The following is a 62,975-nucleotide window of genomic DNA, read 5'->3' as shown; positions in this document are numbered from 1 at the left end:
GAAATCGTATTACGCAACAAATAACTCTAACGCGACATGAAACATAATTTACTTTCAAATTATTATGTTTTACTATGGTTAATTACTCGCTGTAATATAAAATAGTTAGTTATATTATGCATATGTAACAATTCCCATGAAAATAACAATCTGTTTAAATTGTACATCCGCATTCCCATACACGAGTGGCAGAGCCGCAAAGTGGCTAGTTGGTAGTGCAGGCCCAGGGGTTGATGGGCAAAGTGAGCAGGGGGCACAGTCCCCTAGTTTAACCAAAGATCAGGCAAAGAAACCTAATAAAAAAGGAATGACATTCAAGAGCACTGGACATCAACGTCACTTCCGTTTGTAACAGAAGGCGGACCCTCCAAACTTACGTCACTGTCACCTTTACTCAAGGGTCCTGTGGCTAAAGGAGCCCCAGAAAGGCCTGTCGCTAACAGTCTGCAGCCGGATCCTTCTCAGTTTCAGTTGCATCAAAGCAAAAGGGCAGCCTATTAAGAAACTTGACTTTCTCAGTAAGACAACTCCCCTTTTAAGCATGTCCACTAATGACATGTGTCCTGTTCTTTATATCATTTGTTGCACAGGTCTGCCTGAAGCATCAATAGAGGATGTGGTGCCCTCTGGTGGTCCCTTGAAGATGGATTGTGTGACTGAAGCAATGGAGATGGATTCTTTGCGAACTACATTTGGCACTTCTGAGTACAATTGTCAAGATGATGATGATGAGGAAATTGTTTGTGGGATTCTGGAGAACAATATGAAACAGGTGCCGGTCAATATTAAGAATGAAGAAGGGTTCATTGCCATTAAAGAGGAGGCTTGTGAGGCAGAACTTTCATCTGATGTTACAAGTAAGAAGCCCACTATGTCACATGCAGACATTCTATCAAGTTCTAACAAGAAAGCCTATCTGGATGCCCTACAGAGAAGTATGCCCCCAATGGAGCATGTGCATGGGTGTGCCAGTGATATTGTGAATAAGAGGAGATCAGATAAGATTTTTCTGAGGAGTGGAAACATGGAAGTTCTTCAACACCCACATACTAATGATCAGCTGCATGCTTGCAGCAAATGTTCAAAGACTTTCAGCAGGATAAATCACCTGCAAAAACATGAGCAGACTCATGCTGGAGAGAAACCGTATCAGTGTACACAATGTGAGAAGGCCTTCAGCGTTTCCTCAAACCTCATTTTACACCTGCGTACCCACACGCAAGAGAAACCGTACCGCTGTAACGAGTGTGGAAAGACGTTCAGTCAAAGTGCACACTTTGCTGTCCACCAGAGGATTCACACAGGGCACCGTCCATACCGATGCAGTGAATGTGGGAAGACGTTTGCTCTTGATTCCATCCTTAAGAAGCACGTGAGGATCCATACGGGCGATAAGCCGTACCGTTGTCTGGAATGTGGAAAGACGTTCAATCAAAGCACACACCTGACCTTACACTTGCGCATTCACACCGGAGACAAGCCCTACCAGTGCCTTGAATGTGGCAAGATGTTCAGCCGGAATTCAAACCTTAAGGATCACCAGAGGGTTCACACTGGGGAAAAGCGCTATACGTGTACAGAATGCAATCAAGTGTTCACATGGCTGGGTCAGCTTAAAAAACACATGAATATTCATAACAGTGAAAAGCCATACTGATGAATCGACTGTGCAGTTGGAGAGCTCTAAAACACATTTGAGAATTTAGAAGGGAAGTGAAAACTGCTACATTAAGACATTGGTATCCACACCAGCAAATACTTGTATGCAGGGTAATCAAAAAGCAAATTATTTTATGTTTCATTCCCAGTATTGTCTTCAAAAATTAAATTATAAAGTAAAGGCAATTTATGCATAGAGGCAACACTCCAGTTTGGAGTGGGTTTCAACGACAATCATACCTACTCTACTGTTTCATATCTTACCTTAAGGTTAGTGATCTTACCTACTACACTATTATGTATCTTGCCTTAAGGTTAGTGATCTTACCTACTACACTGGTACATATCTTACCTTAAGATTAGGGATCTTACCTACTACACCATTATTTATGTTACCTTAAGGTTGGTAATCATACCTACTACAATATTTCATATCTTGTCTTAAGGTTAGTGATAATGCCTACTACACCATTACATATATTACCTTAAGGTTAGTGATCATACCTACTACACTATTACATATATTACCTTAAGGTTAGTGATCATACCTACTACACTGGTACATATCTTACCTTAAGATTAAGGATCTTACCTACTACACCATTATGTATATTATCTTAAGGTTGGTAATCACACCTATGACCCCATTACATGTCTTGCTTTAAGGTTGGAGATCATACCTACTACACTATTACATATCTTACCTTAAGGTTAGTGATCTTATCTACTACACTGGTACATATCTTACCTTAAGATTAGGGATCTTACCTACTATTCCATAATGTATGTTACCTTAAGGTTTGTAATCATACCTACTATACCATTACATATCTTGCCTTAAGGTCACTGGACATGCCTACTACACCATTACATATCTTGATTTAAGGTTGGTGATCTTACCTACTACACTGGTACATATCTTACTTTAAGATTAAGGATTGGTAATCATACCTACTACGATATTACATATCTTGCCTTAAGGTTAGTGAACATTCCTACTACACCATTGCATATCTTACCTTAAAGTTGGTAGTCATGCCTACTACACCATTACATATATTACCTTAAGGTTAGTGATCATACCTACTACACTATTATGTATGTAACCTTACGGTCAATCTGTGCTGTTGAGTCAAGTAATAATCATACCAGCCATACTTTCCAGTTGCTTCAGTATTTAACAATGGTGGTGATGTTGGACTTTTTGGAAGGGGCTAAATCAAGTCACCATAATTCCACAAAGACTAGCAAAAATATATACAGTATAAAAGAGTGGCTGAAGTGGCAGACCATATGTAGTTAAAGCAGATGATTCATGCAGTCTTACTGCTTCAGTATTATTTGTTTATGCTTTAGGAGCACTTGGACACATTGCCTGATGTTGTTGGTTTTTCATCGTTAGATAAATCCAGCTGAGGTGCATCAAAGCCCTGCCTGTGTCCAAGTAGCATTACCAGTCCACAGCTCACTCTTCCTGATTCTTATCCATCTAGGGAGCCTCCCCAGAGTTTCAAATAACCTTTCTCAGATGTGTACCTCTGATAGTCAATTGTGAGCCACTGTCTGACTGACCTCTTCAGTGCTGAAAAATTTTTGGTCAATATGTACCTTTTTCTTACAGCAGTATAAGAAGTGTTTGAAAAGGAAGAACTTGTTGAAAAAGATGTTTTCTTCCTCAATGGATGATATAAATTTTTGCTTTTCACTTGTTCATTAAGGTGTATTTTTATTTGGAATGTTAGTCCATTAAATACCTGAATGAAGTTTTTACCTGTCTTGATTTTTTTAGTCCTGCGGTGGGTTGGCACCCTGCCCGGGATTGGTTCCTGCATTGTGCCCTGTGTTGGCTGGGATTGACTCCAGCAGACCCCCGTGACCCTGTGTTCGGATTCAGCGGGTTGGAAAATGGATGGATGATTTTTTTAATTGTGCCGATGAAGCAAAAAATGTATACAGCAGCACCCTCCATGAAGTTATTGAGGTTCACATCTTTCTTATGGCGAACTGCTTGAGAAGGTGGCATAGCAGAAAGGAAAAGAAAAGTGACAACATCTGCTGAGCATAAAACACATTCCAAGATACAGAATGCATGTGAGACAAAGACGGACAAAAATGCCTGTGCAAACTGAGCTCTACTCCTGACCTCGCACCAAAGCGATTGTTATGATCAGAAAATGCACTGCTACACACTGTGATGGTTCAAAAAAGAACTCCAGTGGCAACATCTCCAGAGCCACAAGTCAAACACAGTTGGCATTTCAATGACAAGGAATGACGAGAGGTAAGCCTGAATACTGTACAGAGCCATCTAGCAGCTGGCAAACGCTACGGCTCATTAACATGCCACACTAGCTCCTTTGTACGGAATGCAAGATGTAGCGCATAGAGTTCTGCCCAAAGATTTCCATTTTTGTTTTATCAGAATGCTTTCAGAGTCTGCTAAATAATAATAATAATTCCTTACACTTATATAGAGCTTTTCTCACTACTCAAAGTGCTTTACACAGTGAGTGAGGAGCCACTTCAACCACCAGAAATGAGCGGCATCCTCCTGGATGATGCAATGGCAGCCATTTTGTGCCAGTACACTCCCCACACATTAGCTATTAGGTGGGAAAGGGGAGAGAAATAATTAACGGTAGGGGATGATTAGGGGGCCAGAATGACTAGGCCGTGGTTGTCAATTTTGCCTGGATATCGGGATACACCCTACTCTTTATAAAGGATGTCCGGGGCTCATTGATGACCATAGAGAGTCAGGACCTCAGATTTACATCTCATACGAAGGATGGCACCATTTTTACAGCACAACATTCCCGTCACTGCGCTGGAGACGCATTCAGACCACAGGGTTTGTACCTAACTGCTGGTCTCACCAATGCCTCTTCCAGCAGAAGCCAAAGCTTTTCCTGGTTGGCCTCCCATCCAAGTACTGGCCAGGCCTCAATAAGCTTAGATTCAGGTGGATGACCTCTGTTGAAGTGTAGGTGTTGTGGCTCCACAAGGGGGCTATCACACCTTTCACTCAAGAGTGGATTCCATCTTGCCACTCTACCGTAAACACCTGATTGATGGAGTGTTTGTGAGATATTTGTCCCATCACAGAACCATTGAGTTCTTGGACACCTCGGAGACCAAGGCTCTTTTTGCCTGAGTAGTCAATTTGGGCGAACAGACAACTCTAGGAAGAGTTCTGGTGGTCCCAGACTTCTTGGTGCTCTTGGAAACACTCAGAGCTTTAGAAATGTACTACCTGACCCTGGTTGACAATCCACCACAGTTTGGTCTTGGAGGTCTACAGAGAGTTCCATGGACTTCATGGCTTGTTTTTTTGTCCTTACATGCAATATGAATTGCTGGACCTTCTATACACAAGTGTGTGCCTTTGTAAATGATATCCAGTCAATTCAATGGGCCTTAGGTGGACTTCAATCAAATTCTGGGTGCATCTCAAGGATAACTGAAGCACACAGGAACACAACACCTGAGCACAATCTGGAGTACCACAGCAAAGGGTCTGATTACTTCTAGGGATGATAGATCTCAGTTTTTGATTTGTAAAACAATTGCCAACCTTTCTGAAAACGTATTTTCACTTTGTCATTATGGGATAGACAAAAATAGCAAATTTATCCCCTTAAAAGTCAATCCACGGCAGAATAAAGTGTGCGGAATCAGAAAACTTTGTGGATCCCTTGTTGGTTCACTGGTGATTCATAACTTGCAGACCTTGTGTTCCAGTGGTGGTCTTAACCATATTCAGGGTTGTCTCCTGCCTTGTCCCTAATGCTGCCGGGACAGGCTCAAGCTCCACTGCAAACATTAATTGGAATAAACAGTCTATTATGTTATATTATGTGCCTTTTATCTAGGAAAATATCATAGACAGGCACTCGCTGCCAGCTACATATGTATCTAAACGAGCAGTCTATGGAAATGATTTATGGTTGATGTTGATGCTACATTCTCATCATTTAGTCAAAATGAAAAATCAAGTAAAAAATATGAGGTCATATTATAAAAAATATTGGATTTCATGCTTAGAGTGTGGGCAGCATCAGGAGGCATATATAGTCAGTTAATGTTACCAAACGGGCAAAACGACATAGCCGCGCAACAAGCTGTGCCATGAAGGGCAACAACTCACACACCAATGAGAGGCTAAGGGAATTAAATATCTTCAGTCCTAAAAAGGGAACCCCGCACAAAAAAACGAATCCAGGGCTTCAGAACAATCGAAGGCGTCGATAAAATGGACTCGCAACGCGTACAATTGAATAGTGACACGCGTATTGGGTGACATCTAGTGGACATGAAGGGGAAGTGCTCTCAGGCTTCTGTACAGTCAGTCGCTTAGCTATGGAACAAACAACGGAGACGTGGAGCTGGAGCGGAGACCAGTTTACGCCAGTTTGAGAGGACTTTTGCCTTGTGACATCGGTGAATTGTCATGTTGGGCGTGGCCATTAGAAGATGGGTAAATTGTAGCCGTGAAGAGATGCACTGTGGCATTCAGGCGGTGATTGATCGTTGTGTGTGTGAAAATCTCGGGAGATCAGCAGTTACAGAAATACTCCGACCAGCCCGTCTGGCACTAACAACTATGCCATGGTGGACAACATTTTATTCCTACATGTAACACTTTGCATTTACTTACTTTAAATTTCATCTGCCATAAATCTGTCTACTGTCCAAGTCCCTCTGTAATGATTCTGTGGATTCACGATTATCTGCCAATCCTCTTAGCTTATTATTATCTGCAAAATTAACCAGTTTGTTACTTATATTTGTATCCAGATCATTTATACATATTAAAAATGAAATACCAATCCAGAAGTTTCAGTTTGCATTAACAACATTAATTCAGACTACTTTAAACTAGAACGTGGTACCAGACATGGATGCCCCTTGTCACCACTACTTTTCACAATCGCCATCGAACCACTGGCAGTTCACTGCCAAAATGCTTATGAGATAAAGGGGATTATCAGGCCCAGTCTTAGGTATTATGGTGCCCTAGGCGAAAGGGGGGTCCAGGGGCCCCCTGAGGGGGACGGAGCCCCCCTGGAAGCTCTGTGAAATGCGTGAAAATTAGACCAAGACGCCGGGGCCCTAGGCGGTCGCCTACTTCGCCTATGCCTAAGGCCGGGCCTGATTGGGACAAATAATGCTGTAGTATATTTAAGTATATATGACAATTGCTCACTCGGACAATTTGTTTTGGGGGCCCCCAAGAAGGCGGGGGCCCTAAACTATAGCTTGTGTAGCTTATATGTAAATCCTGCACTGGGGATTATCAGAGAAGGACTTGAACAGAAAATTTCTCTATATGTAGATGATATGGTACTTTATACAGTATATCCGATCCACAAAATACTGTGCCTGCAGTCCTAACAGCACTAACAGAATTCCAAAAGATTTCTGGTCTCAGAATTAATTTGAATAAAAGTGTGCTCTTTCCAGTAAATTCTCAAGCACACAATATTAGATTGGACACCTTCCCTTTTATCATCGCAGATCAGTTTAAATACCCCAGGGTAAACATCACAAGTAAATATAAAGCTCTTTATCAACAAAATTCCGCTGTCTGTATGGAAAAAATTAAGCAAGACTTGCATAGATGGTCAACCCTTCATCTCACTTTGCTGGAAGAATTAATGTTGTTAAGATGAATATCCTTCTGGAGCTTCTTTTTTTATTTCAGAACATTCCAATATGACGGCACGGTGGCACAGCAGGTAGTGCTGCTGCCTCACAGTTAGGAGACCTGGGTTCGCTTCCTGGATCCTCCCTGCGTGGAGTTTGCATGTTCTGTACGTGTCTGTGTGGGTTTCCTCCCACAGTCCAAATGCAGGTTAGGTGCATTGGCGATCCTAAATTGTCCCTGTGCTTGGTGTGTGTGTGTGTGTCCTGCGGTGGACTGGCCCCCTGCCCTGGATTTGTTCCTGCCTTGCGCCCTGTGTTGGCTGGGATTTGCTCCAGCAGACCCCCGTGACCCTGTGTTAGGATATAGCGGGTTGGACGATGACTGACTGAGTGATTGAAATACAATTTTGTAAATTTTAAAAATCTAAATAAAATGCGAATGAGGTGCATATGGTAATAAAAAGTATAAATACAAATTTGTATATAATATATAGGGCGGCACGGTGGCGCAGTGGGTATCGCTGCTGCCTCGCAGTTAGGAGACCCGGGTTCGCTTGTTTGCATGTTCTCCCCGTGTTTGAGTGGGTTTCCTCCGGGTGCTCCGGTTTCCACCCACAGTCCAAACACATGCAGGTTAGGTGCATTGGCGATTCTAAATTGTCCCTAGTGTGTGGTGTGTGTGTGTGTGTGTGTGTGTGTGTGTGTGTGTGTGTGTGTGTGTGCCCTGAGGTGGGCTGGCACCCTGCTCGGGGTTTGTTTCTTGCCTTGAGCCCTGTGTTGGCTGGGATTGACTCCAGCAGACCCCCGTGACCCTATAGTTGGATGATGGATGGATTGATATAATATATAAGAAAATAAAAGTGCACATAATAGAAATAAAAAATAATTAAATAATAAAAAAAATGGCTCGGAAAGGTATTACTGTATCTTTTAAAGTTTGTGGGATTTGACAACATCAGATGCGACCGCTATGTCCTCCAAGTCCAAAGACCCTCCAACTTTGAGCTCTGCTGAAATCAGAGCTAGGGCTGAAAGCCTCTCCCGGCACATGGTAGATCTCAAGTAAATTTTAATGAACTTTAAAGATGTAAAAAAAAAAAAAAAACTTCTCTCGTCAGAGTCAACAGTGATAGGAAGAGTCAGGACTGCCGAGGGACTACATTTTGACTTCCTTCTCACTGTGCAGTGAAGCCGAATCAGAAACGGGCAAATTGTCAAAATAAAATGTGTCAGTCCGGTTTATGCTTCTTTCAGACATATAATTCCTCTTCATGATTTATGAAATCAGCACGGACTACATTTCAAATTACTAAAAAAAATGTAACGGTCGTCACAAACACTCCCGATCCTGTGCTACAAGGACGATTCCTACAGATTTACCGTTGCCATTAGTACCTATGTAAACAGCCGCCCTTTAGTTTTGGGGTCAGGGTACCTTTCATGTAGCTGCACCCCTGCTTAGAATAAGAGAGGAAAGAACAAAAATTGTCGATTGCAATAAAACGGTGCGTGATGGGAAACTCATAAAGTGAGTTTTGTGATCAGCGAGTCAAAACCCATTAAGATACACCCAAGGACGCACATTTCATACGCTCGGTTTGCGGTCACCTTGCAGAAGTCCGCGGAGCGCGGCGGGGACGCGCGGGAGTGAGTGGAATGGCGTTGTAGATTTCACGTGTGCTGATCTTCTCATGGTTGCGCGCTTTGATAGATTTGAGCAATCCACAGATGTACCGCGGTGGGGCAGTCCGTCGGCGTGGAGAGAGCTGGGCAGAGCGGCTCTCTGTCATGCAGGCTGGCAGGAGTATGCGCGTACGCGCGAGAGCAGCAGATCTCTTCGCTTTAAAAATGTGCACGTGCGCGTGCACACAGAGCACCGTCAAGTGGCCCTCTCGTAAGGTATATAACAGCCAGAGCTGGTCAGAGGGCTGCCGTTAGACACGGTCTTTGTTGGTGTCGTTTAGCTCGTGAGTAAGGAGTCATGGGGCTGGTGGCTGCTGCTGAGGGAAGAGGGAGTTAATATTGTTGTGGAGTTATCTGGGGCTGCTTAATTTCTGCTTTATTACTTGTTTTTTTGGCTGGCGCATTTATCCAAGTCGACTTAAAACATTTTAGATACAATTGATTACACTTCTCTTGTGTTTGCAGCACAGACAGGTGAAGTGACTTCTTCATGGTCATACAGTGTCAGTAGCGACCCTTGAACCCACAGCCTCGGAATTTGAAGTCCAAAGCCTAGACTACCGCGCCACAATTTCCGTTTGAACTTTAAATAGACATATTTTATTGTGTTGGCGGCACGGTGGCGCAGTGGGTAGACCTGGGGACCTGGGTTCGCTTCCCGGGTCCTCCCTGCGTGGAGTTTGCATGTTCTCCCCGTGTCTGCGTAGGTTTCCTCCGGGCGCTCCGGTTTCCTCCCATAGTCCAAAGACATTCAGGTTAAGTGGATTGGTGATTCTAAATTGGCCCTAGTGTGTGCTTGGTGTGTGGGTGTGTTTGTGTGTGTCCTGCGGTGGGTTGGCACCCTGCCCAGGATTGGTTCCTGCCTTGTGCCCTGTGTTGGCTGGGATTGGCTCCAGCAGACCTCCGTGACCCTGTGTTCAGATTCAGCGGGTTGGAAAATGGATGGATGGATATTTTATTGTGTGTTGTTTCTAATAATTGAGATGTCACTCAGTCATTTTCCAACTCGCTATATCCTAACACAGGGTCACGGAGGTCAGCTGGAGCCAATCCCAGCCAACACAGGGCGCAAGGCAGGAATAAACCCCAGGCAGGGCGGCAGCCCACCACAGGGCACACACACACAACACATACACCAAGCACACACTAGGAACAATTCAGGATTGCCAATACACCTAACCTGCATGTCTTTGGGGAAACCCACGCAGACACAGGGAGAACATGCAAACTCCACGCAGGGAGGACCCAGGAAGCGAACCCGGGTCTCCTAACTGCGAGGCAGCAGCGCTATCTACTGCACCACCGTGCTGCCTCCACTCTTTTATACTGTATATATTTTGCTAGTCTTTGAGGAATTATAGTGACTTGATTTAGCTCCTTCCAAAAAGTCCAATACAACCATCGTCGTTAAATACTGAAACAACTGGAAAGTATGGCTGGTATGATTATTACTTGACTCTACAGCACAGATTGACCATAAGGTTACATACATAATAGTGTAGTAGGTATGATCACTAACCTTAAGGTAATATATGTAATGGAGTAGTAGGCATGATTACCAACTTTAAGCCACCGAGTCGCCCCTAATTGAGATGTTCATTATTTATTTATCACTTTTTTCATCGAAGGACATGGACACATTTCATGTACTTATTTACAGTATGTATTTTGCACCATAAAATCAACTAACTATATTTTTTTCCCTTCCATACCTGAAGGCTGCCTCTTTGGTCCCTTAGCCCTTCATATCTTCTGGGACACATGTCGTAACAGTCCCTCTAGGATCCCCAAGTAAAAAAAAAAAAGACTTCCAAAACACTTCCAATAATGCCCACTAGAGGGGGATATCACTGTTAAATCCCGGCTAATAATAAGGGCAAGCGCAGAATTATCCTCTTTAATAAAATCCCTGTGTGCGTCCAGGTGTCCGTGTGTGTGTCTTCTGGTGAAGTGCGCATGCGCGGGGCAGGGTGCAATGCGCGATATTACTGTGAGAGAAAGTTACAGGCGTTTTACGGAAATACAAACCAGTATTACTGCGAGAGGAAATGAAAGGTACACAATACAGTGACGCATATTACAGCCACATACAAGCCAGTATTACCACCAGAGAAAATTAAAGGAATATTACGGACTTACAAGCCACTGGGCGTACAAGACAGTATTACTGTCACAGAAAATTAAACATACACAATACATGGCGGCAGCCCACGAGAAACGGTCAGCTCAGCAAGTAAACATCAACAAAAGAAAGGCTGAAAGACAAAGAAAAATACGACCAATAAAAAGAATGAGGTCAAAGTCCCTTGCCATTTAATATAGACTGTTCCTACTAATGTTTATGCACTACTGTTCTAGCACCCGTTATTGTAACGGGCTTAAAGACTAGTCTTTATATATAATATACTACCGGGGCTGTTCGTTTGTCTGTCCAGAATTTTAAATCACCTGTAGCTTGCAAACCGTTTGAACTATTGACCTAAAATTTGGTTCACATATACTACATGACATCTACTATCCGCTTTCGGGGTGATGATTGACCTCCAAGGTTATTTCTCTTTTTATTTTCATTTTATTTTATTGTAGAATCAACTCTCGGCAGTGCGCAGCAGGGCGGCTGTGCGGCGCATGTGTACGGGCGCCGTTCTCATCCCTACCACCTTCGCCGTCATTTCCCCTACCCCTTCATATCTTAAATCATTCCTGAGGCAGATTGAAGACTTAAGTGCCAGCATAAGTGAAAAATTAAAGAGAATGTACTAAGTAATTGCAACACAAACTCTGAGTTAATCAGTTTTAACGCGAAAAGATGCCAACGAAAGAAGAGAAGAAGCGGGCTGCTAGGGTGGAGAAGAGAAGAGCAGCTCAGGATGCAGCAAGCGCATCAACCTCTGAGCAAATGAATGGTAAACGTGCAGAGAAAGAGGAGGAAAACTAGGAATGCTCAAGTCAAGTGGGTTCATGGCACATTATCGTGCAGTACGCCATTACTGGTTACAGAATAAAAGAATATGTACATCCGTGGAGCACAAAGACAATCCAAGTCTAACGAAGTCTAAATGTAGAATCCAAACAGAGTGGTTGAAAAAACAGCAAGAAGGTCAAAATTCCAAAATTTATAAAAGCCATAAGCACAAGCGAACACAAATAGCTCACCGACTCCAGCGCACATCTACAATAAAGTGTCAGGAACTGCGGGAGATTTACAGATTGTTGGGCACTTCCTGGTGGGGATTGGCAGGTGGCCCCGCCACTTGGGGGACCACCCACAAAAGCATATGCAACAAAGCGAAGGCAGTTTTTATATATAAACAAAATCACACATAAAGAAAGATGCACATAACCACCATAAAAAAGAATCAGAAATGACCAAAAGAGACATAAAACATGAATATAAACCCCAGCTAGGGGAGGAATCCTGGCTGAGACATGGCACCTCATGCATTAGTGCCAATCTGACCAACAGAAAAGAAATGCACCACTGTGCATTAAGTACACCATCAGATGATACCTCTCATCAGGTACACACATGCATTTGGTGATACAGTCGGCTTGTGAGTGGCTTTTAAAAATGGTTTTTGAATCCCCTTGTGTGAGTGATGGAGGAGGGAGAAAAGAGGCCATGCAGCATGGCTATGGCTTTAATAATACTGTTTGCCTTTCTAAGGTAGTGTGTGTTATACATGTCCTATATGTGTGCCATTTATACTGTGTGCCAACGTCACCATTCCCTGCAATGTTCAGTGGGCCTGGGCTGAGCAGGTGCCATACCATACCAGGGTGGGAGCACAGATTCTTCACACTTCTCTAGCACCTTCAACACCATCCAACCTCTGCTCCTCAGGGATAAGCTGACAGAGATGGGAGTAGATTGATACCTGGTAGCATGGATTGTGGACTATCTTACAGGCAGACCTCAGTATGTGTGTCTCGGAAACTGCAGGTCTGACATTGTGGTCAGCAACACAGGAGCGCCACAGGGGACTGTACTTTCTCCGGTCCTGTTCAGCCTAAATACATCGGACTTCCAATACAACTCGGAGTCCTGCCACGTGCAAAAGTTCGTTGACGACACTGCTATCGTGGGCTGCATCAGGAGTGGGCAGAAGGAGGAGTATAGGAACCTAATCAAAAACTTTGTTAAATGGTGCGACTCAAACCACCTACACCTGAAGACCAGCAAAACCAAGGAGCTGGTGGTGGATTTTAGGAGACCCAGGCTCCTCGTGGACCCTGTGATCATCAGAGGCGACTGTGTGCAGAGGGTGCAGACCTATAAATACCTGGGAGTGCAACTGGATGATAAATTGGACTGGACTGCCAATATTGATGCTCTGTGTAAGAAAGAACAGAGCCGACTATACTTCCATAGCAGGCTTGCGTCCTTCAACATCTGCAATAAGATGCTGCAGATGTTCTATCAGACGGTTGTGGCGAGCGCCCTCTTCTACGCAGTGGTGTGCTGGGGAAGCAGCATAAAGAAGAAGGACACCTCACGCCTGGACAAACTGGTGAGGAAGGCAGGCTCTATTGTAGGCACAGAGCTGGACAGGTTGACATCTGTGGCAGAGCGACGGGCGCTGAGCAGACTCCTGTCAGTCATGGAGAATCCACTGCATCCACTAAACAGGATCATCTCCAGACAGAGGAGCAGCTTCAGCGACAGACTGCTGTCACCATCCTGCTCCACTGACAGACTGAGGAGATCGTTCCTCCCCCACACTATGCAACTCTTCAATTCTACCCGGGGGGGGTAAACGTTAACATTTAACATTATACAAAGTTATTGTCTGTCTGTATACCTGCATTGTTATCACTCTTTAATTTAATATTGTTTATTATCAGTATGCTGCTGCTGGAGTATGTGAATTTCCCCTTGGGATTAATAAAGTATCTATCTATCTATCTATCTATCTATCTATCTATCTATCTATCTATCTATCTATCTATCTATCTATCTATCTATCTATCTATCTATCTATCTATCTATCTATCTATCTATCTATCTATCAGATGGAGGCTTGAGGGCTTCCCTGGTACAAAATCTAATAACGTCTTCTTCATTCGGCTGTTCCCATTAGGGGTTGCCACAGCGGATCATCTTCTTCCATATCTTTCTGTCCTCTGCCTCTTGCTATGTTACACCCATCACCTACATAACATACTAAAAAAAAAAAACTTGCATTATACCCAACAGGAAATTGGCAAGCATATTGTCAGAGGCTTTTTACCATTCCAACCTTTCCCCATCCCATAAGCAGGGAATGGTAAACCGATTAGTCAGGAGAGGCCAAAGTCCTTATTTTTTTTTTTTGCACACAACATCTGCTGGATTTAACTTCGAAACACATTTATATATGCATAAGACAAACATTGAAGAAGCTCAGTGGTTCACACCATCTGGCCCCGTACCATGTAATGGCCCAAGTCACAGGGGATATTTGAGTGACTGAATTCTTCATTTTTAATTTCTGCACACACCACAACCATTTTATTCAGTTGTATGTTTTCAGGTAATTCACACCCATTCATTGGGAAATTCAAATGTTTCTACATGTTCTGTACTGGTGCCCACTGCTGAGATAGACCATGGATTCCCATGACCCTAAAATGTGAGTTGTTTAAGTGAAAGAGCCTTGTGATGTACTGGGGTCCCATTAAGCATTGGTTCCTGCCATGTGCCTGTTGGGGCCAGAATAGTCTAACAGTCCCCATGAGCCTAAAGCCGATGTTGCATGACATTCACTGTGTGATTCACTGGCATCCCATCCAGGGCTGGTTCCTGCCTTGTTCTGATGCTATCAAAAATAATGTCTGTCCCCCTGTAGGCCACAAGTGGGTTCATAAAATGAATGCACAAACAAAAAACTATACATAAAGGCACCTGTGATGGGTTGATGCCCAGGCCTGGTTAGTTAGCAGGCAGCAGAAGACTCTACTCGCCTCAACCACAAATATGGCACTGTGTAGCACATTCCCATTACCTGCTGCAAACAAATCTAAAGAAAGCTAAATGATCGACATTTATTTATCAAATGTAATAAAATTAAAAAGCTAAAGTATGCTGCTAGGGCAGCTGTAAAGAAAACAAAATCCAGAAAATCCATCCATCCATTTTCCAAACCCACTTAATCCTGACATCATAGGTTTAATGGCCAGCACTAATAGTTCTTGCACGTCTAACATCTTACTTAACTCTTCACTCACTGAGAATGGGAGTTTGTCTGTTTGAAACAATGGCAGTCCTGACAGGTGTGTAATAAAATAAAGTTTTCTTAATTTAGAAGGAACCTTGAAAAAATGCAGAATCAAATTAGACAATAACACCTCCAAGAGAAGTGGCTTGAGAAATGACACTCTCTTTGTTACACTTTACTATACTATACGATACTCTACTATACTCTATCATCCACCTCAATAAAAGGATGTGTTTCTCTGTGTCATTCTGATTGCTTTGTCTGTGTCATTTCAACAGATGTCACATCATGAACATTTGTAGTAATAAAATGCACTGCATTTTTCATACCAACAGATGGTGCATCACACATATTAACACTACTTTTATGAATCCCATACCAAATAACATATAACAGAGACATATGCATTGCATTTGTCATTCCAACAGATGATGCATCGCACATATTAACACTGCTTTTATGAATCCCATGCCAAATGACATATAACAGAGACATATGCATTGCATTTTTCATTCCAACAGATGGTGCATCACACATATTAACACTGCTTTTATGAATCCCATACCAAATGACATATAGCAGAGACATATGCATTTTATTTATCATTCCATCAGATGGCACATCACATATATTAACACTGCTTTTACAAATCCCATACCAAATGGCATATAACAGAGACACATGCATTGCATTTGCCATTTCAACAGATGGCACATTACATATATTAACACAGCTTCTAAGAATCCCATACCAAATGACATATAACAGAGACACATGCATTGCATTTATCATTCCAACAGATGGTGTATCACACATATTAACACTGCTTTTTCGATTCCATTCCAAATTACATATATCAGAGACATATGTATTGCATTTGTCATTCTAATAGCTTGTGCATCACAAACATTTCTAAAGTTTGTGATGCGCCATCTGTTGGATTGACAAAAGAAATGCATTTTATTACTACAGGCATTGCAAAATGGATTTCAACAAATGAACCACTGCAAACATTAACACTGAGGTCTATGTTGGTTATTTAGATTTCAAACCATATATTTATGGGAAAGTATTAAGCCAGATCATAAAAGAAAACAAAGCTGTTGTATGGATGAAGGATACTACAAGAGCAGACTATTGGAACTCGACACAAATTTAACATGTTCCTTTGAAGAAGTGGCACATCACAAACACATGAAGTACTAAAGTGCATTGCATTTGTCACTCCAACAGATGGCACGTAATGTACCATATGTTGGAATGACAAATGCAATGCAGTTTATTACTACATGCATTACAAACAAATGGTGATCTACGTTGATTATTTATATTTCAAGCCATCTTGGACTGTTAGCATGGCTAGTGTTACAATATTGGAATACTTATGACTGTTCATCAGACTTTAGACTCTGAATCTACTGATCCAAAAGGTACCATCTGGCAAAAACAAGGAGTGAGAAAAACAGTTGTGCAGGACAGCTGCGCTCCAGATGGAAACCTCACAAACCACAAGGAGAACATGCCATGCATTGGCACTTCAGCAGGTAAGCAAACCCACAGACTAAATGCCCTAAGGCAACAATGTTATCTGCTGCACTTCCAAGCTATGCAATAAATAATAATGGCAATCAGTAGAAAAGACTGGGGAAACAATGGCCAGATTCTTGAAATCCTGCACGTTCTTTATACGTAGTTCTTTTAGAAATTAGTCAGAATCTGGTATACCTTGTCATTATTTAACTTCACTCTGCCTGGGTTAAACATGAGCCCTTTGTGTCATTTTCTTAATTTTGCTTTCTTGTATGTTATAATATTTATAAGATATATGCAGCAATTATGACTGGCGACTAACTCTGAGTACACTAAGAAAATGAACAGCAATTGGAAAGTTTCAAAATAAAATGAAATTCAGGGTCTTTGCGTTTAACTATACTCATGTTTTTTATGCAGGCTGAAATCCGCGTCACTGGCTGACGTTTGATGTTTTTTTTTCTTTCTTGTCTTGCGCAAAGTCCACATTACTTACGGCACACGAGACTGTTCTGAGGTGCGTTTTAATTAACTAGAATACGACTCTACCGTTTAGCGAAGGGCGGGGCGCGTTGGAGCGATGGGAAGCGAGCGCGAGAGACATGTTGTTGTGCACACACCTGCTCGGATTGGACAGCTCGTGGCTCCGCCCCAGGAGAAAAAAAAAATGAGTGACGCAAGGCTGTGGAAGACGAAAGCAGAGAGCGGTGACGTTGCGTGCAGCGTGTCGCCAGGAGCTTAGCTCAGGCACAAACTAACAAGGCAGTCAAGGTAAGACTATTGCCACAGGGCTATCGTCCAGATTACTGGGATTATTATTATTTGGTTTTGTAAAAACGCTTTAGCGTCACGAAAAGATAGTGGAGCCTAACAGCAGTAGCTCCATGGACTGCCGTCCTCGTAAAGTCGTACAGGCGTTTGCTTTGGCCAGTCCTGTTTCAGGAAGCTATCCCGTGGGGGAGACGTAGTGTCCCGCACTGCAATCCGGGAGGGGACTACCCTGGGGAGGGTGTCATAGCAGCCCCGGGGAGGGGGAGAGGAGGGTGCACCGCGCGTGCCTCTCGCGTGGATGGAACAGCTGCTATGTCGGAAGGAGTCCTTGAGTGAAGCCCCCCGTTGTGTGTCGTTGAACTGGCATTCGAGCGACTCGGCGCTGGGTGGAGACCCTTGATCTCATCCGAAGAACCACGCTGCCTGGGGGTGCCAAATGAAACGCGTCTGCCAGCGGGCGTTTCAGTAGGGAAGTGCCGCGAGGAGCTCCGTGTGTTGGCCAAGAACGAGGAGCGACGTGGCGCAGATAAGAAGGAGAAAGAGAATAAAGCGACAAGACACTTTGGAAGTCCGATTCGTTGTCAGTGCAGGTTTGTAGTCCTGTGCAGTTAACAAGCGGCTCGAGTGACTTGGGGAGGTCTAACGGGTATGGCAGTGGGTTTACTTTAAAGGCTAAGTGAGCCCGAAGGAGCGTTACCTAAAATCTGTGAAGTCTTCGCTGTTCTGACACAAACGAGCCTCTTTACTCCTTAACTGACTAGACGGCCAGTTATCCTCTCGTCGTTTATAGCGCCTTCCATGGGGAAATCGTTTAGTTTATCACATTTATCTGCTTAGAACTTTAGAAATTTGACAAACGAGAGGAGATCATTCAGTCCGTCACGTTCGTTTGTTGAGCTAACAGTGCAGCAGTCCCAGTGTCTCGTCCAGGAACTTCATAAATCTTTTCAAGGTCTGTGCTTCAACTTCATGTCTGGTTAACTTGTAACGCAGTTCATGTTATTGTAAGATTTGTGGTGCCCTCTGTTACTTGTTCAGTATTCTTATTGATGCTACAGAAAATGTTGCTGCTGTGGGACGGATCCTGTATCGCTCCAGTTCCAAGATTTATACCTCCATTTATTATACAGTATGTATTATTTTAGCCACTTAACACGCTTAGGGAAGCCACATCAGCCCCCCTCCCCCTCATATGTGCAGAATCCAACGAGATATTATGGCAGCCAGGACTCTGAACATACATTGGCTGTTAAGGGGTGAAAGAGGGTCGTAATGAACAAGGTCATGGTGGGCAATTTAGCCAGGATATCAGGATACACCAACTCTTTTGCCAGATGCCATTAAGATCACAGAGGTTCACGACCTCGGTTTTATATCTCATCTAACTACACTGGGGTATTGGGATCCACACACAGACCACAGGGTAAGCGCAAAAACAACTCTTCTAACAGCATCCTCAACTTTTCTTTGATGGTTCACCCCCATCCAAGTACTGGGTGGGCCCAAACATCCTTCAGATGGATTACCAGTTCTGAAGTGCAGGTGGTAGACCAGTGGCCCCTTGTGTCCCACATCATGAAGACATCCGAGAGGCTGGTCTTTGTGTAAATCATAAGCCCTCATCCGAAAGACCACTTGAACAATATGTGCCAGAGGGAGCATGTGCAGCATTGTTCATTATGGCACTCTGTTTTGCCTGCATTTTCTCCTCCACTCCTACCTAAATTGGGTCCAGGGGGCGTCCCACAGCTGAGCCTGCCTTCTTAATTGGCTTGTTGATTCTCTTGGCCTCTATGGAAGTGAGCACATCACAGCTTAGAAAATCACTCTGGCCATCAGAGTTATAGAACATGCAAGTCAGGGTTGTTATGTTTGTTATATTTCCCAGCTTCTGTAAAAGGTAAATTTCACCTTTGGGACAACTATCTTGCCTTGCCTTTGTTTAATCTTTTTATGTTGCACTTTGAGATTCACTGCTAATGTAAAGTGCCCCTATAAGTAAAATGCATTATTATTATTATTATTGTTATTTATTATATTATCTGTCTCTCAGTCTATTTTAGTGTATCCTGCCTACTATACTAAAATTAATATCTATCTATCTATCTATCTGTTATCTTGCCTACTACACTATTCATTTCTGTCTCCTGGATGATGATTTACGGATGTGTCCTTGGAAGGACTGGCACTGTGTTCAAAGTTGTCCCCCCAATCCTAAACCCCCAGGGCTCTGGAACTGTCCAAGTGCCCCCCTGGTGGTGGCCATGAGCCCCAGCAGGGTTGAGCTTCCAAGCTCCAAGCCCGTGGCCCCGATGCAGTCCAGGGGGTTTGTGTCCTCGGGGACAGAGGAGAGGTATTGCCCTGAATATATCCTCTCCCCCGGTCCTCCCATCACAGAGGCATCCCAGCTGCCACAATATATACAGTGGTGTGAAAAACTATTTGCCCCCTTCCTGATTTCTTATTCTTTTGCATGTTTGTCACACAAAATGTTTCTGATCATCAAACACATTTAACCATTAGTCAAATATAACACAAGTAAACACAAAATGCAGTTTGTAAATGGTGGTTTTTATTATTTAGGGAGAAAAAAAAATCCAAACCTACATGGCCCTGTGTGAAAAAGTAATTGCCCCCTGAACCTAATAACTGGTTGGGCCACCCTTAGCAGCAATAACTGCAATCAAGCGTTTGCGATAACTTGCAATGAGTCTTTTACAGCGCTCTGGAGGAATTTTGGCCCACTCATCTTTGCAAAATTGTTGTAATTCAGCTTTATTTGAGGGTTTTCTAGCATGAACCGCCTTTTTAAGGTCATGCCATAGCATCTCAATTGGATTCAGGTCAGGACTTTGACTAGGCCACTCCAAAGTCTTCATTTTATTTTTCTTCAGCCATTCAGAGGTGGATTTGCTGGTGTGTTTTGGGTCATTGTCCTGTTGCAGCACCCAAGATCGCTTCAGCTTGAGTTGACGAACAGATGGCCGGACATTCTCCTTCAGGATTTTTTGGTAGACAGTAGAATTCATGGTTCCATCTATCACAGCAAGCCTTCCAGGTCCTGAAGCAGCAAAACAACCCCAGACCATCATACTACCACCACCATATTTTACTGTTGGTATGATGTTCTTTTTCTGAAATGCTGTGTTCCTTTTACGCCAGATGTAACGGGACATTTGCCTTCCAAAAAGTTCAACTTTTAACTCATCAGTCCACAAGGTATTTTCCCAAAAGTCTTGGCAATCATTGAGATGTTTCTTAGCAAAATTGAGACGAGCCCTAATGTTCTTTTTGCTTAACAGTGGTTTGCGTCTTGGAAATCTGCCATGCAGGCCGTTTTTGCCCAGTCTCTTTCTTATGGTGGAGTCGTGAACACTGACCTTAATTGAGGCAAGTGAGGCCTGCAGTTCTTTAGACGTTGTCCTGGGGTCTTTTGTGACCTCTCGGATGAGTCGTCTCTGCGCTCTTGGGGTAATTTTGGTCGGCCGGCCACTCCTGGGAAGGTTCACCACTGTTCCATGTTTTTGCCATTTGTGGATAATGGCTCTCACTGTGGTTCGCTGGAGTCCCAAAGCTTTAGAAATGGCTTTATAACCTTTACCAGACTGATAGATCTCAATTACTTCTGTTCTCATTTGTTCCTGAATTTCTTTGGATCTTGGCATGATGTCTAGCTTTTGAGGTGCTTTTGGTCTACTTCTCTGTGTCAGGCAGCTCCTATTTAAGTGATTTCTTGATTGAAACAGGTGTGGCAGTAATCAGGCCTGGGGGTGGCTACGGAAATTGAACTCAGGTGTGATACACCACAGTTAGGTTATTTTTTAACAAGGGGGCAATTACTTTGTCACACAGGGCCATGTAGGTTTGGATTTTTTTTCTCCGTAAATAATAAAAACCATCATTTAAAAACTGCATTTTGTGTTTACTTGTGTTATATTTGACTAATGGTTAAATGTGTTTGATGATCAGAAACATTTTGTGTGACAAACATGCAAAAGAATAAGAAATCAGGAAGGGGGCAAATAGTTTTTCACACCACTGTACATACTGTATGTACATATTTATTTACCTCTTTAGTTACTGATGTTTTTTATGGTGTATCATTACATGTTTCTCTGCTGTCTGATTGCGGTAGTCATTTAATTGTAGTGCAGTTTATCCAATTATTTATAAACTAGCTGTGTAGGCCTGTGCTGTAAAAATCCTGGGCTCTTAGAATCCATGGATTCTGGCACTTCAATCAATCAATCAATTGCATCGGTTGTATATTAGCGGCTAAGTGAGTTTCTCTTTCCTCTGAGGTTTTGTTTTGCCGATGTGCTCATCTTGCTTGTGTATCAGTGGCTAAGTGAGTTTCTCTCTCCTTGGATGTTTCGTTTTGCTGATGTTCTCTCCCCCTTTGTCTATCAGCGGCTAAGCGAGTTTCTCTGGTCTTGGAGGTTTCATTTTGCCGACGTGCTCGTCTCTCTTTTCTATCAATGGCTAAGCAAGTTTTTCCTTTCTCTGAGGTTTCGTTTTGCTGATGTTCTCTCCCCCTTTATCTATCAGCGGCTAAGCGAGTTTCTCTCACCTTGGATGTTCCATTTTGCTGATGTGCTTGCCTCCATTGTCAATCATCGGCTAAGTGAGTTTCTCTCTTTTTGAATGTTTAATTTTGCTGATGTGCTCGCCTCCATTGTCTATCAGCAGCTAAGCGAGTTTCTCTCTTGTTGGAGGTTCCATTTTGCTGAAGCCTCCATTGTCTATCAGCGGCTAAGCGAGTTTCTCTCTCCTTGGATGTTTCATTTTGCTGATGCCTCACTTGTGTATCAGCGGCTAAGCGAGTTTCTCTTTCCCCGGTGGTTTCACTTTGGCGACAGAGTCACTTTCTTTGAGCTTCATGCTGTAGCCTCACACTTCCCAGACAGACAGACAGACACACTTCCACATGTAGACGTTTATATGTAAGGTGACCCTTTATGTTGCATTTTGTTATGTTGCCTTTTATAGTAAAATCCTGTCCCTTTTTCTTTTTTCTTTTTCTAGGAGAAGTTAACCTTGGAGCTGAGATTGCTGAGTGACGGACTTGGCCTTGCAAATCTCCCAGTGGCTTCAGACGAGCGTTGGGCCAGAATGAATGAAGACATTTGGCTCCACTTTTAAAGCCGTTTCCATCAGTTATCAGCGCACTGCACAGACGTTGGGCCAAGAATACAGCTTTAACATTTGAACGTCAGCAAGAAAAGGGTTTTTTTTTTGTTTCTTCATGGTTTGTGGGATTGGTTTGCCGGAATATTAGGAACTAAAACTTTCTGCTGATTAAATAAATCTTTGAGAGAGGCCTGCTTCATTTCTCGAAACAATGGTGAAAAGTCGTAAGATCTAAAAATAAAAGAAAAAAGGCAATGTAAATTTGGCAAGATTGAGGCCCGTTCCTGCATGTTGTTGAAAATGCTTATCATGCTGCACCAGCCGAGGAGGAGGACTTGTAATATTTAATGAGCGAGTAATGAAGGTGGATGGCTGACTGTTTTGAACTTCTCAACTCCGCTTGGGTAATCGGACTTTACCTTTTATATAAGTGAACTGCAGCAGCTTATCCTCAAACCAGACATAAGCATATTTTGATTTTGTGTTTTTTGGGTCTCTGATGATTTTTTTTTTTTTTTTTTACGCCCCTGACATTGAATTGAGTTTGCTTAGTTGAGGTCCACGCGATTTCCAGAAGACGCCTTTGGAAACCCGAACATTCATTTGAAGGATTAAGAGATGCGCCAGGTCCACATTGTGAAGGCCGTGCCAAAAGACACACATGCACACGTTTTGCAGACCTCCCTGAGTGCAGTTTGTCCTTTTTGGGTGGACTTCGTGTGCCCCTGTCATTCCCGCTTTGCAGCCCTCCATTATTTCTGACAGAATCCAGTATTTTGAGCACTACATTATTTTGTTTTTTTTTTTTTCTGAATGAATCACTTTTGAATGCTGATTGTGTTGCAGCTTTTTTTGGGGAAAGAAAAAAAAAAAATTTCCATGACTGTAGAAAATTGCAGAAGAGGAGGAAAAATGTAAACATGTGAGGGGGCTGGGATGGTGGGAGGTCTGGCCAAGTAAGCATTCCTGGTGGATCACATTTTGTGGGCATTGACTAATTTTACCGCAGTGGCACATTGAGGGTTTTTTGTTTTTTCTGCTCCTCATATATTTTTTTTTTTTTATACATCTTTATTATGCCAAAGAAACTTCTAGAAGGCTCTCTGCTGTTGAACGATCCTTAAATTCTGTGCGGGCAAGCGTGAAGGTCCAGTTGGGGACGACTTTAGAAGGCCAAACCTACTTGTTGTTGTTGTCGTCAGTGCCTTCCTTTCCCTGCACATGTGCATCAAGTGAAGGCCCAGTGATGGGTAGTGCTCCGGGGCCTGGCAAGGGTCTGGGCTGTGTACCCTGGCGGGTGAGGAAACTGAAAGCCAGCGCCCATGTCCCTCTCTCTACGCACACCATCTATCACGAGAAGCAGCGCCGAGAACTCTGTGCCTTGCACGCTCTCAACAACGTCTTCCAGGATGGAGCTGCGTTCAGCCGAGAAGCCCTGCAGGACATCTTTCAAAGGTGGACCTTTTTATCTGCTTAATATTCTACCATACTACAGGAGATGTATCTCTATATACAGTGAATCCGGAAAGTATTCACAGCGCATCACTTTTTCCACATTTTCTTATGTTACAGCCTTATTCCAAAATGGATTAAATTCATTTTTTCCCTCAGAATTCTACACACAACACCTCATAATGACAACGTGAAAAAAGTTTACTTGAGATTTTTGCAAATTTATTAAAAATAAAAAAATTGAGAAAGCACATGTCCATAAGTATTCACAGCCTTTGCTCAATACTTTGTCGATGCACCCTTGACAGCAATTACAGCCTCAAGTCTTGTTGAATATGATGCCACAAGCTTGGCACACCTATCCTTGGCCAGTTTCGCCCGTTCGTCTTTGCACCACCTCTCAAGCTCCATCAAATCGGATGGGAAGCGTCGGTTGACTCCTTTGATTTCTTGGCTGTGTGCTCAGGGTTGTTGTCCTGCTGAAAGATGAACCGTCGCCCCAGTCTGAGGTCAAGAGCGCTCTGGAGCAGGTTTTCATCCAGGATGTCTCTGTACATTGCTGCAGTCATCTTTCCCTTTATCCTGACTAGTCTCCCAGTCCCTGCCACTGAAAAACATCCCCACCGCATGATGCTGTCCACCACCATGCTTCACTGTAGGGATGGTGCCAGGTTTCCTCCAAACGTGATGCCTGGCATTCATGCCAAAGAGTTCAATCTTTGTCTCATCAGACCAGAGAATTTTCTTTCTCATGGTCTGAGCGTCCTTCAGGTGCCTTTTGGCAAACTCCAGGTGGGCTGCCATGTGCCTTTTACTAAGGAGTGGCTTCCGTCTGGCCACTCTACCATACGGGCCTGATTGGTGGATTGTTGCAGAGATGGTTGTCCTTCTGGAAGGTTCTCCTCTCTCCACAGAGGACCTCTGGAGCTCTGACAGATTGACTATCGGGTTCTTGGTCACCTCCCTGACTAAGGCCCTTCTCCCCTGATCGCTCAGTTTAGATGGCCGGCCAGCTCTAGGAAGAGTCCTGGTGGTTTCGATCTTCTTCCACTTACGGATGATGGAGGCCACTGTGCTCATTGGGACCTTCAAAGCAGCAGAAATTTTTCTGTAACCTTCCCCAGATTTGTGCCTCGAGACAATCCTGTCTCGGAGGTCTACAGACAATTCCTTTGACTTCATGCTTGGTTTGTGCTCTGACATGAACTGTCAACTGTGGGACCTTACATAGACAGGTGTGTGCCTTTCCAAATCATGTCCAGTCAACTGAATTTACCACAGGTGGACTCCAATTAAGCTGCAGAAACATCTCAAGAATGATCAGGTGAAACAGGATGAACCTGAGCTCAATTTTGAGCTTCATGGCAAAGGATGTGAATACTTCTGTACATGTGCTTTCTCAATTTTTTTATTTTTAATAAATTTGCAAAAACCTCAAGTTAACTTTTTTCACATTGTCATTATGGGGTGTTGTGTGTAGAATTCTGTGGAAAAAAATGGATTTAATCCATTTTGGAATAAGGCTGTAACATAACAAAATATGGAAAAAGTGATGCGCTGTGAATACTTTCCGGATGCACTGTAATATATAATGGCTGTAAAAAGCCCGGGGTCCTAGAAACTATTGAAATGTAGAGATGTCAGGTAATTGAAAGGAACTCCTCGCATCATTTGTGTATTAGCAGCAGGAGGAAAAGTAAAAGGATACCGTTTTTGCTGATGTTAGTGGCTAAGCGACTTTGACATTCTTCTGAGGTTTCATTTTGCTGATGTGCTCGCCTTGTTTGTGTTATTAGTGGATAAGCGAGTTTTCTGTTTCTTCGGAGGCGGAGCCCTCACCCTGACTCCACCTCTCGCTTCCGGGACAGACAGACAGACAGACTCACTCACTTCCACTCGTAGAGAGAGATATATATATATATATGAGGCGAGACACAAAAATAACCGGATTGGTTAAAATATTTATTGATGAATTACAGCATTCTAAACATTGTAACCTTTTCTGTACTCCCCCTCCTGATATCTACACCGCTTCATACGTATCTTCCATTAATTGAAACAGAGCTGGAAGTCTTCTTTGCTTGAGGCTCTTCAACAGGCTTGCAGTTTTTGTCTTCACGTCATCCACTGAAGAAAAATGTGTTCCCTTCAGGTCACTTTTAATTTTCGGGTACACGTAAAAATCACAGGGAGCTAAATCGGGCGAATAGGGAGGATGATTGAGGACAGGAATGTTTTTGTCAGTCACAGTTTGATGTTGATTTGCTGTTCGATTGTTTTTTTTTTTTTTTTCACCTGACATTATTGTGTGAACTTGTGTAGCAATTGTTGAGCAAATACTGACTGGGCTATTCACAGGATATACCTAGCCGGTCGGCGGTTTGAGAGGGCATGTAGGAGGAGATATAGTTCTATGATTCACGTCTGGCTGACCTCCAGATGGTTTCCCAGGAAAGCCCCAAGCGCAGTCCGGTTATTTTTGTGTCTCGCCTCATGTATAAAACTGTAAACGTCTTAATACGAATGGCATATCAAGATCTCCTTTGCTGTACAATGTTATCTGTGGAAGATATACTACATTACCTTTCTTGTCACCTGTTAAAATTTTACATGTCATTGCCTTGTAACCAATCGACGTTTTTCACGTTAATTTGTTTGATTTCATCGTTTCTCTGTGCTAGGATTGCCCGTGTACTCATTTTTTATTTGTCGATAACCCTCCGGGATTACATTCTTAAATAAGATTTGGACATAATAAGACTTCTTTTATTGGGAACTTAAAGTGAGGAAAAAGTAAAAATTTATAAGAGCTGAGAGCACAGGAACTGTGTCTGACAAAAGCATTTACACGAATGAGAGGTGAGAGGACTGTGGGCGAGGGCCGTTAACTGTAAATGGTTGAGCGGAGGGCGTGACTTGAAAAAATCTCTTTGGGTAAAGTCTCGTCTCAAGATTTTCTTTTTTTATTTATATATGTGTATATTTATTTATTTATTTATTTATTTGCCTCCAGCCTCTCTAAGTAGTATTCCAATTTTCATTTCTCCTTGTCCTAACGTATCAGGCAAGCCTCATATGGCATTGTTGAGCCTGTGAAGATGATGACTGGTTTAAAAACTACACTACGTCACCTCAAGCGAGCTTTGAAGCTTCATAACCTATGACAGAAAACAAAATAGGGCTTAGCAGTGTTAGTGCTCAGTGCTCTGTATGTTTTCAGAATGAAGAGAGAAAATCATATGAGAGGTGAGCCCTGGCAGGTATAAACGACAAGTTTGCTGTGACACTATGGGCCACTTGCAGTGTACCGTACTGGCAGTGAGTCAAAACCAGACTGTGTAGTATGGCCCTGAAACGAGGTGATCCTCCGGTCTAAGTGCTGTCTCGGTGAACACCAGAACAAGCTCAAGTTTAACTAATGCTAGTTAGTCTTGGTTTGGCGTCACGTCTCTCCTCTGTTTTATCCGCTGGCCGTCTTGAGTTGCCTCTATCTCTCTCTCTCGCTGACTATACCAAAATTAAAATAAATCTATCCTGCCGACTATACCAAAATTAAAATAAATCTGTCTATTGCAGAAGGGCACTGGCTCTAACGTCGTCGTGTTTCCCAACCTTTCTGGTGTCGCAATCCAGTTTTTTACATACTAGTGTGTTTGCAATCCAACCTTGGGCTTGGGAGTTGGGTGATCCCTTCCTTGAATTTAATGTGATCATCTAAGCGAGGGAGGGAATTGTGGTGGGTCCCTCCCCCCTTCCCCCTTGGTGAATCGAGTGTGATCGTCAAAGTTGGGGGCATGATCCATCAAGCCTGATGGCCGATGCTTTTCCTTCTCGGTGAATCAAACACAATTGTCAGAGCCAGCTGGCATTTGAAGAGGTTGCCCAGCCCCATCCGCGTTCCATCTGTGATGCTTTCCATTTGTGACTTGATCACAATCATTGGACCGGTAGATGGGGTCTCATTCGGGGTCGGCCACAATTCACCTGTAATGGTGCCACTGAGAGTTGAGCGCGGTCATTGGAGGAGTGAGGGTCAGGGAGAGGGGGCTTCTTCCAGTGTCGGCCCCGGCCTACACGTTTGTAAGTTCTATTTTAAAGGTAGGCCTTTAAATGCGGTTACAGATGCACTCCCAATTTACAGAATGGGTCAGAGACTTCTAAAAGTTGTGATTTCAATTTCTGGAATCTTCCAAGAGGTTTACACAGATGTTCAAACTGATGTTGATCCGTTGAACATTGACTACAGTAAATAAAGGCTGAAATAAATCTTTTCGGTTGAATTTCGGCATTAAACTTCTAGAAATAAAGCAGATACCCTAATGGGCTAAACACTGGGGATGCATGGTAAGATGGCAGGTGTGGAACGTCTTCAGTCAAGGTGGATGGAAATCTCCGGCCTCTACTGTTTGAACTTGAGTTGTTTATCCAGTTGTCTGTCAGGACTTTTTTTTTTTTTTTTGGAAACTCTCGATGTTTGATAAGGTGAAGCTGCAGGGGATGTCAACATGGCCGAAGATTTTGTTGCATGCTTGTAAAAAGCTCATCACCCATACTTTCTCAAAAAAAAAGTAGCTGGCCACCTGTGCGTTGGCTTTCATTCATCTGTTCAAAGGAAGTTCATTTAGATGTCATCCATCTTGTTCATGTTGTTGAGAAGGAATAGCACAGTGGGACAAACTCCTGGCTCGGGTGTCCACTCGGTCACTGCCTGCCTGTGTGCCGTTTCCATTTTCATGTGCACCTCTGTAATGTTTGATCTGCGTATTCAGAGATTTATTTTTTTTGCACCCACATACTTGGCCGGGTGTGTGAGTTGGACTGCCATCTCATCGAGGTCTGTTTCCTGACTGATGCTTAATTTAATTCAAAGCTGGCAGCAAGTTGAAGAATGTTAGGAAGACCCGTGTGCTGGTGCAGCTTCCCGCATTTCCTCTCGATGCACTTCCTTCACGAAGCTCGTGTTTCGTTGAGCGGGATGTTTTTTTAAATGATTGTCGTATTGCTGGTGTCTGCTGCTGCCATACCACTCTTTTATACTGCCGTGTCAGCTTCATTGCACTGCTTTGGCTGCCTTTGACTTGCACAGTAATAGTCCGTGATTAGTCACAGCAGGCATCTCACTTTGTTGTAATCCCACCCGTGTGGAGTGTACTCCACGTTCTTCAAGTGCTGGGATACTCGGTTACGCTCCTGGAAGTCCACAGTGGCTGCAGGTTTTCATCCCAACCAGTTTTCTAACAGATAAAGAAACTGAGGATTTAATTCTATGGCTTGTTTGTGCTTTCGTTCTTCCATTTCTGAGAACTTTCTCCAGATGTTTTGTGGTCTTCATTTCTCTTGTCAATTATTCAAAACATTTTATTAACATAAATGCTTTGAGAAACGTGGGTTTAAATGGAAGCACATTAGCTGGAGAGCTGGTGGCTCCTTTGTCATTTTCACCTCAATACAGTCATATGAAAAAGTTTGGGAACCCCTCTTAATTCTTTGGATTTTTGTTTCTCATTGGCTGAGCTTTCAAAGTAGCAACTTCCTTTTAATATCTGACATGCCTTATGGAAACAGTAGTATTTCAGCAGTGACATTAAGTTTATTGGATTAACAGAAAATATGCAATATGCATCATAACAAAATTAGACAGGTGCATAAATGTGGGCAGCCCAACAGAGATATGACATCAATACTTAGTTGAGCCTACTTTTGTAAATCTAACAGCCTCTAGATGCTGTCCTCCTATAGTCTTTGATGAGTGTCTGGATTCTGGATGGAGATATTTTTGACCATTCTTCATAGAAAATCTCTCCAGTTCAATTTGATGGCTGCCGAGCATGGACAGTCTGCTTCAAATCATCCCATAGATTTTTCGATGATATTCAAGTCAGGGGACTGTGACGGCCATTCCAGAACATTATACTTCTCCCTCTGCATGAATGCCTTTGTAGATTTCGAACTGTGTTTTGGGTCATTGTCTTGTTGGAATATCCAACCCCTGCATAACTTCAACTTTGTGACTGATGCTTGAACATTATCCTGAAGAATTTGTTGATTTTGGGTTGAATTCACCCGACCCTCAACTTTAACAAGGGCCCCAGTACCTGAACTAGCCACATAGCCACACAGCATGATGGAACCTCCACCAAGTTTGACAGTAGGTAGCAGGTGTTTGTCTTGGAATGCAGTGTTCTTCTTCCGCTGTGCAAATCGTTTTTTGTTCTGACCAAATAACTCGATTTCTGTCTCATCAGTCCAAAGCACTTTGTTCCAGAATGAGTCTGGCTTGTCTAAATGAGCATTTGCATACAACAAGAGACTCTGTTTGTGGTGTGAGTGCAGAAGGGGCTTCTTTCTCATCACCCTGCCATACAGATGTTCTTTGTGCAAATTGTGCTGAATTGTAGAACGATGTACAGATACACCATCTGCAGCAAGATGTTCTTGCAGGTCTTTGGAGGTGATCTGTGGGTTGTCTGTAACCATTCTCACAATCCTGCTCATATGCCACTCCTGTATTTTTCTTGGCCTGCCAGCCCTGCTGGGTTTAACAGTAACTGTGCCTGTGGCCTTCCATTTCCTGATTCCATTCCTTACAGTTGAAACTGACAGTTTAAACCTCTGAGATAGCTTTTTGTAGCCTTCCCCTAAACCATGAGACTCAACAATCTTTGTTTTCAGATCTTTTGAGAGTTGCTTTGAGGATCCCATGCTGTCACTCTTCAGTTTGAGAGTCAAAGGGAAGCATAAATTGCAGTTGACCACCTTAAATACCTTTATATCTCATGATTGGGACACACCTGTTTATGAAGGCATAACGAGCTCATCCATCCAATTTGGTGTTGCTAGTAATCAGCATTGAGCAGTGACAGGCATTCAAATCAGTAAAATTACAAGGGGACTCACATTTGTGCACAGCCAGTTTTTCACATTTGATTTAATTTCATACAACTAAATACTGTGTCACTAAAACTCTTTGTTCGGAAAACACCGCAGTACTCAGATGTTCTTAGAAAATGAAAGACATACCACTGTTATCTTTATTGTTGAAAGGAGAGTAAATTATTAGGCAGGCTGAGAGGGGCTCCCAAATCTTTTCATATGACTAAGTGGTCACTGGTGAAAAAAAACAAAAATATGGGCAACTAAATGCTAAATTTAGCAGTTAAAGCAGAGGTCCTCAATCCCAGTCCTGGAGGGCCGCAGTGGCTGCAAGTTTTTGTTCTAACCTGGTTGCTTAATTAAATTATTGGTAAGGATTGCTTTCTAATTTCATGGCTTGTAAGTGCTTTAACTCTGCTATATCAGGTAATTCTCATATCCTTGATTTTCTTCCCCTTTCTAAGGATATCATCTAAATGATCTGAAGGCTGAAATGGAGGAGTAATTCTCAGTCCTTCACTTTTTTCTGTTCACTTTCCTTCCAAGTATTTAATTAAACCCAATAGTGCACGATAAATACACACAGGTGTAAATGGTAATAAGCTAAATGGAGAAATTCTCGTCTCTTTTGTCATTTGCTTGTTATTACTAATTAGGAGCAATTCAAAACTAAGAATACAGGTATTTTAAGACTAAAATAAGCAATAAGGGTTCAAAATCTTAACGAGCGAGACAACGGAAGTGAAGCAGAAGTGTTACTTGAGCAGTAAGTGCTTCTTATTAAGCAATTGGGTTGGAGCAAAAACCCGCAGCCACTGTGGCCCTCCAGGACCGTGATTTAGGACCCCTGAGTTAAAGGTTCAGGGAACTTGAACTCCAGTCCTGGTGGGCCGCAGTGGCTGCAGGTATTTGCTCCAACCGGTTTTCTAATTAGAAGCCTGGCCTAACAGACAAAGAAAGTGAGGATTTAATTCTATGGCTTGTTTGTGCTTTCATTCTTCCATTTCGGAGAACTTTCTCCAGATGTTTTGTGGTCTTTTCATTTCTCTGTCATTTTTATTAACACAAATGCTTCGTGGTACACCGGTTTAAATGAAAGCATGTTAGCCAGAGAGCTGGTGGCTCCTTTGTTATTTGCACCTCAATATCAAGTGGTCGCTGGTTAAAAAAGCAAAAAAACGGGCAACTAAAACCAAAATGCAGCAATTAAGGCAGTGCTCCCCAAACTCAGTCCTGGGGACCCCACTGTGGCTGCGGGTTTTTGTTCCAACCAGTTTCTGTTTTTAATTGGACTCCTGGGCTAATTAAGTGAACTGTTATTTCCCAAGTTCGGTGTTTTTGGGAACAATATAGAAATTAGAAAAGTAAGTTTGCTAAATTTTATATATATATATATATATATATATATATATATATATATATATATATATTTATTACTAAACCACAGTTTTAATTTATGAACGGACGCACCGATACGCATGCGCAGTGTGCCGCGGCGCCCCAGAGTCAAACGCAGCGGCTTCCCAGAGTCAGTAGGTGGCGCCCAAACACCACAATCCACAGTCAAACGCAGCGGCCTCCCAGAGTCGGTAGTATGTATGTGCCAGCAGTCTGTGTGGCATGTTTGAATCACATAACAGTAATTCAGTAACGGAGAAACAAAAACGAGACCGCATGGATACAAACAATAAATGGAGGCGCCTACCACGCGCTTCATAAACACCACAAGCGAAGAAGTCACGGCTCCAAAACGAAACATCTCAAGTAACGGAAATACAAAAACGAGCCCGTATGGATAAACAAAATGAACGAAGGCGCCTACAATGCGCCTCTGAAACAGCGGACGCAAAGGAGTCACGGCTCCAACAACACAGAGTTCAAAGGCGCCTACAACGCGTTTCTGAAACACTACATGCAAGAGAGGCACAGATCCAAAACAAATAATCCACTGTGCCACCAGTCAGTGTGTATAGGCTGGAGTATGCTTCCTAACAGTAAACGACTTCTACCTAACGACACAGCCACAGAACAACAAAGACGAGACCGCATGGATAAAGACAATACACGGAGGCTCCTACGACACGCTTCAGACACACCAGAAGCAAAGACGTCACGGCTCCACAATGAAAGAGCTCAACTAAATACAAACACAAGCCTGTATGGCTACGACCTGTAAACGAGCCCGTATGGATAAAAAGAATGAACGAAGGTGCCCACACAAAGAAACCGCTTTAGTACAGATATGTTTATTTAATTAAATGAAAACTTTACCATGGCTACAACCTGTAAACTAAACCTGAGGTAAAGCGTGCACGCCATGTTGTACAGCCGCCCGAATGCGACCGCCCACACCACCGCATAGACCACGTTTGTTTAGTAATGTAGCCCTCCATGCCCGGATCCGCCGCCATGGCCACTTAAGCACACGAATCCGCCGCCGTCAGCAAACGACTTCTCACTGACGACACAGCCATAGAAAAACAAAAACGAGACTGCATGGCTAAAAACAATAAACAAAGGCGCCTACAACGCGCTTCTGAAACACCAGAACTAGATGAGTCACAGCTCCAAAAACAAACTGCTTTAGTACAAATATGTTTATTTAATTAAATGAACTTTCCCAGGACGCACCCACCCTCCATGATATTTCATCCCTCCAAGTATCGGAGGGAACAGAAAGTGATTGCCATTCTTGGATTTGCGATTCTTTCGAGAATCGCTGGCTTGCTGGTATATATATATATATATATATATATATATATATATAATGTACCAAGCAGTTATTTTGGAATTTTTTTTAAATAATCATCTTGATTTTCATTTTATTTTTTTTTGCCAGGTTTTCTAATTGTTTAATGAATCTAATACAGGTATTTACTATTTATTGGGTCTGATGCTAAAGTAGTTGCAGCCTTTGATTATTCAGTGTTGTTTGCCTGACTGTCTGCTCTGCTAGTTTTTAATTGTCAGTAATAATAAGATACAACGAAGCACAGAGAAAGGGCTAAATATAATGAAATCAACCAAAGAGAGTTAAGCTTTTAAATACTGTATATAGCAATGTTGGATATCTCGGGGTCCACGGTCCTCAAGGCTGATCCTCCAATTAGCTGTGAACCCCCCAGTCTCACCGAGATTGCACAGCTGAGGAGGGGGAAGGGCTGCAGGGATCTGTGGTATTCGGGGTGAACTTCTCTAGGCTGGTGGTCAAGCTGTCCTCCTGGCATTGCAAGCAATCTTTGCTTCCATTTGAGAGACTGGTGTTTTCCAGTCAGTTGGGATAACGGGACTGGATTGCAGCAACTACAGGGGGATAACACTGCTCTCGGTGCCAGCTAAGGTCCTTGCTAGGGTCGTCCTCAGTAGAATCCGTGATCACGTGCTCACCTACCAGCGACCGGAATAGTCTGGTTTTACGCCTAAGAAGTCCACCATCGACCACATCCTGGCACTGAGAGTTCTCATGGAGCGCAAACACGAATATTGGCAGAGTTTCTTTGCAGCGTTTGTCGATTTTTGTAACGCGTTCGACTCAGTTGATCGAGCTGCCCTGTGGGACATCCTGAAGGTTTGCGGGATCCCCTTGAGGTTGCTGGATATCATGGTCATCCTGTACACTGGTACTGTGAGTGCTGTGCAGAGTGGAGGCAGAACCTCTGCATTTTTCCCAGTGATTCTGGGGTTCATCAGGGGTGTATTCTGCTCCTACTCTGTTCAATGGTTGTATTGAATGGGTGTTGGGCAAGGTCGTGGGGTCCAGTGGCTGTGGGGCATCTGTTGGTGAAGAAAGATTCACAGATCTTGACTTTGCTGTGAACTTCACGGAGTCCATGGAGGCTCTGATCGGGGAGACTGAGCGAGGAGTCTGAGTGTCTGGGCTTGCGAGTGTCCTGATAAAAACCAAGATCCAGGCCTTTAATGACCTCTTGAGCATGGCCATCAGCAGTGTGTCTGTCTGCGGAGAGAGTGTTGACCTTGTCGAGTGGTTTACTTACCTCAGAAATGACATTCATGTCTCTGGTGACTCTTCCTATGAAGTCAGTAGACAGATTGGGAGAGCATGGGGGGTCATGAGGTCGCTGGAAAGGGGTGTGTGGTGCTCCTGATATCTGTGCAAAAGGACGAAGGTCCAAGTCTTTAGAGTCCTGGTGCTTCCTGTCTTGCTAGATGGTTGCGAGACATGGATGCTATCCAGTGACCTGAGATGAAGACTGGACTCCTTTGGTACTGTGTCTCTCTCTCTGGAAAATTCTTGGGTACCATTAGTTTGACTTTGTGTTGCTCATGGAGTCCCGAATGAGGCACATGACCTGCATTGTGAGGGAGCGTCAGTTACGGCACTACAGCCATGTGGCGCGTTTCCCAGAGGGTGATACGGCTCGTAAGATCCTCATTGTTGGGGACTCGAGTGGCTGGACCAGGCCAAGGGGTCGCCCACATAACTGTGGCAGATAGAGGGTCATTTCCGGAGGGTGGTACTGGACCCTGTGTTTGCCTGGGGGGTTACAAACCGGGATTGAGTTGTTTCGTCGTGTAGTGGGTGCAGCAACACGCTGTATCAGTGCTTTCTCCCCAACTTAACTTGATATAGCAAAAGCAGAAATATTTCTACATGTCTTATAAATGTAAGCATCATGCTGCTGTGCTTTTCTGAATGTAGAATAAGAGAAAAATAATACCAGCTAATTAAATGAGCTCAGTGTTATCAGGTGTTGTCACAGATTATGAATCTGACTGATTCCTGCTGAATTTGTTAAGTTTGTTCCAAATAATTATTTCCCCCACTGTAGAGTCAATAACCTGTTCTGTCGTTTTGTTGATGTTAAGATGCAGACTTTGCACCGTGAAGCCAAGTTCTCCTCCCGACTTCTCTGTCCCATCTCCCTTATCGATACACCCCCATAAGTGCAGAATCGCTCCGTATTTGTTTTGTTTTTTACCACCCTTCCCTCAATTCTGACCAGTCTTCCTGTCCGTGCCACTTAGACGCACACCTATAGCATTTTGCTGTCACTACCATGATTCATCGTAGGGTTGGTATTAGGCTGGTAATGAGCAGGGTCAAGTTTTCATCAGACGTAGTGCTTGGAGTTCTGCCCGAAGAATTAGTTTTGTCTCATCAAACCAAAGAATTGTTGTCATGCTGTCTGAGTCTAAGCAAGCCGTCGTATGCCTTTCTCTCCTTGTAGCCATAAACGCTTGCTCGATGGAGTGTTGCTGAGATGATTGTCCTTCCAAGAGGTTCTCCCCTCTGAGCAGATGACTTCTGAAGAAGCTCTGTTAGAGTCACCATTGGGTCTTTGGTCACCTCCAATGCCCTTCTTGCCTGGTTAGTCAGTTTGACTGGTTGGCCAACAGTAGGAAGAGTCCTGGAAACACTCCAAGGTTTTGAAAAGGTTGTCATAATCTGTGCCTGACCACATTTATCACAGAGGTCTACAGAGAGTTCCTTGGACTTGTGAAGCTCTGTTAGAGTGACCATTGGGTTCTGGCTCACCTCTAAAGTCCAAGGTCTTTCTTCTCCCGCGTAATCAGTCTGGCCATATGGACAACTCTAGGAAGAGTTCTGGTGGTTCCAAACTTCTTGGTGCTCTTAGGAACACTCGAAAGCTTTAGAAATGTACAGCCTGGCCTTGAATATTCCTTAAATGAAAGGTGGACCAACCATGCGTAACTCAGTGGAACATGCTGGTGTCTGGTGTGGCGTTTCCGGCAGTTCACCAGATGTATGAAACGTACACTTGCCAGCGACAGTATTGTGCATGTTGAAAATTATTGTTTGCTTATGACACATTCTGAAATAAGGGCTTCACTCTGTCAAACTCAAATGCTTGAATTATAAATTTATGTTGGGAATAATTGGATTTGGAACAATTTAATATTCCCCAAAGTGGTGTATGTGGTTGCCAATTTAAATAACCCAATTGTGACTCGCATAGAATGCTAGATGTGTACATCCTGCTTCATTACAATACACACAGTGTGGCAGTTATATACCACCCATAGGGTGCGGGCACTAAAGTTTTAAGTGGACTCGATCAACAAACTATAGTGACCTTTATCTATGACTCTTTTTTAGGTTGTCGCCGAACACCATGGTGACACCTCACAAGAAAAGCATGCTGGGAAATGGAAATTATGATGTGAACGTGATTATGGCAGCCCTACAGACACGAGGCTATGAGGCGGTGTGGTGGGACAAAAGAAGGTAAGCATGGCCTGTGTTGGGCTCAGGGGGTCTTGGCATGAGTTCACACACTGGTTGGGTCACAGTTCACTTGTTTTGTTTTCTTTTGCTATGGTTTAATCACCGCCGCTCACTCTTGACAGGGATGTCAGCACTATTTCCTTGCCTAATGTTATGGGCTTCATCCTCAACGTCCCCTCAAACCTGTGCTGGGGTCCACTGCGTCTTCCTCTGAAGCGGCAGCACTGGATCGGTGTGCGGGAGGTCGGGGGAGTGTTCTACAATCTTGACTCCAAACTGAGCAGCCCACAACACATCGGCGCAGAAGATGAACTCAGGTGAGCTGTTTATTCCCGACTCGGTGGCTTGTGCTCATTTTTATTGGATTTGATTCTTTAACCCCTTTAATGGGGGCCTTTTTTCAGTAGTCACTCCCATGGTGGGAGTTTTATTTAATCTGTCATTAGAAATGGTTGAATTTTGCTAGAATATTATCTAATTGACATGCCAGTTAAATTAGATAGATACTTTATTAATACCAAGGGGAAATTCACCTACTCCAGCAGCAGCATACTGATACAAAAAACAATATTAAATTAAAGAGTGATAACAATGCAGGTAAAAATTGTTGGAAGATAAAAAAAAAAATTTGAACTACAAACAAAATTATTTAAATAATTTTTTGTCAGCAACAATAAGCTAATTTCATGCTAGTTTTTGGCTAGGCTTTGCCCCCTGCTCACTTCGCTTGCTAACCCCCGTGCTTGCGGTACGCGCTAGCCTCTTTGTAGTTCTGCCACTCACAAATGGGGATGCGGATATACAATTTACTAACTATTTTACATTATAGTGAGTAATTAACCATATTAAAAAATATTAAAATGTAATAATTTGAAAGTAAATTGTTTCATGTTGCGTTAGTTATTCGTTGCGTAATACGATTTTGTTCTTTTTGGCTTGGAAATTAACAGGCAAATACTTTTTAAACTTACACTTTTACTGTAGAACTTAAGTAAAAACTATTTTTTGAATTAAATTTTCGTCAATATTGCATTGAATTGTGATTCTTTGTTTGGATTTTTATCGTGACAACGCCACGTATAACTGCCCGTGATTGAATTTCGTTTCTTTCTCTCTATTAAATAAAATTACTTTTTCGAATGTTCGGCTCTGAGATTTGTTAATTGTCTTTACAAAAGCTATTCTAACGGGAAACTGTTAATGTTTTAATACAAATGGCATATCAAGATCTCCTTTGTTGTCTAATGGTATCCCCTGAAGATCTGCTACATTACCTTTCTTGGATACATCCTTCTTACTACAGCAATTCGTGAGGAGGAAGACCAGACGGTGTTAACGGTTGTAGTTATTCCTCAGAATATTGTAAGTTGATGTTTTCATCTTCTGCACCATCACCACCAACTGTTTCAGCATAGTCTATTGATATGCAGTTAACCAATTTGCCGTGTAGCCGATCGTCATTTTTGGCGTTAATTTGTTTGACTTCATCGTTTCTCGGTGCTAGGATTGCCCGTGTACTCATTTCTTCTGTTGATAACCCTTCGTGATGAAATTCTTCAATAAGATTTGGACATAATACGTCTTCTTTAATTGGGAACTTAAAGTAAGGAAAACGTTAAAATTTATAAGAGCTTAGAGAGCAGGAAATGTGTCTGACAAAAGCATTCAGACGAATGAGATGTGAGAGTACCATGTGCATGGGTTTTCTATGGTTGAGAGGAGGGCGTGACTTGAAAACATTTCATGGCCAAAGTCTCGAATCGCGGGACTTGGAAAAAATCTTCCAAAAAGTCTTGTCTCGTTTCCATTTTTCGCATAGTAGTCTGGTGGTACACATGGAAGCACGGAGCAGTGCAGAATGGAACATTGCAGTCTCTGCCGCAGTATATCGTTTCCGTCCTCTTCTTGTGTGACAGACACACTACACTATCTCTTATGGGATGTCTGCTCAGCATACAAACATCTCTCTTATCCTTCCACTTCAAATCCATCAACATATTTCTGAATGCAGCGGCAGCTTCTCCGGATTTCAATTTTTTGTCATCATAGATTTTGGCAGGTCCTTTCTCTTTTTTTAACTTTCCTGTTCCAACAGCATCAGTTTCCATCGAATTCAAAAATTCATAGAACCCGGGACTGCTGTAGTAAGTGTCTAGTCCTATCAGACAACCCTGATTCAGCAGCTTCTCCGCAAGTGTTGGCACAGTCCACAACGGTTTTGTAAAATTACGCACATCAACCCCTCCTACGTCGTTAACAAGTTCTGTATCTTTTCCCCGTGTATAACGACGACATTTCTTTCTATAGCACATTTTCATAAAAATGATGTGCTTTACAAGACAAAGAAAGAAAAAAATATAAAAATTTGGCAATGCTTAATTAACAATGAATAAAGTAAAGTCCGATGGCCAGGAGGAGAGAAAAAAAAAAAAACGTGGAGGGCTGGAGAAGAAAAACAAAATCTGCAGCCCCAAAAAACCATGCAGCCCCAAATATGCATTCTATCTAACAACAATGATCTCAATCGGTCCTCATGGTTTTCAGGATTCATGCGGAAAAATTAGACGATGATGGTCATGTGGATATCTGGCCTTCAATCCAACAATGTAGGGACTGCATGATGCTTTCATCAGGTAGTGGTGCAGATAGCCACCGCAGAAAACCGGAAAAAGAACGGCAGAGAAAGTAGGGGGTTAGTATGGATTGTGGGGCCATGATGAAAATGATAATTAAATGCATATACAGAATATCAGGGTTTCACTAAAATTAAGCTATGAGAAAGCCATGTTAAAGTGCTCCACCATATTAGTCTGGCGAATTTCTATCGGTAAGCTATTCCAGATTTTAGGTGCATAACAGCAGAAGGCCGCATCACCACTTTTTTTAAGTTTAGCTCTTGAAATTCTAAGCAGACCTCCATTTGAAGATCTAAGGTTTCGACTTGGAGTGTAGGGGGACGGGCATTCCAAAGTATAGGACGAAGTGAGATTAGTTAAGGCTTTATAAACCATAAGCAGCATTTTAAATCAATTCTAAATGGCACAGGTAACCAGTGTAATGACATCAAAACTAGTGTGATGTGCTTGGATTTTCATCATCATATTCCACACATATCCACTTTTTGCCTCACAAAGCTTATAGCGGATTCCATCCCAAAATGTGATCTTTTTTTCGGAATGTATACCTTCCTCCCTAGACGGTCTTTCCATAGCAGTAAATTTTCATTGATTGAATGATCTCCCTCTGGAATGTAACTTCCAGAAAATTTTCGAATGCAGTGGTCAAAGAAAGGCTTGATTTTTATACATCTTTGAAGAAACTGGTCTGGCATCACTATTTGCTTCATTATCAAATAATGGGTAACACAAGTCTTAATTGATACAGAGAAGAAGCAAATCTCAAAAAAGAAACCAAAACACGGGCAAAACTACTAACTGAATTACCACTCGCAAAATAAGAGCGGTAATCAAAGGTATTTCAAATGTTCAAAACACGCTTGTAACTTTGCGCACGATAAAAACTGTGAAGGTACACTGCTTGAAAGAAAGATGTTCGCCCACCAAAAATAAATGCCAAGGCTAAATCCTTTTCCCTTAGAAATGTGACTGGGGGCAAATGAAAGAAAAAGTACCGTTAAGGGTTCTTTGTTCTCGAAACTACCATACAGTTTCCACCCAAGTAAAAGATGTCTGTACCTCTGCCACTATGACCACAGAGTTCAAACAAAATCACACTAGACAGCAGAACCATGCAGAGCAGAGTCCATAGTCACGTTCCCAGAGGAGGGAAAAATCTTTTTATTAAGAGCATCTATAAACGCTCTCCCCGAATCACCGTCGTCTTCAGAGCGCGTCTAAACCCTAGAAATTTGTGCATTTGACCGACTGGCAACTTCAAGCTGGACAATTTGTGTGTGTGCTTTGTTGATTTTGATGGATGCTTTGAGTCATTGTCATGCTGAAAGATGAAGTTCCTCTTCATTCCTCTTTCAAATTTGACCGATACTTGGAGCTCTTCGTGATTCCATCCACTCTGACTAAATCCCCAGTTCCAGATGAAGTAAAGTAGCCCCAAAACCTGATGCTGCCTCCACCGTGCCTCCCTGTGGCTATGGTGTCCATTTAATGATGTGCTGTTATTTTTGCACCAAACATACCTTTTGGAATTATGGCCAAATAGTTCAACCTTGGTCACATCACACCATAATACACATGGTTGTGGGAGACTGGGTATTCCTTTTTGTGAAGTTTTGCCAGGCTTGGATGTTTTTCTTTGTGAGAAAAGGCTTTCATCTTGCTACCCTACCCAAAATCCCAGACTTTTGAAGAATACGACTGATTGTTGTCACATTTAGGGAACAACCAAGACTTGAAAAGAAATCCAGCAGCTCCTTCCATGTTGCCAAAGGCCTCCTGGTGGCCTCCCACACCAGTTTACTCCTTGTCTTCTCTTCAGTTTTGCTGGGTCGTCCTAATCTCGGTAGAGTCAGCGTTGAGTCGTATTTTCTCCACTTGTTGAGGACTTTCTTCACTTTGCTCCATGGGATGTTGAACCTCCTTAGAGTTAGACCCGAATGTCACTCAGGCTATGAAAACAATGTTAAAAGCATTAGGTTCGAGTTTTCCGAATAGACACATCTCACGTAAGTGTTAGACCCGAGCCTTACTCGGGCAACTGTACAGGCGTGTCTTACGTAAGTATCAGGCCCGATTGGGCAACAGTGTAGACGCCTCTTCTCCTAGCCTCATAATGGTGTCTCATAAGAAACGTCGTTTAGCGGCCCAAGTGGTGCATGCTCTTGATAGCGAAATGAGCAGTGATGTTGAGGAGCCCCTCATCAGCTGTGATGACAAAGTCAGTCTGTCTGCAGGCAGTGAAATTGAAATGGATAGTGAAACCGACAGTGATTCTGATGAATCCAAAAGTAATGCTCGTGTTTGGGTTTCTGTTGACCCAGCTTCGAATAAACCAACTAACACCACCTCGTTTTGATGTTGTGGGGGCAGCCAGGAGTAAAAGTGAACGTTAACAGCTGAGATCCCCTTACTGGCTTGAAGGTATTTCTTGATGATGATGATGATGTGATTGAAAGAATTGTTGTTGAGACAAAACGTTATGCTGAACAGAGCCACTTTAATTGATGTCGGGTGATACTAATGACTATTTGAGAGGCGACTTATCGTGATTGGTTGATTCTGAACGCAGCCACATCCTTGATTATTAAAGGGGGTCTGCACACCAATGACGCCAGCTTTTTGTAGGATTTTTTTTTTCCTGTTTTCACTAAACAGTTCGATTTGTTTTCACCTTCTTTGTATAGATTGCTGAACAGTGTCGGGTTAAATGACTGTACGGCTAAGCAGATATCCTGTTCAGAGATATCGCACACAGAAGACATTTTGACAGCATATACGATATTTGTATTATTATTATTTTCATATTTGTCATTATACTTTTTACACTCCTGACTTTGTACTTTTAGTGTTTTGCACGTTTTTTTTGTTGTTGAAAAAATGTAATGCTACGGAAGTTAATGCTTTTGATACATTTTTTTTTTTTTTTTTTGTACCCCTGTCCTGACTGATACTTTTCAATAATGAGATCCCGTTCATGTTTTAAAAGCTCTAATGTTGCAAGCAAGAGGATATCAGAATAATCCGACAGGAAGAGCCAGACTTTATCTGAGCTCAATCAGAGCCACTTTAATTGATGTAACGACTGTTTGAGAGGAGCCTTATTGTGATTGGTTGATTCTGAACGCAGACACATCCTTGATTATTAAACGGGGTCTGCACACTGGTGACACCAGCTTTTTGTCGAATGTTTTTCTGCTTTCACTAAACAGTATCTGATTTGTTTTCACCTTCTTTGTATAGATTGCAATCTCTCTGTATATGAAATCCAACGTCTGTCTGTCTGTCTGTCCACTTTTCACGAGAGAACTACTTAACGCATTAAGATCGGGTTTTTTTTTTTTCTATAATTTGCTTGAACATTCCGGTTGATTTTGCGACTTCTCTGATCGCGCCAAGTATCATACTTCGCTTGCAGTACCAATTTATTTGCATGAATCCGAGAGAGAGGCTGCAGGCCAGGGCCCTCCTCACTTGCGCGTTTGCCTCGGATCGAACCTTACCTCTGCTTAGCTAGCAAACGAGAGAACTACTTAATGGATTAGATCGTTTTTTTTTTATATATATAATTTGCTTGAACATTCCGGTTGATTTTGAGACTTCTCTCAGTATCACAGTTCGCTTGTGGTACCGATTTATTTGCACGAATCCAAGAGAGAGGCTGTGGGCCAAGGGGAGGGAGGCAGGGCCCGCCTTACTCACTTGCCAGTCTTGGGGTGTATCTTGCATCCACTTAGCTAGCGAACGAGAGAACTACTTAACAGATTTAGATCAGTTTTTTTCTAGAATTTGCTTGAACATTCCGGTTCATTTTGTGACTTCTCTAATCACGCTAAGAATCAGAGTTCGCTTGCATGAGCGACATACTCGCCTTAATCTGAGACAGAGGCTGTGAGCCGAGGGGAGGGGGAAGCGTGACATCAGGAATGGGGAGCTGGATGCGGTCCTCCTCACTCATGCGTCGGCCTCCTTCTGAGTCGGTCTACCTCTGGTCGTGTTTTGGAGGGTACCTTGACTCAACTTAGCTAGCGATACCTGTTTTATTTATTGATTTTTAAAGTCTGTCCTGTTTCACGTGGGTAGAGCCGTGGGGGACAGCTAGTTTTGAATTAACGGTGGAATAAGTTCTGACAGGATTTATCTTGGTTTTATTTTATTATTGCACAAAATCTGTGATTTTGGCAGGGGTGTGTAGATTTTTTATCTCCACAGTATTTGGTGTATGTATGGGAGATAGTTAACTTCATGTGTATTTCATGTATTGCACTCGGCTTATTTGTTTTATTTTTTTCATGTGACAGTATTCTTAGAGTATATGTTTGGAGGAAAGCCTCATTTTAACGGAAGCTGTTTGTTTTAATGTCATTCATTTAATGTAAATATTCACTGCTTTCTCTGTTAAACCCTGTTCTTCTACTTCTTCTGGGCAGGAAGTTTCTGCGGCACCAACTGCGAGGTAAAAACTGTGAGCTCTTACTGGTGGTTCCAGAAGAGGTGGAAGCTCAGCAGACTTGGAGGACAGACGTGTCATGAAGAGCAGAGCAGAGGAGAGCGCCGCTCCTGACAGCCATATCCTGACATTTTGAATTCTTTTTCTGTTTAAGATTCGAGTGGTCTTGCAGCATTGCTCTTGACTTTATATATTATGGAACAGAAGGTAAAAACTTTTCATTTTATGCAGAAACCTGGAGGTCGTGGAAAGCCATTACTATGGATTCTCTGCTTAATATATATATATATATATATATATATATATATATATATATATATATATATATATATATATATATATATATATATATATATATATATATATTAAGTATTTTTATTATTGCCATTTAATCTCCTGTTGGATGTGGAGTAGGGGGGAGGCAAAAAAAAAATCAACTACCTGGATTTCCTTTCCTAATATTTCCTATTTGTACGCATCTTTTTTTATATTCGTTTTTGCTTCAGTTTATCGATGGAACAAACACCTTGAAGACATTTGACCCGCTGTGAGCTGTTCCGTATTTTTCTCTTTGGTGTCTGTCCCGATACATCAAGTGAATTTTTACTCTTTTGTGGATTGTACACTAATTTGTTTTCTGCTGGGAGGCTGGAAGTAGGATTTGATTGAAGGGGGGAGTCAAACGGAAGAGGATGCAGAGGGGGCTCCCGTTTTTACACGGGTGAAAGCGCAACGCTTTCTGCTTTCTGACTCTGCTGTTGAAGGGAAGTGGAGAGAGCAGAGACCGAAAAGCAGTGTTTCGTACTTTATTTGCTGCCGACATTCATGATACTCTGGTGCGACGTTTCTCTTTCGTGTTTTTATTTTGTATCATTTTTGTAGTAGAAGCTATCATGTTTGAGCTACTGTGTACAAATGTGCTCCTTCCACACTGACCCTGTAAGGTCCATTAGGTGTTTGCTCCCAAATGGCTCCGCTAATCAGAAGATCACATTTCCTTGTTATATCCGCCTTGTTTGCATTCAGTTCTTAATGGTGAATGGCCAATGGTGAATGGCCGCGTTACTAGGAAAGGCCATTGGAACACTAATGGCTTTGCAGTGAAGCTGGGTAGCATGGGGAAGTCTGCTGAGAAACAAGATGAGGGAGAGAAGGTGTCCAGAAAAATATTGGACTTGATTTACGCCAAATGTGCATTATGGGAAATGTAAAAGAAGGGACAGCAGTTTGGGTGAACTGCATAAAAACAGCCATAGTGATTCAGGGTTTCACCAGCACAACCTGGGGATGGGGAAAGGAAGACAGTTGTCAAGTTTTGTCTGCAAATAGTAGATGTGTAAACGCACTTCACCAGCACAAAGCCAGAGCTTGGTGAGCACTGTGTTGAGATCTTCTTCTTCTTCTCATTGTAACATATCTTTTGTATAATGTTGGTCTGCAAAGACAGACAGAATGTGTACCGTTATAAATCAGGAAAGGTATGGCTTATGAGAAGGGATTAGTTGGCAGCACATGTAGAGTGAGGTGTGTGTGTATGTGTATGGCAAATGGAGGCCAGCAGAACTGAATTTTTCCACCCAGCCTCCTTTGTGACGGTAACATTCCTGGCCGCTTCCAGAAGCTGCTGTGCACTTCAGTACCGCGATAAGAGAGGAAGACAAGAGGCGCTTCCTACAAGATGAAATTCCGGTGAGGCCCGTCTGCTTTTGGACCTCGACTGGTGAAAGGAACCGCGTAGGTTTCAAGTTTTCTGTGTATGCGCTTTTTGAATTTATTTTCCCCCCCTTCTTTCAAGTTTGTAAAATCTCTTTAACCCTTCACTGTTGGATGACATATTGTATAACAAATTTGTGTTCCTTTAAATTGTTATTCATTTCTCCATTTATATTTGTTATTAAAACTTGTTGAAACACTAGTGGTTTTCTGTAAAAAAAGAAATCTGTTTGGATTCTTTGCAAATCCTTTTCTGGCTACACCATAGTTCTGACAGAAGCATCTATGTTTTATAAGCAAGTTAAGAATATACTGTAAAGTGATTAGTAAACAATTTTTAAAAGTAACCTAGAACATTCTGACACTAAGTTAGAGTCCTCGGAACATTCTAGTCGTCGGGTGGATTCCTCAGAACATTCCAGCACTAAGGGGGAGTTTAAAAAAAAATGTTGGTTGTAAGTAGGGATTTCTATTTTAGCCGTTTTTGATGACAGAGTTTCAACAGAAACAAAGGAAAGGATTGCATGAGGCCTACAATGGCCTCCATTACCAGACATTCCTCAGTGTCTTATATTTGACAAATGACTCTGAACGACAGAAGTTGGAGGATCGGGTAACAGAACAACATCCTTCTTTGATGTCCTTATGGAAAAAGGGAAAGGAAGATCTTGGTTGCTTCTCAAGAAACCACCAGAGCAGTGGACAAATGAGTCAATCGTCAAAGAGTTTTTATCATCTGTCAGCATGCATGATGGTAGAGAACAGTGCAGCTGAGAGAGGAAGAAGTCTCATCAAAAAGTACAATGACATACTGATAAACGATGATGAACAACATCTATTTATTCCTTGAAACCATTGCAAGATCTTTCCAACATCACCAAAAGCAGGGCCATTTTTTTTAAATCTATATATCTATTGATCTATCCTGCCCACTCTACTGAAATAAAAATAATCTATCTTATCCTGCCTACTATACTAAAATATCAATCTTATCCTGCCTATTAGATATTAATTTTAGTTTATATTATCCCAGCTACTGTACTAAAATTAATATTGATCTATCTATCCTGCCTACTCTACTAAAATAAAAAATCATCTTATCCCGCCTATTAGATAGATATTAATTTTAGTATAATAGGTGGGATAAGATAGATATACTGAAATTAATATCTATCTTATCCTGCCTACTGTACTATCTATCTATAGATATGAGAGCACCACAGATGTGATGTTTGCTCTGAGGGTGTTGATGGAGAAGTTTAGAGAAGGCCAGAAGGAGTTGCATTGCATTTGTGGACCTGGAGAAAGCATATGACAGGGTGCCTCCAGAGGAGCTGTGGTATTGTATGAGGAAGTCGGGAGTGGCAGAGAAGTACGTAAGAGTTGTACAGGATATGTACGAGGGAAGTGTGACAGTGGTGAGGTCTGTGGTAGGAGTGACGGAGGTGGGATTACATCAGGGATCGGCTCTGAGCTCTTTCTTATTTTCAATGGTGATGGACAGGTTGACAGACGAGATTAGACAGGAGTCCCCGTGGACTATGATGTTTGCTGATGACATTGTGATCTGTAGCGATAGTAGGGAGCAGGTTGAGGAGAACCTGGAGAGGTTGAAATATGCTCCAGAGAGGAGAGGAATGAAGGTCAGTAGGACCAAAACAGAATACATGTGTGTGAATGAGAGGGAGGTCAGTGGAATGGTGAGGATGCAGGGAGTAGAGCTGGTGAAGGTGGATGAGTTTAAATACTTGGGATCAGCAGTACAGAGTAATGGGGATTGTGGAAGAGAAGTGAAAAAGAGAGTGCAGGCAGAGTGGAATGGGTGGAGAAGAGTGTCAGGAGTGACTTGTGACAGACGGTTATCAGCAAGAGTGAAAGGGAAGGTCTACAGGATGGTAGTGAGACCAGCTTTGTTTATATGGGTTGGAGACGGTGGCACTGACCAGAAAGCAGAAGACAGCGCTGGAGGTGGCAGAGTTAAAGATGCTAAGATTTGCATTGGGAGTGACGAGGATGGACAGGATTAGAAATGAGGACATTAGAGGATCAGCTCAAGTTGGACGGTTGGGAGACAAAGTCAGAGAGGCGAGATGGCGTTGGTTTGGACATGTGCAGAAGAGAGATGCTGGCTATATTGGGAGAAGGATGCTAAGGATAGAGCTGCCAGGGAAGAGGAAAAGAGGAAGGCCTAAGAGAAGGTTTATGGATGTGGTGAGAGAGGACATGTAGGTGATGGAGGTAACAGAACAAGATGCAGAGGACAGAAAGATATGGAAGAAGATGATCTGCTGTGGCAACACATAACGGGAGCAGCTGAAAGAAGAAGAAGAAGTTTGGATAATATAGACTAATATCTATCTTAACCTGCCCACTCTTCTAAAATAACAAAAATCTTTCTAAGCCCACCTACTATACTAAAAGTAATAACTGTCTGTCTATTAATCTATTCTGCCCAATCTGTAAAAATAAAAAATCTATCTATCTGTGACAGAGAGGTTATGTGAAAAGGCAAGTACACCCCATTAAATGTTTTTCTTTGGCAACATATGTGAAGACATATTGGTGTTTGGTCTTCATTTAAAGTGTATCCTTAGATTAAAGGTAGTTTATTTGGGGGGGGGGGGGGGAATTGGATGTTGCAGTAATCTATGGTGGAAAAAAAAAAATGAATCTGTCCTTGACTCTAGCTGGTGTTGCCCCCTTTAACTTCAGGTCGTCATTTCCTGTCACTGCCTGCCAATCTCCGATGTCGATTCGCCAATTGCATGAAGAATTCTTTCAGCTTTGTGTTGTTTGAGGGGTGTCTTGCATAGTCCCCCTCAGCATCTCGATGGGATTCAGATTAGGGCTGTGAGTTGGTCGTTCCAGAACGTTCCATTTCTTTCTTTTCAGCCGTTCCCTGGTTGATTCACTTGTATGACTAGGGTCCACTTTTGACTACTCTACTATGTCTCATCCTCTGTATATGACCCAAGCATCAGAACGAGATGGAGTGCTGTATCTTTGTTGAGTGTGAGTATCACGTAATTCCTTTGCTTTGTGTCCTATTGTTTCTTTTTTTTTCTGCTATCGAACTGCCAGTTATTAAATATGTTTGTGGCCAGGTTGGCACCCAAAATATTGTATTGTCAAATTGTAATGTGACAAACACCAATGAGGATGGCTGATTTTGCAACTTTCTGTACAGTAAGCCCAGTAGGACTCGGCATACAGTGCCGTATATTGCTGTATTATATCTGGTATTTTATTATGCTTATCATTATGAGTGTGGGCTTTTACAGTTGGGATCAGAAGTTTCCATAAACTTGGGGTGAATTCTTGAAAACTCACTTTATAACCCATCCACAGATTTTATACTAACAAACTTTAAAACTGGCGTTTCGTTTAAGATGTCTGCTTTGTGCAGGGCCAAAGTAATTTTTTCCACCAATGTTCACAGACCTCAGAGAACTTCACTTTTTATTGACCAAATCACAGTTCCAGCGGGTCTCAAGTTTACATACACTTCATGTTCATATTTGGAAGCATTGCCTTTAAATTGTTCAACTTGAGCCAAACGTTTTCGGTCGCCTTCCACACCCTTCTTACGATAAGTTGCTGGAATTTTGGGCCATTCCTCCAGGTAGAACTGGTGTACCTGGGACAGATTTGCAGGCCTACTTGCTCGCAGATGCTTTTCCAGGTTTGCCCACAAATTTTCATTTGGATAAAGGTGAAGTCTAGTACCTCGGCCTTGTTGTCCTTAAGCCATTTTGCCACAACTTTGGAGGTCTGTTTGGGGTCCTTGTGCATTTGGAAGACCCATTGGTGACTGAGCTTCGTCTTCCTAGCTGAATTCTTGAGATGTTGCTGCAGTATTTCTCCATCATTCTCCTTCCTTGTGATGCCATCTGTTTTGTGAAGTGCACCAGTCCCCTCCTGCAGCAAAGCATCCTTACAACATGATGCTCCCATTTGGGATGGTGTTCTTTGGCTTGCAGGCTTCACCCTTTATCCTCCAAACATAACGATGGTCATTATGGCCAAACAGTTCCATCATGGATTCATCAGTCCACAGGACATTTCTGCAGTAAGATCTTTGTCCCCATACGCCATTGCACGCTTTTTTTATGGTGACTTTTAAGCAGTGGCTTCTTCCTTACTTGGCATCCTTTCAGGTTATGTTGATATCGGACTCATTTTACTGTGGATATCATTACTTGTCTATGACGCGCTTCCTTCAGCATCTTCACAAGGTCCTTTGCTGTTATTCAGGGACTGATTTGCACTTTTCGTGCCAAAGTACGTTCTTCTCTAGGAGACACAATGCGTCTCCTTCCTGAGTGGTATGATGGCCGTGTGGTTCCATGGTGTTTATTCTTCTGTATTATTTGTTGCAGATGAACATGGAACCTTCAGGTGTTTGGAAATCATTCTCAAGGATGAAGGAGATTTGTGGAAGTCTACAGATTTTTTTTTTTGAGGTCTTGCCTGATTTCTTTGGATTTTTCATTTATGTCAAGCAAAGAGGCAGTGAGTTAGATGGTCAGCCTTAATTGACATCCAGGTGTTCACTCAAATGAGGATAATTGGCCATCAGAAGCTAATTCTCAAATTGCCTAAAGGCTTGACATCATTTTCTGGAAGTTTCCAAGCTGTTTAAAGGCATAGTTAACAAAGTGTGTGTAAACTTGTGACCCACTGGAATAGTGATCTTCTCAATAAAAAGTGAAATACTCCGAGGAAAAAAAAAGACTTTTGCCCTGCAAAAAGTAGACGTCTTAAACCAGGGGTTGCCAAGTCCTGTCCTGGAGGACCACCGTGGCTGTAGGTTTTCATCCTAACCATTTTCTTAATGAGTGACCTGTTTTTGCTGCTAATTAACTTCTTTTGAACTAATTTTAATTGAACTGCTCTTGAAGACTTGGAGCCCTTGACTGTTTCTTTTTCCTTAATTAGCAGCCAAACAATAATAAGATACAAAATGAGCCAAAACAACTGGTGTCCATCATACCATATCTGAAAGTAAAGAAAGGTGAAGGTCTCAGGAATGTTGGTCTGCGCAGTTCCCCAGCACTCTTAGTAAGAGAACATCAACAATTTCAGAAATGTCTGCTAAATGCACCACAAGAGCAGCAACAAGTCACGTCAAGAGTATTCGTTGTCATTTCATCCATATACAGTAGTACAGCATACAGTGAAACGAAACAACGTTCCTCCAGGACCATGGTGCTACATAAAACACAGGACAATGAAGAATCCACGACACATAATATAAAGACACATGATATATAACAAGGTGCATGTGAGTCAAATGTGCAACACTGCAGAACAGAGCACACATATCAGATATCAGTCCGGTCCAGGAGTGTTCAGGAGTCTGACTACTTGGGGGAAGAAACTGTTACACATTCTGGATGTGAGGGCCCAAATGCTTCGGTACCTTTTTCCCAATGGCAGGAGTGTAAACAGTGAATGTGAGGGGTGTGTTGGATCATTCACAATGCTGGTGGCTTTGCGGATGCAGTGTGTGGTGTAAATGTCCATGGTGGAGGGAAGAGAGACACCGATGATCTTCTCAGTTGTCTTCACTATCTGTTGTAGGGCTTTGCGATCCCTGACCGTGCAATTTCCAAACCAGACAGTGATGCAGTTGCTCAGGATGCTGTCTATGGTTCCTCTGTAGAATGTTGTTAGAGTAGCTGGTGGAAGATGGGCTTTCCTCAGCCTACGCAGCAAGTAGAGCCGCTGCCGGGCTTTCTTGACTAAAGAGCTGGTGTTGTGGGACTAGGTGAGGTTCTCTACCAGGTGGACACCCAGGAATTTGGTGCTATTGACAACCTCCACAGTTGATCCGTCAATGTTCAGTGGCAGATGGTCACTCTTAGTCTTCCTAAAGTCAACAATCATCTCCTTTGTTTTGTCTACATTCAGAGACAGGCTTTACACCAGTCCGTTAACCGCTGCACCTCCTCTCTGTATGCTAACTTGTTGTTGTTGCTGATGAGACCCACCACAGTCGTGTCAACGGCAAATTTTATGATGTGATTAGAGCTACGCGTTGCTGCACAGTCATGAGTCAGTAGTGTGAACAGTAATGGACTGAGCACACAGCCTTGAGGGGCTCCAGTGCTCAGTGTGGTGGTTCTGGAGATTTCGTTTCCAATCCTGACTGACTGAACAAGCCACGGAATTAAAGAACGGGTTTAATTAACAACAAGAATTGGCACCTCATTAAGCAGCTGAAATTGGTTGGAGTTTGAGGCCCTGACTTAGTTGGTCTCCTGTTGGCTCCCTCACTTCACATTTCATTTCTGTTTGGGTGCCATTTAAGGAAAGAAATGAAGCAATAAAGAGGAACGATGGAGAAATTCAGGGGAACAAATCTTAAAAAAACAAGTTAATTAAAATTAATTCAAAAGAAGTTAATTAGCAGCACAAACAGGGCACTCATTTAAAAAAATGGTTAGAATGAAAACCTGCAGCCACGGTGGTTCTCCAGGGCCGGAGTTGGTGATCCCTGTCTTGAACGATATGCCACATTTATAGTTTTTTAGTATAAAATCTGTGGATGGGTTATCAAATGGGTATCCTTCAATGAGGGCACGCACAAAATGGCGACCTCAATTGGGCGCGGCAAATAAAGACGCGCGTAAATAAAGGCGAGCTTCAAAAGGGCGTCCTCAATTGGGCGCAATGTGTAGCCTTCAACTACGAGTAGATCTGCACCTTTGTTGCTCTTCACATACTCCAGAGCCATTTGAACTAAATTATCTACGAACGCCTTTATTCGCCGCGCCCAATTGAAGTCTCCCTTTTGAAGCTCGCCTTTTTGTGCGCACCCTTATTGAATAGAACCATCAAATGAGCTTTCAAGAACTCACCCCAAGTGTATGGAAACTTCTGAATTCACTTCTAATTCTAACTGCGGTGTATCGTCACCTTTTGAATTTGCTGTGGTGCAAGTCTGCTGCATGTTAGTAATGCAAACTGTGTGGAGAGTTTTGAAAAGAAAAATGACTTCAGCACTGAAAAAATCAATTAAAATAAAAAAAGAGACGAAAATGGGAGGTCAGGTGCTCTCAGTCCTGAGAGTAGCGGTGAGGCGAATTTGGGACGACGTCAGGATTCGCCAATCCAATGTAGGGAGAGGGTAGTTTACGGGCCGCCGGCAAATGTTGAAGTTTCTGCCACCCTGCTCATCCTTCAGAAAGCATTGGATAAGGTGCCACATGAGAGGGTGGGCATCAAACGAAAAGAAGTGGGAGATTCGGGGTGTGGTGTGCAGATAAGGGGCAGAATTGGCTCAGACACTGGGAGCAGAGGAGTGATGGTGAGAGGAACCAAATCAGAATTGGGTGAAGTTAAGAGTGACGTCCAGCAGGGGTCAGTGCTGGGGCTGCTGCTGTTTTTAATGTATAGAAATAATTTGGGTAGGAATATAAATAACAAGCAGGTTAAGTTAGAAGAGGGTACCAAGAGAGGTGGATTAGCAGATAATCTTAAATCAGTTGAATTATCACAGAGGCACTTGGAGAGAATACAGGTAATGTAAGTAAATGTAAAGTAGTACATGTGAGGTCTGAAAAGCAAAAATTAGGATTTAGGAGTCGTAGTGGACTTGACACTAGCAGCAGTCAGTGTTCAGAAGTCAATAAGAAGGCAAACAGAATGTCAGGTTATACAGCGCCTTGATGTGTGGAGTGCAAGTCCCTGGAGGTTCTGCTCAAGCTTTAGAACACACCAGTAACGGCGTACTGCACAATAACGTGCAGTGAATCCACTTGACTTGAGCATTCCTAGTTTTCCTCCTCTTTTTCTGCACGTTTATCATTCATTTGCTCGGAGGTTGATACGCTTGCTGCTTCCTGAGCAGCTTTTCTCTTCTCCACCCTAGCGGCCCGCTTCTTCCCTTCTTTCGTCGGCATCTTTTCACGTTAAAACTGATTATGTCGAGAGTTTGTGCTGCAATTACTTAGTATGTTTTCTTTAATTTTTCACTTAAGCTGGCACTTAAGTCTTCAATCTGCCTCAGGAATGATTTAAGATATGAAGAGGTAGGGGAAGTGACGGCGAAGGTGGTAGGGATGAGAACGGTGTCCGTATGCATGCGCCGCACGGCTGCCCTACTGCCCGCTACTGAGAGTTCATTCTACAATCAAATAAAATAACAATAAAAAAGAGTAATAAAAATCATCAGCCCAGTCACATACAGTGCATCCGGAAAGTATTCCCAGCGCATCACTTTTTCCACATTTTGTTATGTTACAGCCTTATTCCAAAATGGATTAAATTCATTTTTTTCCTCAGAATTCTACACACAACACCCTATAATGACAATGTGAAAAAAGTTTACTTTGAGGTTTTTGCAAATTTATTAAAAATAAAAAAACTGAGAAATCCCATGTACATAAGTATTCACAGCCTTTGCTCAATACTTTGTTGATGCACCTTTGGCAGCAATCACAGCCTCAAGTCTTGTTGAATATGATGCCACAAGCTTGGCACACCTATCCTTGGCCAGTTTCACCCATTCCTCTTTGCAGCACCTCTCAAGCTCCATCAGGTTGGATGGGAAGCGTCGGTGCACAGCCATTTTAAGATCTCTCCAGAGATGTTCAATCGGATTCAAGTCTGGGCTCTGGCTGGGCCACTCAAGGACATTCACAGAGTTGTCCTGAAGCCACTCCTTTGATATCTTGGCTGTGTGTTTAGGGTCGTTGTCCTGCTGAAAGATGAACCGTTGCCCCAGTCTGAGGTCAAGAGCGCTCTGGAGCAGGTTTTCATCCAGGATGTCTCTGTACATTGCTGCAGTCATCTTTCCCTTTATCCTGACTAGTCTCCCAGTTCCTGCCGCTGAAAAACATCCCCACAGCATGATGCTGCCACCACCATGCTTCACTGTAGGGATGGTATTGGCCTGGTGATGAGCGGTGCCAGGTTTCCTCCAAACGTGACGCCTGGCATTCACATCAAAGAGTTCAATCTTTGTCTCATCAGACCAGAGAATTTTCTTTCTCATGGTCTGAGAGTCCTTCAGGTGCCTTTTGGCAAACACCAGGCGGGCTGCCATGTGCCTTTTACTAAGGAGTGGCTTCTGTCTGGCCACTCTACCATACAGGCCTGATTGGTGGATTGCTGCAGACATGGTTGTCCTTCTGGAAGGTTCTCCTCTCTCCACAGAGGACCTCTGGAGCTCTGACAGAGTGACCATCGGGTTCTTGGTCACCTCCCTGACTAAGGCCCTTCTCCCCCGATCGCTCAGTTTAGATGGCCGGCCAGCTCTAGGAAGAGTCCTGGTGGTTTCGATCTTCTTCCATTTACAGATGATGGAGGCCACTGTGCTCATTGGGACCTTCAAAGCAGCAGAAATGTTTCTGCAACCTTCCCCAGATTTGTGCCTCGAGACAATCCTGTCTCGGAGGTCTACAGACAATTCCTTTGACTTCATGCTTGGTTTGTGCTCTGACATGAACTGTCAACTGTGGGACCTTATATAGACAGGTGTGTGCCTTTCCAAATCATGTCCAGTCAACTGAATTTACCACAGGTGGACTCCAATGAAGCTGTAGAAACATCTCAAGGATGATCAGGGAAAACAGGATGCACCTCAGCTCAATTTTGAGCTTCATGGCAAAGGCTGTGAATACTTATGTACATGTGCTTTCTCAATTTTTTTATTTTTAATAAATTTGCAAAAACCTCAAGTAAACTTTTTTCACGTTGTCATTATGGGGTGTTGTGTGTAGAATTCTGAGGAAAAAAATGAATTTAATCCATTTTAGAATAAGGCTGTAACATAACAAAATGTGGAAAAAGTGATGTGCTGTGAATACTTTCCGGATGCATTGTAGTATACGTGTACCAAATTTAAGGTCAAACGGTTTGCGAGCTACAGGTGATTTAAAGTCCTGGACAGACAAACGGACAGCATATTATATAAGAAGACTGGTGAGGCCTCCACTGGTGAGAGTAAAGAGTATTTATTGTCATTTCATCCATATGCAGTACTACAGCATACAGTGAAACGAAACAACACTCCTCTAGGACCATTGTGCTACATAAAACACACGACAATGAAGAATCCACGACACATAACATAAAGACACGTAATATATAACAAGGTGCATGTGAGTCAAATGTGCAAACATGTGCAACATTGCAGAACAGAGCACATATATCAGATATCAGTCCGGTCCATGAGTGTTCAGAAGTCTGACTGCTTGGGGGAAGAAACCGTTACACATTCTGGAGGTGAAGACCCGAATGCTTCGGTACCTTTTTCCCAATGTTAGGAGTGTAAACAGTGAATGTGAGGGGTGTGTTGGATCATTCACAATGCTGACGGCTTTGCGGATGCAGCGCGTGGTGTAAATGTCCATGATGGAGGGACGAGAGACACCGATGATCTTCTCAGCTGTCTTCACTATCTGTTGTAGGGCTTTTCGATCCCTGACCGTGCAATTTGGTGTATTTTAGTTTGGGTCTCCAGGCTACAAAAAGACTTAGTAGCACAGGATAAAGTTCAAAGAAGAGCAACTAGGCTGATTAAATTATGAGAAAAGATTAAAAGAGCTGAGCTTTTACAGTTTAAGCAAAAGGAGATTAAGAGGTGACATGAGTGAAGTGTTTAAAATTATGAGGGGAATTAGTCCAGTGGATCGAGACTGTGACTTTAAAATAAGTTCATCAAGAGCACGGGGACACAGTTGGAAACTGGTTAATGGTAAATTTCACACAAATAGAAAGTTTTTCTTTACACTGAGAATCATAGACCAGGGGTGTCAAACTCAGGGCTGCAGGTTTTCATTCTAACTCGTTTCCTAATCAGTGACCAGTTTTCACTGCTAATTAACTCCTTTTCCCTTCCTTTTAATAGCCCTGTTATTTAGGATTCAGTCCTCTCAGTTGGTTCTTCCATCTATCCATTGTCCAACCCGCTATATCCTAACTACAGGGTCACGGGGGTCTGCTGGAGCCAATCCCAGCCAACACAGGGTGCAAGGCAGGAAACAAACCCCAGGCAGGGCGCCAGCCCACCGCAGGGCACACACACACACACCAAGCACACACTAGGGACAATTTAGAATCATCAATGCACCTAACCTGCATGTCTTTGGACTGTGGGAGAAAACCCACGCAGACATGGGGAGAACATGCAAACTCCAAACAGGGAGGACCCGGGAAGCGAACCTGGACCAGGGTCTCCTTACTGCGAGGCGCCAGCACCACCACTGCACCACCGTGCCACCCAGTTGGTTCTTTTCTTCATTAAATGGCAGCCAAATAGAAATGAGATGTGAAACGAGCCAACAGATGACCAGCTAAACTGGGATGTCAAACGCCAACCAATTTCACTCCAACCAGTTTCTTAATGAGAAGCCAATTCTTGTTGTTAATTAAACCCGTTATTTAATTCCATGGCTTGTTGCTGCTCTCATTCTGCCACAGCAGGCATTTCCAAAACTGCTGACTTTCTGTTTTTTTTTTTTTAAGAACACCTTCAAAATGTTTTGGTGACCTGAGAGATCAACCATACCGAGACCTTCACCTTTCTTTATTTTCAGATATTGTGTGATGGGCACAGGGGAGCTGGTCAAGTGGCGACTCATTTTGTGTCTCATTATTATTTGGCTGCTAATTAAGGAAAAAGAGACAACTAAGGGGCCTGAGACAAGTTAATTAGCAGCAAAAACTGGTGACTAATGAAGAAAGTGGTTAGAATGAAAACCAGCAGCCACTGAAGCCCTCCAGGACCGGAGTTGGACACCCGTGCCATAGACACTTGGAATAAGCTACCAGGTAGTGTGGTAGACAGCAGGACTTTAGGAACCTTCAAAACTCGACTTGATGTTATTTTAGAACACAGGTGTCAAACTCCAGGCCTGGAGGGCCACAGTGCCCATCACACAATATCTGAAAATAAGGTTGATCTCTCGGGTCACCAAAACATTTTGACGAACAGAAAATCAAAAGTTTTGGAAATGTCTGCTGTGGCAGAATGAGAGCAACAACAAGCCACGGAATTAAATAACGGGCTTAATTAACAGCAAGAATCAGCTTCTCATTAAGAGATTGGTTGGAGTTTGAAATCCCAGTTTAGCTGGTCATCTGTTCACATCTCATTTCTGTTTGGCTGTCATTTAATGAAGAAAGGAATCGATTCAGAGGTATGAATCCTTAAAACCAGGGCTATTAAAATGAAGGGAAAAGGACTTAATTAGCAGTGAAAACTGGTCACTGATCAGGAAAAGGGTTAGAAGGAAAACCTGCAGCCACTGCAGCCCACCAGGCCTGGAGTTTGACACCCCTGTTTTAGAAGAATGGAGTGGACAGTACTGGTGATCTTTGTTGTGCCAAATGGCCTGTTCTCATCTAAATTCTTCTAATGCAGGGGTTGTTGACTGCACTACTGACTACATCAACTTCTGTATGGACATTGTAGTTCCAGTAAGAACAGTACGCTGCTATGCTAATAACAAGCCATGGATTACAAGTGACATCAAGGGCCTTTTGAACCAGAAGAAAAGGGCTTTTAAAGGCGGTGATCAGCATGAGCTCAAGCGTGTGCAGAAGGAACTCCGAGTCCAGCTCAGGCCGGCGAAGGAGCAGTACAGGAGAAAGCTGGAGCAAAAGTTGCAGAATAACAGCATGAAGGAAGTGTGGGATGGGATGAAGATCATCACTGGCTGCAGCTCGAAGCGGGGTGCCACCATCGAGAGAGACGTGAAGAGAGCAAACCAAATGAACATCTTCTTTAACAGGTTTGACCACCCTAACCCACTCTCACCTCGGAGTACTGCACCCTCCACACATCCTTCTGCTGATACCAGCATAGGAGAGACATCCCCACCCATAATTACAACAGCGCAAGTGAGCAAAAAGCTGAGGAGACTTCGTGCCAGCAAAGCAGCAGGTCCAGATGGAGTATCGCCACGACTGCTGAAGGTCTGTGCACTGGAGCTGGGGGGTCCTCTACACCGCATCTTGAACCTGAGCCTGGAACAGGGGAAAGTCCCGAGCCTTTGGAAAACATCTTGCATCACCCCAGTCCCAAAGGAATCACGTCCTAGTGAGCTGAATGACTTCCGGCCTGTTGCTCTGACATCACATGTGATGAAGACCATGGAGAGGCTGCTGCTTCACCACCTTAGGCCACAGGTTCAACACGCCCTTGACCCTCTGCAATTTGCATATCAGGAGAAGGTGGGAGCGGAGGATGCCATCATCTATATGCTACACCGATCCCTCTCTCACTTGGACAGAGGCAGTGGTGCTGTAAGAATTATGTTTCTAGACTTCTCTAGCGCCTTCAACACAATCCAACCTCTGCTCCTTAGGGACAAGCTGACAGAGATGGGAGTAGATTCATACCTAGTGGCATGGATCGTGGACTATCTTAAAGACAGACCTCAGTATGTGCGTCTTGGGAACTGCATGTCTGACATTGTGGTCAGCAACACAGGAGCGCCACAGGGGACTGTACTTTCTCCGGTCCTGTTCAGCCTATATACATCGGACTTCCAATACAACTCGGAGTCCTGCCATGTGCAAAGGTTCGCTGATGACACTGCTATCGTGGGCTGCATCAGGAGTGGGCAGGAGGAGGAGTATAGGGACCTAATCAAGGACTTTGTTAAATGGTGCGACTCAAACCACCTACACCTGAACATCAGCAAAACCAAGGAGCTGGTGGTGGATTTTAGGAGGCCCAGACCCCTCATGGACCCCGTGATCATCAAAGGTGACTGTGTGCAGATGGTGCAGACCTATAAATATCTGGGAGTGCAGCTGGATGATAAATTAGACTGGACTGCCAATACTGATGCGCTGTGCAAGAAAGGACAGAGCTGACTATACTTCCTTAGAAGGCTGGCGTCCTTCAACATCTGCAATAAGATGCTGCGGATGTTCTATCAGACGGTTGTGGTGAGCGCCCTCTTCTACGCGGTGGTGTGCTGGGGAGGCAGCATAAAGAAGAAAGACGCCTCATGCCTGGACAAACTGGTGAGGAAGGCAGGCCCTATTGTTGGTATGGAGCTGGACAGTTTAACATCTGTGGCAGAGCGAAGGGCGCTCAGCAGGCTCCTATCAATTATGGAGAATCCACTACATCCACTGAACAGGATCATCTCCAGACAGAAGAGCAGCTTCAGTGACAGACTGCTGTCACTGTCCTGCTCCACTGACAGACTGAGGAGATCGTCCCTCCCCAAAACTATGCGACTCTTCAATTCCACCCGGGGGGGTAAACGTTAACATTTAACATTATACATAGTTATTGTCTGTTTTTTACCTGCATTATCATCAATCTTTAATTTAATATTGTTTATTGTATCAGTATGCTGCTGCTGGAGTATGTGAATTTCCCATCGGGATTAATAAAGTATCTATCTATCTATCTATCTATCTATCTATCTATCTATCTATCTATCTATCTATCTATCTATCTATCTATCTATCTATCTATCTATCTATCTATCTATCTATCCAACTCCAGTCCTGGAGAGCTACTGTGGCTGCAGGTTTTCATTCTAACCCTTTTCTTAATTAGAGACCAGATTTTGCTGCTAACTAACTCCATGCCTTAATTTTAATTTATGCATATCTTAAGACTCAGGCCCCTTAATTATTTCTTTTTTCCTTAATTAGCAACCAAAAAATATTAAGACACAAAATGAACCAACATATAAACAACCACCTGCGTCCATCACACAGTAATAGAAAATAAAGAAAGGTGAAGGCCTCAGTAATGTTGATCTGCTCAACATCACAAGACATTTTGACAGCGCAACTTAAAAAAGAAAATCAACAGTTTTGGAAATGTCTGCCATGGCAGAATGAGCTCCTTGGAATTAAATAACGGGTTTAATTAGCAATGAGAATTGGCTTCAAGTTAAGAAACTGAATGAAGGTTGGAGTTTGAGGCCCCAACTTAGTTGCTCATCTGTTGGCTCACTTCACATCAAATTTATGTTTAGGTGCCGCTTAAGGAAAAAAGAATCAGTTCAGTGGTCAGAGTCTCAAAAAACGTCAATTCAAATAAAGGGAAATACTTCATTAGAAGTAAAAACTGGTCACTAATTAAGAAAAGAATGAAAACTCGCAGCCACAGTAGCTCTCCAGGACTGGAGTTGGAAACCCCTGATCTAATGTTTCTTTCCTTAACCCCACAGATGAATTTGTTTCAGTGTGGAGGTGTAACGTGTCCGCAGTGCCAAATGTTACGACACCACAGATGATGTTTGCTGAGGGCCCAGAAGTGAGAGGTGGAGTTGGGGTGAGGGCTCCATCTCCGAGGAAACAGAAAACTTGCTTAGCTGCTAATAATACCAGTGAGGGAGCACATCAGCAAAACGAAACCTCAGAAAAAAGACAAAGTCACTTAGTCGCTAACATCGGCAAAATGGTATCCCTTTTACTTTTCCTCCCACCACTAATGTAGAAGCGAGGCGAGCACATCAGCAAAATGAATCCTCCTAGGAGAGAGATGCCCAGAGTAGTTCCTTTCAATTACCTGACATTTCTACATTTAAATATTTTTTCTGTCGATTTCAATAGTTTGTAGGACCCTGGGCTTTTTACAGCACAGGCTTACACAGCTAGTGTATATATATATATATATATATATATATATATATATATATATATATATATATATATATATATACACATACAGGGGTGGGCAAAAACAGGTTTACAGTTGTTCTTATCAAAAAAGACATGCAGGTTATGATTGCTACACTCAAGAACACTTTAATAATAAGCCAATAAGAAGACAAATAATACACATAAATAATACAATAATAAATAAATAAATAACAATGAAAGGATAAACTCTGTTTTGCATACTCACAACTGTAAACTTACTTTTGCCCATCCCTATATATATATATATATATATATATATATATATATATATATATATATATAGTATTTTTCTCTGATCAGTTGAAAGCTGAAGAATAAAAAACTGTTTTAATATAGACTTATCTTCTCTCTTTGTGGATTTCTAGCAACAAACATGCAAACTGTATCATAGGCCTTCACTTCTCTCTCTCTCTTCTCTGTCTGGCAATCCGATGGATGAGTCTCTGGGTTTGGTGGTTGCCAGGGCAACGGTACTTGCCTGACTGCATTGTGCCAAGTGTAAAGTTTGGTGGAGGGATGGGGGGGGATTATTGTGTGGGGTTGTTTATCAGGGGTTGGGCCCTTAGTTCCAGTGAAGGGAACTCTTACTGCTTCAGCATACGTTGCCATTTTGGATAATTTCATATTCCCAATTCAGTGGAACAGTTTGAGGATGGCCCCTTCCTGTTCCAACATGACTGTGTCCCAGTGTATATATATATATATATATATATATATATATATATATATATATATATATAGTATACACAGTGCCATCCATAATGTTTCAGATAAATACACTATATGTGTGTGTGTGTATGTGTATATATATATATATATATATATATATATATATATATATATATATATATATATATATATATATCCTTCTTCCTTTTAATTTTTTCCCACTTCCATGTGGGGTTAATGTTTTATAGGTTGTAGCATGAGTTTTACAATGGAATCTGGAACCTTTCGTGACACCACCCCTTCACATTTACCCCGAGCAGATGCTGGGTTATGTGCATATACTGTATCTATATATAAATAAATTAAAAAGGGAATAACAGAGTAATTAAAAAATATAAACCTCCATCCATTTCCTAACCTGTTTATTCTGAGCAGTGCAGCTGGAGCCTATCCCAGCATGTATTAGGTGCAAGACAGGAACAATCCCTGGAATAGGGTGCCAGTCCATCTCAGGGTAGACACACACAATTTATCATCACTATCAATCCAGGTAACCGGCAAGTATTTGCGCTGTGGGAGGGAACCCACTTTAACACGGCGAGAACATACAAACTCCACTCAGTCAGCACCCGGGTGCCTGATCTCCGGTTTCCTTGTTGCCAGGCAGCAGTGTCACCATGTCTTGAATTATTTTTTACGTGATTGGCTAATTTTATTTTATGGTCTGGGTT

At 42.7% G+C, this 62,975-nt stretch overlaps 2 protein-coding genes and 1 long non-coding RNA gene across 6 annotated transcripts in view; 2 read left to right on the top strand and 1 right to left on the bottom strand.

Annotated features, from left to right (window-relative positions):
• The window catches only part of LOC127525824 (zinc finger protein 3-like), an 8,964-nt gene extending 6,436 nt beyond the window's left edge, over positions 1-2,528 (top strand). Inside the window, exons 2-3 of one of the 3 annotated variants that reach the window (XR_007936350.1) lie at positions 591-1,929; positions 2,370-2,420. Coding sequence is in view for 1 of the 3 variants with exons in the window: in XM_051934446.1 (XP_051790406.1) it covers positions 591-1,657 (1,067 nt within the window). In the remaining 2 variants the exon portion in view is untranslated. Of the gene's footprint in view, positions 1-590 lie in introns of all 3 variants that reach the window. The other 2 variants (XR_007936349.1, XM_051934446.1) reach the window with 2 other exon arrangements.
• LOC127529758 (uncharacterized) lies at positions 1,936-2,884 on the bottom strand. Its single transcript, XR_007936357.1, has 4 exons — positions 2,747-2,884; positions 2,340-2,427; positions 2,232-2,295; positions 1,936-2,006 (listed from the first exon to the last, which is right to left on the bottom strand). It is a non-coding gene; the product is annotated as an uncharacterized LOC127529758 (long non-coding RNA).
• Positions 2,885-17,358: 14,474 nt separating this feature from the next.
• josd1 (Josephin domain containing 1) lies at positions 17,359-46,147 on the top strand. 2 transcript variants are annotated; one of them, XM_028792028.2, is made up of 5 exons: positions 17,359-17,486; positions 22,512-24,071; positions 37,021-37,149; positions 37,272-37,466; positions 44,213-46,147. In XM_028792028.2, the coding sequence occupies exons 2-5, from the start codon at positions 23,863-23,865 to the stop codon at positions 44,313-44,315; spliced, it is 636 nt and encodes a 211-aa protein (XP_028647861.1). In that variant the 5' UTR covers positions 17,359-17,486; positions 22,512-23,862; the 3' UTR covers positions 44,316-46,147. The 2 variants fall into 2 exon arrangements, with proteins under 2 accessions (XP_028647861.1, XP_028647862.1); XM_028792029.2 differs by lacking the exon at positions 17,359-17,486 and adding an exon at positions 17,544-18,076.
• The last annotated feature ends 16,828 nt before the right edge of the window (positions 46,148-62,975 follow it).

Source organism: Erpetoichthys calabaricus, chromosome 12 (assembly GCF_900747795.2).
Source record: "Erpetoichthys calabaricus chromosome 12, fErpCal1.3, whole genome shotgun sequence".
Lineage (NCBI taxonomy): Eukaryota > Metazoa > Chordata > Cladistia > Polypteriformes > Polypteridae > Erpetoichthys > Erpetoichthys calabaricus.
This window is presented reverse-complemented; position numbering and strand designations above follow the sequence as displayed.

Excerpts from the sequence above, each read along its gene's own strand:
- josd1 (XM_028792028.2), top strand. The coding sequence starts at position 23,863 with ATGGGTAGTGCTCCGGGGCCTGGCAAGGGTCTGGGCTGTGTACCCTGG. Across the intron at positions 24,072-37,020 it reads CTGCAGGACATCTTTCAAAG|GTTGTCGCCGAACACCATGG; the intron begins GTGGACCTTTTT and ends ACTCTTTTTTAG. Across the intron at positions 37,467-44,212 it reads GGCGCAGAAGATGAACTCAG|GAAGTTTCTGCGGCACCAAC; the intron begins GTGAGCTGTTTA and ends TCTTCTGGGCAG.